Raw genomic sequence first — 72,089 nt, 5'->3', positions numbered from 1 at the left:
ATTATTATTATTATTATTATTATTATTATTATTATTATTATTATTTTAAATTGAGATGAATTACTGAGTAACTGCAACCCCGGTGCTAGTGGAAGCTCTCTTGTAGTGCTCTTCACAACACTGTGCTGGTACCAGCAATTCTCTAGGTGTTCATAGCCTTGATCAGAATTTCTTTGAAATTCCTTAATATAGCATTATGTGAGCACTTCTATGAGATTTGTTGCTGTTCTTTTGGTAAATACAATATGCAGTTCTGCCTGAGAGGGAAGCAATAGCTTTGTACATACATGAGATGGCACTCTTCAAACCAAAATTGTTTCCTTTTCTTTCCTATGACCCAGGATCCTGCCTTGCTGTGAAGCTGGCACAATGGTAAGTATTCAATCACATACAGATTCCCCACTAATCTCTCCTGAGTCTTTCTGACACACATCAGAGTGACATTCCAGCTAAGTTTTGTTAAACTTATATTCAGCAAGATGCTGTTGAAGTAAATGGACAGATTTACACACCAAAGAGATTCGGAGTTTGGGTTTTTTTGGTGTTTTGGATTTTTTTGTTTATTTGTGGTTTTTTCCCCACAGCAAAACAAGACGCTATTCAAAGTAGCTGTGTCCATTAGATTTTTTTTAAATACTGTTTTTTCATTAATGCATTATTTTAAATGTATTTTGCAGGTTATTTGTAGTGGGAAAAGGGTTTATAAATAGAAAGCACAGGAGAGCCATAATTCAGGTCACATTTATGCAGTTCATCAGCTAATCTAACTGCACTTAGACTTCTGTCTTTCCAGAATTGTGTGTAATACTACTTATGAACAGGCTCAATCTAAACCAAAGTTTTTAGATAGCAATAAATATTTTCTGCATTGTCATATACTTCTTTGTTCAGTTATGTAATGACTATTGTTCAAAATTTGTTAACAGCCAAATCAGGTTTTGACCCATCTGCTGCTTTCTCCCTGTAACAGATTAATAGCTCATATATAATAGAATTATAGAATCATAGGATCATTTAGGTTGGAAAAGACCTTTAAGATCACCAAGTCCAAACTTTAACCCTACTCCACCATGTTCACACATAAACCATATTCCCAAGCACTACTAATCTACTATTAGATTGGCTAAAAAAACGCAATTGCACCTGTAGAGGACATGAAATTTTTCTCTTTTTCTTCCCAGTATCCTACTGAAATTTCCTGCTCCTGTTAATGACTGTAGTGGACGAGAGCAGGAAAAATCTTCCTGCAACTGAGAGACAGACTTAGACTGGTCATGCCCTAGATGACTTCCTTCCCAAAGTACACAGTGACCATAAAAAACCGTTTGCTTCCTTTGGCCTTGAATGTTTCTTCTGTACTTCAGTTGCAAGCTTTTTGGAGCAGTCTGCCGCTGAATATGTTTTTCTAGTGTTAATGCAGCACAGCCATGATACATCTTCAGACCTGACAAAAATCCAGCAAAAATTAAAGAATGTAGACCCTGATCTGCAACCTTTTTCTGACCCAAATAATCTTCATAGCTTTGATTTTGACATAAGTGGGATTATTTTTTTAAGAAAGAACCAAGGTAGGCATAGGAACTTAAGAATTCCACTAGCATAGTAAAGCACTGTCAAACAACAAAAATGGTATTTAAGCTCTCTCAAGTTATGTCTATTCTGCAGTAGAGAAAAAGGACAGTAAATTGAATGAGTAGGTTTTACTATGCTGCAGAATGCCAAAGGTACCATCCACAAACTAAAAACACTTGAGAGGTCAGAAGTACAAAAATAAAGTTTGCACTGCCAAGAACCCAACTGAGTTATATATTGCAAAGAATACAAAAACAAATAGTAAAAGGCTACTTAGTAGAATAAGTAAAAAAAGGCAAGGAAAAATGCTGTGCCACTGTGAGAGAAAGAGACACAGAAAAACAACACAAGGTAAGTCCCTGAATAAGTACTTTGCCACATTTTTCAATAGGAAGTTTTAAGTTGATCTTACAAAGATAGGTTAAATAACGAGAATGTGAGTATGTAAATACTCGCAAATACTACAGCTGACACAAAAATTCAACTCAGAATGTAATGTATCAAGCTTGAAGTCTGGTTCATGTCCACCTAAAGAATCTGAAGGTGCACAAGTCTATGGGACCTGATGGGGTCCATCCATGGGTCCTGAGGGAGCTGGTGGATGCAGTTGCTAAGCCTCTCTCCATCGTATTTGAGAGGTCATGGCAGTCTGGTGAGGCTCCCACTGACTGGAAAAAAGGGAACATAGCCCCTATTTTTAAAAAGGGGGAAAAGGGAGACTCAGAAAACTACAGGCCAGTCAGTCTCACCTCTGTGCCCAGCAAGATCACATAATAGATCCTACTGGGAAGTCTGCTAAGACACACGGAAAATGACGAAGTGATGGGTGACAGCCAACATGGCTTCACTAAGGGCACATCATGCCTGACCAATGTGGTGGCCTTCTATGACAAGGCTACAGACATTGTGGATAATGGCAGAGCAACTGATGTCATCTACTTAGATTCATGCAAGTCATTTGACACTGTCCCATACAACACCCTAGACTCCAAATTTACAAGACACAGATTTGACAGATGGACCACTCAGTGCATAAGTAATTGGCTGGATGGCCACACCCAGAGACTTGTGGTCCAAATGGAGGCAAGTGATGAGTGATGTTTCTCAGGGTCAGTATTGGGACCAGTGCTGTTCAACACCTTTTTTGGAGATGTGGACAGTGGGATTGAGTGTATCCTCAGCAAGTTTGCTGATGATACCAAGCTGTGTGGAGTAGTTGACACCCTAGAGGGAAGGGATGGATGCCATCTAGAGGGACCTTGACAGGCTGGAGAGGTGGGCCAATGCCAACCTCATGAAGTTCAACAAGGCCAAGTGCAAGGTCCTGCACCTGGGTCGGCACAATCCCAGGCACAAACACAGGCAGGGGGAGAATGGCTAGAGAGCAGTCCCGAGGAAAGCACTGGGGGGAGGTAGTTAATGAGAAGCTCGACATGAGCTGCAAGTGTGCGCTCACAGCCCAGAGAGCCAGCTGCATCCTGGGCTGCATCAAAAGAAGTGTGGCCAGCAGGGCAGGAAGGGGATTCTGCCCCTGTGCTCTACTCTGGTAAGGCTGCACCTGGAGCTGTCATCACAGGAAAGACATGGAGCTGTTGGAAAGGGTCCACAGAAGGGCCACGAAGATGATCAAAGGCCTGAAACACCTCTGCTATGAAGACAGGCTAAGAGAGTTGGGGCTATTCAGCCTGGAGAAGAGAAGGCTCTGGGCAGACCTTCTAGTGGCCTTCCAGTACCTGAAGGGGTAATGGTTTTAAACTGAAAGAGGAGAGATTTAGGTTAGACATCAGGAAGAAATTCTTCACCATGAGGGTAGTAAGACACTGGAATAGGTTGCTCAGGAAGGTTGTGTATGCCCCCTCCCTGGAAGTTTAAGGCCAGGTTGGATGAGGCCTCATGCAGCCTGGTCTAGTGTGAGGTGTCCCTGCTCATAGCAGGGAGGTTGGAACCTGATGATCCTTAAGGTCCCTTCCATCCACAACCATTCTATGATTGTATGATTCTAAAAATTTCTGATACATAATGCTAGCCCAGTGACAATACTTTTAGTAGCACTATCAATTTGGGAGTGAAATTGAAAAATAGTAAATACAGTTTCATTACTTAAAAAAAGTATGTCAAGAAAAACAAGAGAAGAAAACACTTGGGAAATTACAAACTATTTCATTTTACCTCATTAGTATGAAAGGTCCTAAAATGTGTTTTGAGGAAAACAATAAATAAAGACACAGAGATAAATGAAAAACTGGATAAAATGAACAACATTTTACCAAAGTCACACCATACAAACTATGCATAAAGTTTCTTAGATGAGGTAAGTGGTCTTCTGTACATATGAAGAGTAAGAGATATCATTTTCAGGACTTTAAAAATGCATTTGACACTGTTACCCAGTATTAGGGAATCTGAGGACTAAGAAGATTTTTTTGGTGGTTAAAAAAACAGCTAAAGTAGAAGTTGGAACTGGTAAGTGCCATTATGAAGGGATGCATGAAGTCAATTGCGATTAGCAGTGGTCTTCATGATCCATCCTGGGGCTTTTGCTGTCCTTTAATAGCTCTAGATCACTGTGACCCAGATAGAAGAGTACCTGGGCACTCTTGTACTGTCAATACAGAAGAGCAGTGAAACTATGCAAATAGAGCAGCTTGAAGATGGGAGCCATGGACCAGGGTACACAGCGAAACGTGCACAGAAAATTCAAATGTTACTTGGAAGATGACCAGGTAGCGATAAATGAGGACTGTAGTTGCCAATGAGAGGATGACTAAATGGATAACCTGATCAAAAAGGCAAGTAAGACTGTAGGACATGAGGACAGAAATTTTCAGTAGAATCTAGCAGACATCTGTGATCATGTCCAAAGTGTGGGTTGTACCTCACCTGAAATCCTGTACTCATTCAAGAAAGGTAACTCAAATGGGGAAAAGTGCAGACAATAGCTTCTAAAGTGAGTGAAGGAATGGAGATCCTCCATCCAAAGATACTAACAGAGCTACGGTGTTTAGCATAGCAATAAAAGAGCTAAGTAAGGATATAACTGCTGCCTAGAAATGCCTTGAAGAAGTTACCTCCAGGTGGGAGAGGTGTTGTTTAAGTTAAAGAGCAAAAATAGCATGAAGAGGAGGGGAGAGTGTGGGGAAAGGAGTATATATGTCACACATTCATCTAGGCTGCAAAGAAGGAACCTACCAAAAAGCCTATGAGTTCCTGAAATAGTCTCCCAGATAGAAGAGTTAGGGCAAAATTACAGCCTTCAAGTCACAGCTTGCAATACAGTTGGGAGTATCACATGCTAGAATGTGCTTTACAATTACTTGTAAAGACCCATTGCTTGTGTTCACTGGGCACAGAATGTCCTTCAGCTCTTCGAGGAATAGTGTGATGGTGCTATTTTTACTGCTTTGATGTTACTAGTGTCATTTTGGGGGATGCATCCAACAATATTTCCCATTCCATTTTACACATACAGTCTTCATTACAAAATCCTTGTGAAAATAATTACATAGATAAAAGCTTTTGGGATAATGCAGGCTACTTGTATGTGAAAAAAAAATAATAGAAGAATGTAGGGCCCAACATTATTTGAATAGCTAGGACTCACAAATATAATCAACGGGAGCTTTAATTAAGAATAACTAAATCTTTTGTGTAGTAATCCAGGGCAAACTGTGCAATTATTCTAAAAAATGTTATCAGCTGCTCAGATGGAGTTTGTCAGATGTGTTCTCAGTGCTCTAAAGCTGCAAAAACTAACAAAAATAGCATGCTGATGTATTTTCAGAACTTGTAGAGAGATGTATTTGTCCTGAAGAGAGCGAAGTTTTGGCACTTTGTATGAGCAGAGAGGATCTGGCCCAAACATTCCTGTTTGCAGACGATGATTTTACTGTTATTCACTTTGTCTTGGCACAGGTAATCAACAGAGGAAGTGCAGTGAAAATAACAATGCCTTTTCTCTATTTGCTGACATTTTTAGCACATTTAAGGAGAAATCTGAAGAACCACAGTAATTTCTGCACCTCAGAAAAAGTGTTGAGCAGAGACAAAAGGACAGAGAGGGTATCAGTACTTGCAAAATACAAAGCAAAACCCAGGAAAATGTGCCCAAAAATGGAACATGAGAAAATAACTCTTAAAATACATTATAAGTAAGTATTTGAAAGAACCTTTCCAGGACATAGTGCTTATTTATACCCATTAAGTTTAAGTTATTTGAACACAATTCAGTAGATTTATACTAGGGATGATTCTAATCCATGTTGTGTATTCAGAATAATAGGTTCAAGGGATTAGCCAGGACAGCAGCATTTTCATCAAATAGAATTCCTTTGTATCCATCCTTACATTATCAGAAACGCAGCTATCTCCTAATTAGCACATCTCCAATTTCAACCTTTTGTCTTGACTGCAATCTCTTAGATTAGTGGTGATGTTCAGCCTCCTCAAAACTACTTCTTTCATAAATTGACTATTTCCATGGCAACAGCTGCCACTTTCATTCCGCAAGCATCAAGAAAACGTTATTTCCTTTGTATCACTGGGTGCGCAACTTTGGTCTTTGTCAATGCTCTTTTCAGACAAAACTGCTTATTCCAGAAGAAGAGGAAACAGGTGCAAGCACAGATCAGGAGGCAGTTGTTGGCTGATCCATGAAGCAGAATTGGCCACAGCCTGAACAAGAGCTGTTGGACGACCCACCTGCAATGCCAGTATGTCCTGCTGCTGCAAAAGGAAAGGCAAGCATATTCAACACCAACCACCAAACTGAAACTACTATTTCTGTGGGATTTTTTTGTTGGTTCGTTTGGGGGTATTTTTTCTTCTTTATACTTGTTTCTTTGTTGGCTCCACAAACAGTAGCAAGACATCAGCTTCATACCCACACAAGAATAGTTGAGAAACACTTAACGTAAATCAAGGGTTCTCATTCAAAGAGCATTGAACTTAAGCCAAAAAGAACATCAGTTCATTGCTGAAAAGCTGACACAGCTTTAATAATCAGCACCTTCATCTTCAACACTAACACCAGACTATAGCCAAAGTCCTAATCTCAGATGAAGTCAGTTCCCAAAGTAGCATCAACTTTGGTGGGACTGGCAAAAATTCACAGCAAAGGTACTTTGTCTCCTGCCAGTCATGTGATTTTTTTCTGGAAGTTTATCAAATTGGAGGCTTTTTCCAGAAAACCCATCTGTTCCATATGAACTCACTCTGACACCTTTACATTCCTTGAAACTGAAGGGTTCCAAGTCAATCTGTTACGATGAGAATGAATAAAGTGAGATTCACATCTACTTCTCCAGCAATCCACTAAAATAATTGAGTTTTCCCTTGTCACAAATGTAAGATTGTGTCAGAAAATAGTGTTGCAATTTCCTAAAGTAAGTATTGCACGTTCAGTTTCTTAAATTGGTCTTTAAAATGTATTTTTATCTTTAATTAATTCTTTAGCATTTATGTAAAGGACTGGCGGACGGCAGAGAGACTGAAAAATTACACATAACTCTAGAAACTCTTTTATTTCCTCCTTAATTCCTCATTAACTCTTTCAGCACTAGACCAGGTGATTGCTGCCTTTTTAATACCTGTTGTTAACTGGACACTTGGAAAACTTGAACTCAGTTTGGATTTGAGCCTGCTGTTTTAAACCAAAGTTACCAAGTGTCTGAGGGCAGAAAAATAACAGATCTGCATTTTGCAAAGTGAGAAGTCATTCCTTGCAGTTGTGCCACCTACATAAACTCTTTCTCTGCTCGTTCCAACAGATGTTAAGATTCTTTAGAAATGGACTCATGTCTGACCCTCATATCTGACCATTTATTATATCTGCAGATTTTGTTACCACCATAATGTACCAAACCCAATACCAACAGTAAAGCCCACAGCTTCTTGCACTGAATCCGAGAAGGAAAATGCCACTAGTTAGAAATTAATAGCAGGCTGTAAACATACTGTAAGCACTAAGCCAGTATATTTACACAAGCATCAGAGGACCTTGATGCCATTCAGACTTAAAATCGAATTCTGTCATAATCTATAAAGGGCCAAATTAAAACTCACAGTTCTGAGCTCACATTGGGAAGCCTGGGTTTGACTTTGAGCTCAATCTCAGAGTCTTAACTCATCTATTTTCACTTCAGCTCACAGAAAAAAATGGTGAATAATCCAGAACTGCTCCTCCAGGAAAGATTCCAAAGGCTTGCCAAGTTCCAGACAATAGTCCATGGAAAAAAACAAGTACACAGGTCTGCTGGTAGGAGATGCCTCTACCCATGCTCAACTTGCACGTGTTCCGAGGGCAGTTCTCAAAAATGGGACACCCTTGGGAAAGGAAAGGATGAGGGAGTTAAATGAAATGTTTCTGTGACTGCCATCACTACCCCTCAGATTTAATGCAAAGAAACACCACAGAAATTACTGCAGATTAATGAAAAAGGGGAAATGGTTGGCAGGATAACTCACAGATTCTGCACTGTAGATGTTTGCCATGTCAGTAGCAGTAGTCCATATTCTGATGCCAAGACCCAGTTTTGCAATTATACCACAGGATTGTTAAGGTAGTGATTTGATACCCGACAATACTAGTCTGCACCCTATTTGTTGCCTTCCTGTGCTGTCTGGCCTGACTTGCACCTGGGAGAGAGAGTGGTGTGACTCTCCCTGCACTGGCTCCTGGAGTCAGGAGCTGCAAAGAGGCAAATAGTGCTTATGGTCCACTTTCCTCAAGAACTGTTCTTTCACCCTAGTAAAGCACCAGAGCAGAGCAGAGTTGCTGCACCTGTATGTTTTACAAGGTTTTGTGGATTTTAGAGAGTTCGCAGACCAGATGGTGACCAGGTGGAAAGTCCCATACTACATAAGAAAAAAGAGGTGATCCCACTTCTTCCACTTCCAATGCCTTCCAAATTAAACCCTTAAAGGGTAAGTTCTGGCTTCCCTCACACCACCCCTGCAACAACATCATCTCAGATCTTATACGAAGCAGGCCAGGGAAGAGACCACTGTCCTGACCCACAATTCCCACTAATACTCATTCACCCTTTGCTCAGAAATGTTAACAGGATTGCTATACTTCACTACACTTTTTTTTTGGCTATCAGTAATTTGGGAGATTCAAATGGTGTTGCTTTGTCTTCACGCTGCTTGGAAGTGTCTCCAGCTTCTGGCAAGCAGTGCATCACAGGCACTTCCTACCTCATGCAAGGGAGAAATAAACAGCATCCCTGCATCAATGTCTGAGTTTTGAGCTTTTCTGCACAGTTCTACTGCATATTAATGGAACTTGGCCCACACCAATTGGTGAGCTAATTCCTGTCAGAGCAGATGGTAAGAGATAGGCCTGAAAAAACTATCTGGTACCTTTTTATCGTGCAAGAAAAATGTAAGTAGGAAAGGATATCTTTTCCATTTCCTCAGGGCTGCAAAAAAAGTTAAAGCGAGCTTTTATGATCAGTGGAGCTTGAGGAAAATTATCGAGCTCCAGCAGGTTCATACCTTACATCTAGCTCTATCTGATTCCCTCCTCTGGGGTTTAGCTTGCCTCTTGGGTATGTCATGTTCTGGGACTTCGTAGACTGCCAGCATGACAGTTCAATCTGCTGCATGCACCAGAAAACAGTGTTGTGAAACAATTCAAGGTACCAAGACCAGGAGCAAACTCATAACATACTCATGATAAAGAAGTAACATTCTGTGCAATTATCTTGGAGGGTTGCTAGCACAGCAATGCCCTCTGTGGGAAACTATTGCTTGGTGATACCTTTCTGGTGGCAGCCACCATAAATATTCAAACAGAGATATAAATAGCACTGCACTATAAAAAGTAACTACAGCAACAGAGGTCTGTGTGAGGATCAGACCTCAAAATGTGACACTGCAGAAGAGATGCTGCATAGGAGCTACTCAGGCAGAAGGTTTTGTCTTAGGAGAAGAAGGAAGGGTAACTTGCCAGTTCGCATTCCAGCAGCTAGTTGCTGGCCAAGATCTTCCAAGCTGCACTTTTAATCCCCTAGTTTCACAAAGGTCACACGAGCAAACTTGTGGGGCTAAATAGCTGCACAGAAAGGCCAATGCACAAATGTGCTATACGTAACATATGGAAGGAGCATGAAGCCTTTCAAACCACTTATGTTTTCTTGAGAAAGCTGTAGATACCAATAGCAGACTGAAAAACCTAACAGGGGATTCCTACCACGCAAACTTGTATCGTTAAAGAGGAAAGTCAACAGCAATGTTAGGTATGCTGAGGATTTCCAAAGTGTCTTTAGTTTGGGTTTCCTTTGAAAAATAACGTCTTAATGGGTCTGTGGCACTGGTAGTCTCTCCATCACAATGGTACCTCAGCACTCAGGCAAATGATTAACCAGCAGAGAAAATGAAACAGAAGCAGAGAGCCAACAGACACTGTGACAAGCTCTTTGCTGACCTGCCAGTACATCTCTATCTGGACCTTTACTCTTTCAGGCTTTCCACTGTCCTACCTTTCAGCTACGCTCTCAGGATAACCAGATCCCGGATGCAGTCCTGCGTAATGTGCTCTAGGCAATCCTGCTTTAGCAGGGGAGTAGGACTAGATGATCTCTAGAGGTCCCTTCCAACTCTGAGAGTTCTGTGATTCTGTGATCTTTTTTTCCAAACACTACTAAGGGATGTAGAGACTTCAGACTGGCTTAGAAGGAAGAGTGAAATTAATAAAAAACCCAAACCACACATATTTTCATCAGGAAAACTTTGCTTAAGGACACAGTAAAGAAAAAAACTAATTTTCATTCATACAAACTAAGCCAAATAATGAATTGACAAAATTTGTTTTGGCTGCCATGCCATCAGCCTAAACATTTAAAAATTAATTTTCTAAAGAGGAAAGACATGTCTTTTCCTCACTGAGTGACAAAAGGACCTTTCAGGAGGCTGATGCAGACCATGCATGAACACTACTGTTAGAATTATCTAATAATAATAATAATGATGAAAAGAATACATTAAAAAAACAAATGAGCCTCCCAGAAAGAGTCTGGAGACTGCATCAGCCCTTTCCCACACTTCAAATAAGTAGGAAGTCAACAAAAACTCTAATGATGTTTGTTTAACATGTGCATAACTACTCAGAGCCTTTTCTGACTTGGAATGCTTAAGCAAAGACCTCTGGGGTTTTAAAAAAAAAAAATAGATGTATTTAATCATCTACCATTCGCTGTTTTGTTTTCTGTTCAAAATCTCTGAGGGACACAGGAAAGTAGGGGGCCTTGCATGCAGGCCAACTTCAGAAAGGGTAACTTCTTTCAATACTGGGGAATTATGCAGCTATAGTACAAGCCTCACTGAAGACTTTTCCTGTTTTCTATCACTAGTCAGGATAATAACACAGTCTAATTAAATTACTGTTGTGTGGAGCTTTTCCTCTTCATTGTAGCTGCTTCAAGCTTATGTAATTACATCGTCTCCATTCTAGCTTTTTCTTTGAAAGAGGAATATGTTTTGGGGGAAACGCCATATTACTAGCAATGAAGACTCAAGTGCTCTCTACCCAAGCAGGTAAAATATGCTGTGCTACCACTGTGCCTCAACAGCAGTTTTGAAGCAGATAAGGAGCACTACACCACCCACTCATACACGACTGTTAAACTCTTGCTTAAAGTTCACTCTAAGCCTGGTGCTGTTACCTCTCATGTCTAAATTACATCCATCACTGTCATCTCTAAAGATTCAGATCTTCTGCACACTTTAGCAGGCTTTATAATCGAAGCCAATGGAAGATTTGTTTGTTTAGCTGTTGTAAGTGGCTTTGAAGATCTCAGTCTCAGCAAGGGGGATGAATTAATGATGTCAGCTGGGCAAACAGTTTAATTTTGAATGAATTCAGCTAAAATTGATTACTGAAAAACCGATATGAATCAAGTTCATATTATTTCACATACTTTAGCATTAAATATTCCACCCCTTCTGGCCATCTGACTCACCAAGTTCAAAACTAGAAGAAACAGCAATGAGGCCGGGTTCTCACACAGACCAACCTTCAATACTACAAAAAGGTGTGAGAAGCCACTTTTCGATTGCAGCAGGGAGTACAGCCTTCAAACAGTTTAGCCCTCAGCTGACCAAATTTCTGTGGAACAGCAATTCTGTGAAGCAGCCTGAACACAACAGCGGAAGCATTTATGACAGAACTCAGAAGTAAACAACTACAAATAACTATTCCATGACACAGTAATTTACTGGATGTACCTCTGTATTAGTTTCCCTGGTTGATTTTCAAATGAATTAAAATAATAACTTAGGGGGGGAACAAAATTAAGAAAATAATTTTTAAGTAATAATCTTTTTTTTTCCCCCTCTCCCAGGTAATTTGGAGTCAGGAAGAATACACAGTAACAGTACGAGTGTTGAAAATTACGGGGTAAGGATAGAAACCTAGAGGTCCAGAAGTCATCTAGTCCAACATCACACTTAAACCAGTGCCACCTTAGAACAGGTCACCCAGAATTAAAAAGAAAATAAAATAATTTAAAGCAAAAAGAAAGAAAAAAATCAATACTTCCTTCAGCCCCTTTTTGCATTAGAAGGAAAAAAAAAAAAAAAAAAAAGCAAGAAAATTTTTCCTGAAACAGAGAGCTCTTCTGTGTTGTTCATAAGTAAATATGACCAATATGGAAAAGACCTACAGCTGCCTCCTTTGGGTGACCAAGTTCCCTTTCTGTCTTGATGCAGGTAACACTTAGCACAGCATGTGGCAAACTCCAACTCAGTTGCCAACACTGCTCTGCCACACTCCAGGCCAGAAAAGGCTAGGAATATGGCACATTCAGCTCCAGTGACAGAAAAAATGCTCCGATCATTCATTAGCAGTCCCTTCCAAGGTAATTAAGGAATGGAGCCCACAGCTGCTGAAGAGGGTTCCACCCCATCATTCAGCTGTGAAAGCAAGGCATCTAAGGCAGTGGCTGGACTATACAGCAAGGGTGGGGGAACCTTACAAGATCTGAGTGAAATCCAGATGACTCATCAGAAAGTAAAACGTTCCTGTTTTGACAAGAGGCTGAAAAAGCAGCCCTGGGTTGTGCTGCAGTACAGCAATAAATGACCCTGAGCGCTTGGGACAAACTCCTGTCCATGTTGGTATTCCTAACAGGAGAGGCTATTTCATATCTCATTGAGCAAAAAGGTTTACATGACAATTAATACATTAATTAGCAGTGTATTTTTCACAGGTAGAACTTCAGCTTGAGATTTCAACATTTTTAGACAACTGTTTTGTGAATTAAAATGAAGGAATTAAGTTTCTTACGATTCAAGGTGACAAGGACTTAGATCCGGAATTGGCAGAAGAATATATTTGTCTACGTATTGCAGGACACTGCAACCAGATGGTCTTTCCTACAACTTCTGTGCCAGGAGGGCCTCCTTGTACATCTGCAGCCTGCCATTCAAAGCCTAGCCCTTAGCGTGGGCAAGATGCCAGGCTGGCTATTTCATAAGCTGACCATAAAAAAGCCTAACATATCACAAAGTCACACAGAGGCAAAGCAAAGCCTGGACTTGAACAAGCAGTAGCTGCCATTTTCAGTCCCAGCCACTGACATGTGTGGCTCCCTGCTACAAAAAAAATCCCTTGGTTGTATCTCTAGAGATATGACCCATGAGAAAACTCTTCAGCTAACACCCAACAAGCAACCATGCTAATTTAACTAAAAATGGGCATCAGATATAAGAGAATGTTTATTGCCCTAGTGCTTCCCATTTTAGATTAAGAACTAATAATTTCTACCAGACACTGCTTTCAAGAGAGTTAGTACACAAGTATGGACTTCCTTAAACTGGACTTAAGTTTCTCTCTAAGGTTTTTGTTCAATATAATCTTTAATTTCTATTATCTTTAGAGATGATGGATTTGCAGGTATACAAGAAAATCTTCAGCACTCAAAATGCAGAAAAAATTGGAGACTGGAACTTGAAGCTTTCAAGATGAGGGGGATTCTCATATTCATTGCATCCCTTCCCTGTCAGATGTTGCTAACCCATGAAAAATAGTGACATGCTTTATATATGTTATCTGTCCCTTCTCTCAGGTACATACTGCAAGGAAGTGGTGTTCTAAACAATGTATAAAAACCATCATATTAATCTTTTACATATTTGGGCACTCAAAGCAAAGATAAATCACTGTGCTGTAGCCTATCATACCAAAATAAATCCAGGCTCAGGAGGAACACTAGAAAACTTTTCCTTTAATTAGCTTTTCAAAGCTGATGGTGTGTTTTAGAATACAATTAATTTATTTTATTTATCAGTTTGTCTTGTTTCAGATGGGTAGTCTATGACTGACCTCTAGATACCCTTGCACTTGCTCTCTGATATCCCCAGAATGTCAGTACTTCAATTCTTCATCGTTCATTTCCCAAATGTTCCTTATTGGTCACTTCTGGTACCAGTGGCAGCTGAAGTGGAAGTTTATCCTCTGATTATCTGTACTGCGTTAATGGTTCTCAGCATCCTGAGGATATTTTCCAAGTGTTACGGTGACACCAGCTGAGATCTTGGCAATAGAAAAGTGTTTAATATGCTTATTTCCTAACTTAATCTCTGGTTTTTTTCTGCTTCCCCAACCCTCTGTCAGCCCCTTTATTCCTGTGGCTTAACTCCTTTTGTTATTGCTATATTCTTTGTTACCACTTTTCAGTATCTTTCTGATATTAAAGCCTTTGAAGAATCTGAGGACATTCCCACCATGCATCCCAAATCTCTTAATAAATTTCTCTAAACCTCCAAGTCACATTTGTCCAAAAGCTTAGCAAAAATCCCCTCTAAAAGGAACAATAGTCACATCTTCTTTATATATTTCTCTGTAAATTAGAGTCTATGAACTGTAGCGCATAAACCTTATAAAATTACGAGCAGTTTCAAACAGTTCTAATATAAAATATTACACATAAAACAAGTCAACAGTTTTTAGCATGTCTCCAAAATACTGTATGCTTAGAAATACTCATCCTTGTAGTATCACTATCCTTTTTTCTTTTTCCACAATAAAATTAGTCCTGCACCAGTATGCCTGGAAAAGCAAAATTCTCATATCATTTCAGTCACTCAGTTTGCTCGTGACTTCTATACAGCTGGCTGAACACCTATTATCTCACCTGAAAGAGAAGCTGTGAGTTTGCTCACCTCTGTCACCTGCAGAATCTTTGAAATGCCTCCTCTTCTGTTCCTTCCAGAGAGCGCCTTCCCTCATCTCACAGTCCCTTCTTGAGTCCACTGAACATGCAGTCATCAGTAAGTTCTGGCTAAGTTATCCTATGTAACTCTGAAGAAAAAAGGAGAGTCTCGCAGATGCTCCAGAAGGGTTTCTTTGCTCTCTTTGAACATTTTGCTTTCTTGGTGGTCTGTCACAGTCAGATCTCCAGTAGTAAACTGAACAACCTATCCTCCTGGCTCTTCTCTTTTTCTTTTCTGTAAACACATAATCAGTGCTTCAAATCCTTTAGGTATCACAAACTGTATTTCTCTATTGCCCTCTACTGACTGCTAGCTACCAGCGCCTTCGGGAAAACCGGCAAGCAACAGATACACAGTAACGCTCTCCTTCACCGCCCTCCCTCCAATCAATAACGATACACGATGACCAAAAGTCAACACAAATCATTCTATTTTTTCCTTTGTCACAAAACACTAGGCAAGATTTAAAGCCTGTTGGTCAGCCGTGGTAGCTACAAAACACCAAGCAATAGAAGCAGGAAGCAGTTAGTAACATGGGTCTGCTAATGTGGGGGCTTTTTTGGTGAACAAAAGCCAGGAAAAAGTAGAGACAAATGCATTCTGCCTTGAAATGCGGGTGAATTCACCCCATTGATACAATAAATACTGTACTAGGGAGCTGAGGATTATCTGGTTTTAAGGGTCTGGTCCTACCAGCACCAGATGCACAGAAATACTGACTTTTGATGGGAGTTCTGCAGAAAAGGGCTCATAGGGAGCCATGAATTGGAGGCCATGGTTTCTTGGTAATTTTACCTTCCTCTCTAGAGTTTTTTTTAGCACATACAGCACCACACCTAATATGAGAAAGAGCTTCTGCCTTCTGAGACAGGTACTGGGACAAGACACATGATATCCTGTCTACAAATGGCACTGGGCAGTGCTGTTAGCACTGCCTTTCAGACAATGACTACCTAAAATGCAAAGAGAAACCAGTGAAATAAACATAAAAAGGGGAATGGGCCAGCCTAGTCTCAGTAGCATAAATAAATAAATAAATAAATAAGCATTTCAGATAGACTGGAAGATACTGAGAGAAAAAAAAAAAAAAAAGAAGAAAAAAAAAAACAAAACAAAACAAACAACCACAACAACAAAAATTCCCCCCCCCAAAAAAAAAAAAAAAAAGGAAAAGTGTAAGGGCAGGGGAAGGGATATGAAAATTAATCCTTGTATTAGTCATTGCTTCATCAGTACAGCTTGTTAACCAACTCGCTCAGGCACTTGTTCTCGCAGAAAAAAATATTCTCCTGAGTGCTGGTGCGAGTGCTCTCGCCCACCTGCACCACTTCAGTCAGGTCCTCACTCCAAGCAACAGACAGCTCCCCAGCACACCATCCTTTTGCCAGGCGCTATCTCACCTCACCACCCCTCCTCTGCAACACAGTTCCCTAGCGGGCAAGCAGAATTACATGGCTAAAACTTGTTAAGAACTGACCCACTTCCAAAAAAAGCTGCGGAAATTGTTTTTTCTTAATTGCGTTAAAAAAACCCCACACTTTCCCCAACCCCCCACTGCTATTAATAAATGGGAATGTTTCATTTTCCAAAAAAATCTATGAGTGATGAACTCTCGTTGTGTTTTAAATAGATGTTGTGTGACATCCCTGCTTTCCCACTCAGGAAAGGTAGAGTTCATACAAAAACTATCATCAATGTAATATTGAAAGGTCCATTGAAAAATGTGGGTTTAATTCAAAAATATAAAGTCAGCAGAGGTACTAATTGCAGCTATTATGAACATTTCATTAACAAGCCCAGACTTACTGACTGCCACTGTAAAGCTCTTATATTAGAGAAAGCCCAGAAATTAAATTCTTCTCATGCTTTTCTACTTCTAAAGCCTTCGGCTACTCTGTGTTAGAAAATAAGAAATAATTATACTTATTCAAATTCCTTGATAGAATATTGAAGCCTGCTCTGCTGACTACCTCTGCTAAATGAACACCATTACCAACAGATCAAAAGAAGAAGAATGTCTAGCAAATGAATGGAGCCAAGGGAATTAATAAAACACACCTCGAACATTGAAAAGCCGAGGGTTGGCGTTTTGTTTTGGGGGGGGTTTTTTGTGTGGTGTTTTTTTGGTGTTGGGGTTGTTTTTTTTTATTGTTTAATAGGAGCGCCTTTGCAGAATGATAAAGCAAAGCATGTAGCTGCCATAAAAAAAAATTAAAATAATAATAATCATCATCATCATCATCATCTAAATGGAGCAGGAGATAGCTGATGTTCAGCACACTTGGACATCAAGCGGCATCCTGGAGCTGCGGGTTGACATTTTTCACCTGACAACTCTTGACAGAGCAACCTTCTTCCCACCACCTTCCCCCCCCCCCCCCCCCCCGAAGGTAAAAGTTCTCTTTTCCCTTCGGAAAATACCAAAGCCGCCACTCCTCTCACGGCGCAGACCCCAGCGCCCCCGGACACGCAGACCCCTCCCGCCGCTCCCCGCCGGGCGGCAGCACCGGGGGGCGGGCACCCCCCCCCCCTAGTGCCCCAACGGTCGCTCCCGGCCGTTGCTGCCGCCCCAACGGCCGGCGGCGGCGCGAGCCCCGGCGGGCCCGGCAGCGGCAGGGCCGCCTGAGGCGGGGCCGACACCGGCCCCGCCAGCCAGCGCAGCACACCCCGGCGGCGGCGGCGGCGGCGGCGGGCACGGCCTCACCGGCCTCACGGTGCTGAGCAAGGCACCGCGGGCCCGTCCGCACCCGGAACCATGGTGCTGCGGACGCCGGAACCCGCCGGGTCTCGGCGAAACGCTGCACATCCCCCCACCCCCCCCACAACACACACACACACACACACACACACACACACACACCTTCCTGCCCGCCCGCCCGCGGCCGCCGGACCTGGGTAGCGGCGGCTTCCGGCGGGGCGGGCTGCCGGCGCCATGGGGCGGCCGCGGCGGTTCCTGGAGGCGGCAGCGCGGGAGCTGGCGGGAGCCTGCCCCGGCCAGGCGCGGTTCCTGATGTGAGCGACCCTCGGGGATGGGGGGGGGGGGGGGGCAAAGGGAGCGCGGCGGGACGCGGCGCGTGCGGGGTGCGGGGCAGAGCTGGCTGGTGACGCACGGTGAGGTGACGCTGTGCCCTTCTCCCGCGCAGGTGGACGCTCCGCAAGTGCCGAGGCGAGTGAGGCGGCCCCGACGCAGGCGGTGCCGCCGGAGTCGCTGCCCCGCTGCAGAGGAGAGGGGCTGCCGCGGCCCCTGCCGCCGCCCCGCGGGTGGAGCCGGGGGACCCGCGAGCCCGGGGGGGCTCCTGCGGGGGGAGGGCAGCGCGTAGGGGTTGCCTGCGCAGAAGGAGGGCAGAAGTGTGCCCCTAAGAACGGGGGCAGGCTCTCGTTTTTTCTCCCTTTCTCCCCTCTGCTCCCCCCCCCACAGAAATGTGCCGGGTTGTGCTTCGGGGCTGCTGGCAGAGATGACATAGTGGCTAGACAGCAGGGTCCAGGTGTTTGCTCAGGGGCTTAGAGAGTCTGGCTCTGGCAGCAGGAAGTAATAAGGTAGCTGCAGAAGCATGCCTGTTGTTATGAGGGCTGAAATTTATCTCAAAGCATTTCTTCATCCCGGGCTGAGATGCTATCATCTTGCGCTTAAAGTGGGCAGCAGGCTTTACAAGGCTTTGGTGTTGCTTGTCAGGCAAAAGAGTGTGGCCTCATGGAGCTCCTTGCAGAATTATGAGCCTCTGTCATTAAAGATTTTTAGGAAGGAATTGCATTTTATCAAGAAAATGTGCAATTACATACTGTGTAAACTTGTGCTGCACGTAACCTTAGCATGACTCGTGCTCAGGTGAGCACATCCTGGTGCACACACTGGTGTTCAGCTTCCTCTTCTGTTCTAGTTCTATCTGAGACATAAAATAAAAACACATCTACCTAGGCCATGTTTAAATAGAAACATACCATTTTAAAATTTGCCTATGAAACATAATTATTTAAGTTTTACTCTCTTACCTTTATTAATCTGTAGATAAAGAATACGGATTAGAAAAGGTGTGCCCATACTGCTTCCAGATCCGAGTTCCTGATAGCCACCGGGTGCGTCTCAAGCCAAAGATGAAAGTGACTCCACAGATAGAGAAAGTTCTTAAACGGGAGGCGAAGAACCATAAGCTTAATATGAAGCAGACAAAGCTTTTGAAAAGGTACAGGGAATCAAGAAGTGTTCTGGTAAGGATATATTCTTGGAAATGACAAATACTAAATACTTCCCCAAACCTTTCCGTGGTATAAAAAGAACATGTGAAAATCTTTCTTCTAGAGGTGGAGCTTACACCTACACATTTTTTTTTATATTGTTTTTTCCTGAGCGAAGAACTTTTCTTTTGGGATACCTTCTACTCAAAAAAAAAAATAATATTAAAATCTTCTTTCCACAATAGATAGATTGTGAGCATAACAGCAAGGACAGTAAGCTCCCACCAAAAAAAACCCAAAGCAGAGAAGCTACACAAACAGCTCTGCCCTCTCTTTGTCAGCAGTCTGGGTAGACTCTGCAGATGTCTTAAGGTCTTGCTGAAAATTAAGTATTTCTTCCTTGCATGTATAATTTGCATAGCTTTGCAAAAATGGCAGGAGTGGCAGATTTTGCCTGTTCCTTTTTTCCTATGAATGTGGCAGAACTAGGACCAAGCAACTCTTATTAGATGCAGAGCCTTAACACAGCCGTGTAGATCCTAAAATCCATTAGAAGCCTTAGAAATGCATTGCTAATAATACCCCAAAACATACCTAGGAAGAAAAACACGCCATTTCCTAAAGTCATGCTGGTTTTGCCAGTATGCTTAGCTTGACATTTACTGCCTTTTTTTGTTTCTGCTCTGAAGAAGGGCTTGAGTGACAGGAGTGGCTGACACACCAGAAGGCTGTGCTGCCATTCAGCAAGACCTGAACAGGCTGGAGAGTTGGGTGGGGAGAAACTTGATGAAATTCAACAAGGGCAAGTGTAGAGTCTTGCGTCTGGGGAAGAACAACCCCATGTACCAGTAGAGGTTGGGGGCTGACCTCCTGGAGAGCAGTGTAGGAGAAAGGGATGTGGGGGTCCTGGTGGACAGGAGGATGACCATAAGCCAGCAGTGTGCCCTTGTAGCCAAGAAGGCCAATGGCATCCTGGGGTGCATTAGAAAGGGTGTGGTTAGTAGGTCAAGAGAGGTTCTCCTTCCCCTCTGTTCTGCCTTGGTGAGGCTGCATCTGGAATATTGTGTCCAGTTCTGGGCCCCTCAGTTCAAGAAGGACAGGGAAGTGCTTGAAAGAGTCCAGCGCAGAGCCACAAAGGTGGTTAAGGGAGTGGAACATCTCCCTTATGAGGAAAGGCTGAGGAAGCTGGGCCTCTTTAGCTTGGAGGAGACTGAGGGGCGACCTCATCAAAGTTTACAAATATGTTAAGGGGGAGTGTCTAGAGAATGGAACCAGGCTTTTTTCAGTGATAGGACAAGGGGCAATGGGTGCAAACTAGAGCATAGGAAGTTCCATGTAAACATCAGAAAAAATTCTTTACTGTGAGAGTGACAGAGCACTGGAACAGGCTGCCCAGAGAGGCTGTGGAGTCTCCTTTGCTGGAGACATTCAAAACCCTCTTGGACACATTCCTGTGTGATGTACTCTACGTGATCCTGCTCTGGCAGGGGGGTTGAACTAGATGATCTTTCGAGGTCCCTTCCAACCCCTAAGATTCTGTGATTGACAGGTTTTTCAGTGTTATCAGTTGACTAAAAATAGACACATTTGCAACTTAGAAGCTTTACTCATTTCTCTCAGTAGACCATTATGGCTACATCAGATTATTGTTGCCTTCTGTACAAATATTATTTTTTATATTTGTCTATTACTGTTTATGGGAAATTTTCCAAAACTAAACCACATAGGTAATTTAAACAAGTTAATGTTGCATTTGGTGCTTCAGTTCTTTTTCCTAAGTTACTCAGGAATATAAGATAAAATGACTGGTTTTTTATATAATAATATTAGTTGAAGAAGAGTAGTATGTATTTAATCTAGTGTTGCCAAGGCATACACTACTGTTAAAGCAGGTTGTGTTTTAATAGTTTTAATATGGATGTTTTAATAAATGAGACAACCCAGCAGTTGCTGGCACACTTGATATTTTCTCAGCTGAGAGTCTGCTGGTTGGAGGAATAAAATTTGCAAAAATCAAAAATTATTAAAGAGTCAATAACAAAACATTTGAGGCAACATCACAGAGGTTGTCAGCTCTCAGGGCAAAAAAAAGTCACTCCAGAAAGGCAAACTTTCTATTACTCTCTCCAAATTATAAACCATAGTTCAGTAGCAAAAAAGAGCAAGAGAAAGGGCATCTGAGAAGCTGGAATCTTTATTTTTCTGCTAGGGGATCACAAACTTTTAGTGTACATTAAGAACTAATTTTAGATGACCAATGAGTTCTTGATGAATTCTTACATTTATTCTTTGGCTGGAGAGGTTTGTAGGATGCAGTGTGCATTCGTATCAGTAGTTTAAAATTCAGTTTTAAATAGGTCCAGTTTAAACTCTGGGTAATATTCTGATCTTGGGATTTAATTACAGTTTCCTGCACTTACGTTCTGCTCAGTTCTGTTTGCATTTGTGCTGTGGATGATGATTTAAGTATTTCTGGTATTAAAAATAGTGTCAGGAAATTACAGCTTTCACAATTAGCGGTGTAGATCCCTGTAATCTAATATCTCAGACTTGCAGAAATGCAAATTCGAGTATAGTATGACAGGTTTTGCTTTCAATGCATTTCTTAGCAAGTAGAACTTGATTTAAGAATGTTCTGCCATGAAAAGGCATATAACTTTAGGAAATGCATCAGGGCTTTTAAAATTTTGGGAGTTAAATGTATATGCATTTCAGGGATTGGAAACTAGCTGTGTAGTGCTATGAGTAATCCACTAATTTCTGCACTGTAAGGTGTTCCCCTCTTTTAAAAAACACCTTTAAGGTGTTAAAAATAAATTTATATTATGTGGAGTGCTAAAGTGTCATGTGATGCTGGGATTTTTTCCCATTTGAATTTCATTTAGAAGAATTAAAAATACATACCTGAGCTGTGTAAGTTAATGATCTTTCTCTTTTTTAGTTTGCTAGGCTGACAAAATAACATCTAGATACATTCAAAACACTTAACTGAAAAAATTTATTTTGGGGTTTCTAAATGTAATTCTTTTAAGCCATCTAAATTTAGGTAAATTTACACTCTAGGGAGAATGTTGTACTATAGATGTTTTCAAAACAGCTTAGACAATCTTCTGACATTCTTTTGGGTCTCTTTTTTAATCCAGAAACATCACATAACTGTGTTTTTCAGTCAGTGTAGTTGTGTGCCTCAAAAAGTTGTCTGACTGTATTGTTCTCCTGTCTCTTATTAAGAGCAGTTGCCGTGGCAGTCAGGGATGTTAGGAATATCTAACAGTCTCTGAGACTGTCTGACATAATCTGTCGTTGTTGCACTCCTGCCACATACTGTGCTGCTGGAAGTTCCCTGCAACCTAGAAGTAAACAGATAGAAGAGAAAATGCCCTTTGTCCACAACCTCCTCTGTATCGAATTAAGTATGTTTGCACTAATAGAAAGCTTCTTTGTTCGCTAAAACTTGCTGTTATTAGTTATGAATGACTATTTTTGACAGTTTGGTAATTTAAATATTTTATCTCGAGACTCCCCAGAGGGTGTGTTAATATAAATTCATCAAGGGTAAAATATTTTAATGAATTTAGATCATACGGTATGCCATGTTTTTTAGTAAAATATGAATACCCCTAGTGCATACTCAGGATATTGTACATGCAGTTCAGATGCTGGTTCATCTTGTTTTGACAGGGTTATTTTTTGTATTCCACTGAACAACATTATGTTCAGAATTACCAGTCTTCTGAAATTAGTTTCTAGGGGACTGGATCAATTTCTAAATAAACCCATAGGATGTGTTTGGCTTAAGAAGCCTGAGTGAAAATACTAGGTTTAAAGTGCATGTTACTTTTTAGTATCTCATGTTTCATTTAAGCAAATGTTTAATTTGTGTCATATTTGCAGAATAGTTTGGATAATTCTTACAATGGCTTTATAACATAAAGGTGGAAAGACTGAATGAATGGTTGGTATTTCCTTTCTTCTCTCTGTAGCTGGTTACTTGCAACTCATGCAACAAAACAACAAGACATTACGGTAAAAGCAGGGATTTTCTGGCTTCCGAGACACACAATTCTGGCACTCCAAGTATTAAATCTAGCCTGAGGACACCAAATGTAAAAATTGAGTCTGCAACCGAAGTGACACCAGGAAGCTGCAGTAGGTTGGAATCTAACAGGAACAGTCCCTCATCACTTCCCAGGTACCTGTTTCTCTCCTATTTAAAGAGGCATTTTATCGAGTGGAGTGTCTTAAACCTTGTTGGGAAAGGGTGTATTGCAGTAATGTACCGACTGCAGATCAGTCCCTTAATAAACTTTGATAACTAGGTATTTTTCTTTAGTGGTCTGATGGAAGAGATAAATTTTAACTTTCCAACCTTTAAAACCAAATATTCTAATAAAAAGGATGCACAATTATTTTGTTGTCATTAATGTGACATGTCCAGCTTAAAACCTGCGTAACTGCTTACTTTCTCATGAAAGTGCACTATTTATGCTTCAAACCTTTCACTTGTATGTATGCACTTTCTTAGTTACTTTATGTTGATTCTGACTCCTCACCTTTAAGACATTTGAGTCTCTTGTTTTTCAGAACACATGTATCCGGCCAGGCAACAACCAGCTCTGCTTCCAAGACACCGCGAAACTCCAAATTTTACTTTTCTAAGCTAAAACGGATGCTTAGCCTTGAAGAAAAAGAGAAAAGCCAGAAGGCAGATTTGAAAACCTTCTTGACTTTACTTTAGTTTTACATTATTTCAAAGTAATAAAGATTACACCAATAAGTATTGTTCCAGTTTTAGTAAATCAACAAAGTTAGTGTTTCTCTAAAACTCAGGCTATAGAGAACAGCAAGTACCCTGTGAAAGCATAGACCATGTTTTTAGAAAGCAAGCTGTATTTCTGAGGGGGCTGATTGTCCGCAGGAGGGGGATGATAAAACAGGCTGATACACTTGGGAATCTTGAACGTGTGTTACAAGTCTCTAATAGCCCAGGAATTAAAAATCAGATTCAATCCTTTGAGGAAGCCAACAGTAATGGACCCATCAGCAGGTTCAGCAGGACTAAAAGATAGGTTTGCAGAGCTGAAAGCAGTTTGGTGGTGGAGAGGTTACAGTTTGGTCTATCTCACTCCCACTGTTTTTAAGGTAACACATCTGTCTATATTTAGCTTTTACCTGGGGCTAAACTATAGCAGTCGCTGTATCACCCAGTGACCACTCCCCAGCTGAGATGGAATCAGGCAAAGGAAACTCACGGGTTGATATGAAAATGAATTTAATGAAGTAGCAACTAAAGTAGTTGAAGTAGTACTAATGCAAACATACAGTATACAGGGTTATAATAAGCCTAGGCCTCAGGAGAAGCAGGAGGGAGAGAGTTCAAGAATAAAGAGCCTCAGAAAGAGGAGCTCCCTGTCCACAGCAAGCTTTCCCCTTTGTAACGAGTGATGTTTATGGTATGGGATACACCTGTGGTCAGCTTGGGTCAGTTGCCCTGACTTAAGCCTGCAGCTGACTCAAAAACTGCCTACCATGGCTGGCCTATGATTCTGTTCCAGCAAAAGATCTCATTCGCATTTTGCATCTTTGAGTAAATCAAAGGTGCTTTAACTGGCTCTTTCTGCAGGCACGGTATTTTCAAGGATCTAATGCAGTGTCCTATGCTCTTGCTGTTTATCAATACTTGTGGTAATTTAAACAGCCATTACGAAGGTACTCTTTGAAAAGACAGCACTCAGAGAGATAAAACAGTGTATCAGTAGATTAAGTTTCTTAATTTTCTTAAGAATGTGATACAGACTGCAGACAAACTGCTTCCAGGGTAACAGCCTGTGTAAGACAGTGCTCTAATGGAGGATGCTTTCAGTGCTGAGGACAGCTCCACACTAGACTGCTTTCAGCATCCCAATTTGTTATGGCTGAGAGTGGCACAGACATAACGAATAATTCTAATTGCTCTGGTGCTGTCAGTGGGTCACTTTTGTCTTGTTCAGAAATGGCTAAGGAGAGAACCTCTTTCTTATAAGTCTTTCATTTTTGTCCGGCATAAAGCTTTAGAGTTTCTTCCTTTCTGACTTCAATTTGGAAAAACAGGTTTGCCCTGGACAGTAGTCAACTCGCTGCACCAAATAATTTTGCTGTGAATAGACAGTTGTCAAGGCTAAAGCAGCCTCCAGTGTCAGATTTTACATTTTCAGTTCAGCTCAGAGGTAAGAAAGGACAGCACAAAGTCAACATTCAGGACTGAGTTCATTGCCTGTCCCGTGTATAGTCTGAGGTGACAGTTCTGCACATCATGCTTCAGATTTCCCCTCTGAAAAGAGTCAGTTAAAACATTTAAATTCTTGGGCTTAAAGTCCAGCAACTTCCTTTTTTTTTTTTTTTTTTTTTTTTTTGTATTCTAATGAACAGTTTCAGCACTCTCAAACTCAATGAATACCACTTAAAAAGTAGGACCATCAAGTAAGTTGGCAGACTTGAAAACAATACAGGGCAGGGAGAACAGTTTGTTACAAGTTCTACTTAGGGTCTCAGAGACTGGCATGTAACCTTTTTATATTTCCTGTACATTTGCACAACTTTCAATGGTTCACTGCCACTTGCTTCTTCCATATGTGTAGGATCAAATTAACTCATTTTTTGATCAAAATATGGACTTTTGAGTTATGCCTTTTCCACTGTAGAACTTGGCATTAATTCACCTGTTGTTGATGTATTTATGATCCTGTCCTCTGGAAAAAGACTTCAATCTTGTTGATGGAAAATGTGTATTATAAAAAAGTATTTGAAAACTTTTGCAATAATTTTTTATATTAAAAGTATGCACATTACCCTACTGCTCTGCTTCCCGTGAAGCTTATGTGAAGACAGCATGGGCATCTGCTGTTCTAAGGTGCACAAACATGTTTTAGATAAAATCAAGAGCCTGCTTTTGAAGCAGATGTCCCCATTGTCCCTGTTTACTGTGTTTTTTACTCTATACTGAGTGGTCTCAGCACACGAGTCACGTTCCTTTGGGATAAAACTCCAGATAATGGGTAGAAGCACATATGATGTGCTCTGAGGCACAGCCAGTGTGCTGGGAGCACGAATGGGCCATCTAGCTGCAGGATCACAGGAGAGCTGGTCTGAAGTACTGTCACTGTCCGACGGTGGTAGTAACAGACAGCAGGAGGCCAGGATGCTTCCATGACATTCCTCCATCACGGGGAGGTGGGGAGAGAAGGTGGGCCGTTCCCCACAAGTACCCATCTCCCATCTCCAAAAAGTGTACTGTAGGTGCCAGGCACCAAGCTTCAGGTATTCCACTGCAGGTGTGTGGGTATTGAAATGGGCTATTTGTTGATGTGGACAGGGTCTGGTCATGTTCCATAAGTCTTTTTATTTGTAATCACCAGAGTTGTGGGACATGTCCACATGTGTTGTTGTAAGTGTTCACTATTGCAAACTATCGGATTTTACCCTGGTAAAAAAAAAATAAAAATCAGTGGTTTGTATTTGAAGAGCTGGAGGAACAACAACTCTATAGAGAGGAAACAGCTTCAGTGATTTCAGTGAGGCCAGAATTTCACCCAGACTTTGCAAAGCAAGACCAAGAAGGCTCTCTGTCTAAGCATACACACCTGTGTACGGGTGCTTAATTGTAGATTAAGAGTTATTTCCCAGCTCATACAAATTATACTTGGACAATGGCATGTGAATCTTTTACACAGTATCATGCCATATACTGAAAATGTTACAGTGTGTCTTAATAGTAACTGCCTCAACTAAAATGTGTTTTATTTTGAAACATCACTTTGAGCCATTTTCCCATTTCAGAGTATTGAGAACCTCAAGCTGGCATATTAAAACTGGCTCGCTCACACCTAGCCCTGCCTCTGAAGAAACACAACCTTTAGCCAAACTAGATGGTATATCAGCAACACTACTTTTTAAGAAACATATGGTTCTAGAGGTATGACCCCAGACTTTTTAATGAACTACTTCCTCACTTAAATTTGTCACATAAAAAATTAGTATGTAATTTCCTCAGTATCAGTGTGAGCTTTTGGTTGACTCATATAGGGAGCAGTTTATATTAAAACCATTTCACACCATGAGATTGATTAGGCAAGTAATAAACAATGATTTCAAAGATGTTTTTAGAACAACGTTTTATTCTATTAAATATGAAAGAGCGTACATACAGGTGTTATTTTTTAGGACATAAATTACACAAGGATTACACATTCTGTCAGAAGAGCACAATAATGAAACACGGTTAATTTCAAATTTTTATTGTAAACTTTTAACAACTGAGTCTAGTTCTGTTGCAAACAAGTAAAGAGTGCTATTGAACTTTTGCAAATTCCCACAAAAACATCATGCTTAGTAGGATACTTCAAATATTGTAAAGATGAAATCAGAACTAGGTTTCTAAATAACAAGATGGAAGAGATTTACTCCTTAATCAAGATAAATTACACTGAAATAGGAGCTGAGACAAAATTGGTCATTCATTAAAAAAAAAATCCACTTCAGACGCTACATTTGAATCTGCTTTCTTCACTTGCAGGAATAGTCACTGTGATTATATGCATGAGTAATGAGCAAAACTGGCCCTAAATATAGATGGAACCATCAAATTTTAGGCATGCTGGTTTTCTAGTTCACTATTTTTTCCACTGAAAAAACCCCACACCCATTAATCTCTGTGCTTATGTCTCAAATGGTTGAAATCCAGCTCTTCTGTGGAGGCCCAGTGAAGCCTATGCAGGACTTCCATGGTCATCTGCACAGAAGGCTACTGCATCCTACCTATGCATTTTGGATCATCATTGAAGTACCAGACCATGTTACCAGTGACTTATGAGAGCAATATTAGTCTGTGGAAGTCCTAACACACTGTATTTTTATACTTCACGAAAACGGGAATGTAATTTTATCATCATTAAACTCTCAGTTCAACATTCAGAAGACTACTCAGATAAAACACATAGTAAACATGTAGTATGGGTTGTGTTCCTAGGGATTAACGAAGGTGTTTGAATATATTACTACAAACATTAAATGAGTGAAACAGACAAGCTAATGTTACTGCAGGCTGTAGTTCCATTTTCAAAAGGAGTAATGAAACGATTTCCAAGAATGGTAATTTTTGTAACTAAGCACTTCACGTTTATTTTTAAAAGCAGAGAAGTGGGGTAATATTCCTGACAGCTCTCAAAACATGCTGCAAAAACACAGCTTGAGCCTGCAAACACTAGAACATACAAGCAGTCCCAGTGACCTCCAAGTTAAGCATTCTCATATGGCAAAGAGCTGCAAGATTGTCTTTGCTTTTTCCAAAGAATGCTCAATAAAAGTGCAACACAGTGAAACAAATAATCTGATTATTATTCTTATATTGTTAGATGAAAAATGTTCAGTTATTTTATAATTGTGCCTTTTGTAGGGTGGGAATTCTAGTTGAGTAGAACCAGCCCAGGCAGGGTACACCCATGCATCTTCTTCCCCAGGGTGGTAATGCAACAAAGCAGTTCTATTGCATAAACCCATCTTCAGCTAAAACACTGTGCTGCCCAAAGCTTCCCACTGTTATTTCAGTTTTGACAAAAGCTGACATTGGTTACGACTTCCATTTCCACTCAGGGATATTCTCCCTTTTAGCTCCTAGTCACCCTTGCTTTCCCCACCCAGCATCTTTTCTTCCTGAGATGTCTGAAATACCTATGTTAAGTTTCGGAACCTGAGAATTTGGAGGTATTTTTTGGATACTACAGGGCTGCATGTATATCGTACTGTTATGTCCTGTTATACTATTACAGTTACAATACAGATCTTCTAACTAGTTGATACCTGATGCCTTTCCCATATAAATAAAAAACAACATACCCTTCAGCCACTAATATATGACACTTGCTATAAGAGCGACCTTCACCTTCCACAAGTCCTCTTCACCAAATAAATGTTGAGGGATCATTTCCAAAACCCTAACTATGAAAAATTCCTTGAAGTAAACAATTTCACAGTAAAATAAAGAAAAATATATCCAGAAAATAGCACTCTCTCAAAATCAAAACTTATATACAACAAGAATTAGTTGAGATTTCTCCTAATTCTTTTATCAGTTCTACATTATCTATAGATAAGCAACATTATCTCTAAGAGTTATGAACAGGAAAAACAAGTCTAGTGAAGTAAGTGTCATGTCTTTTTTAGTACTCTTGAGAGATCAAGGAAATTCAGCATTCCACTTCATTATTAGAATTATTTTTAAAGCAGCAAAAGACAAAGCTTAATTCCCTACAGTTTTGTGTATCCAAGACTTAGATCGTTCAGTGCACTCTAAACAAGAACCACCACTGCTGTTACAATCACCTCTGGGTACAAATTAAGTTTTCCACAGGCGGGATTCGACCAGGAATTCAGTGTTTATCCTTCTTGTTTTACAAATCTTAAGATTTACTGGAAATTTGGTGCTATTCTTTAGCAAGACTGAACATACACTGCCATGGTAATGGACATACATGCATATATTAACTTATGAGCTAAGGTACTAGAACAGAATTATTTAAAATAACAAGCTTGTACCTAAACATTCATTTTATTATCAAGAATCTACACTAAAAAGCTACCAATAAGTGTTATTTAATTTTACATATTAGATTTAAACTAAAGAAACACTCCTCTGGATTCATTATAGTTGCTCTTTTTTCTTACAGAGTGGAAAGTTGCCCGTTCAAAACTTACAAATCTTTGGACAGCTAGTGAGCTCTGATGAACTACTTTCAGGATTCTTATATATCAGTCTGAATTTTTAATAAAATCAATATTCCACATTGCATGCTATGGAGTGCTATGTCAACAGCTTGTGTTTTTAGCTTTTGGGGTTTTTTTCCCTACTTAACTGAGGTCTAATTCATGGCAACTTCCATGAGAAGAGATAATGGGACTGAAGTGCTTATGTCCAAGTGTATCCATTTTAAAGAGAAAGATTATTCTCCATTCACATCCAACAAATATTCTAGTGATTAGCCTCATAGAAGTCAGTAACAAATGACAGATCATTGTCTTCAACACTTTCACTCCAGGACTATTTTGAAAAATTGTGGTTTTTGAAAAGTAATAACAGATTATTATTTTTTTTTAATCGCTTTCATGTGAGAAGGAGTGTAAAACTTGTAAACTGTGAACTTAACTCATGCAAAACAATGCCTGACAAGTGCAAATCCACAAACAAAATGCAATCACTAAATACTCCAATGATATATCCAACTCAAACAGTTGCAGCTCAGGTTTTTAAGGTCATCTAAATGCCAAAGGTACAGGTAGGCATTTTTTAAATCACTCCTCAACAATTACAGGCCTGATTCTGGTTTAAACGCTGGCTATCTGCTAGATGCCTGTCTGTATTCTTAAGTGAACTTAAAAGCTGGTGCATAGTGTGGTAACAAGGACCTTTCACAAATTCAGCAACCTGTAGACAAATACATTTGTGCCATACAAAGGACTTTTTAAAAACAGACACTCAGCAATAATTTTCCACAGTTTAACTTATACACAGGCCTTAACTGTTTCCTCTTGTTCTGTGAGAAAAGACAACCAAGATCTAGAAAGGTTTGCTGGAGTGGGTAGAGGTGGGGGGACTGGAAGCCCATGTTGGCCTCCGGGGTTTCTCACTGGAAGAGAATGTACATCATGGCTGCATCTACGGATGGTACATAGGATTTTCAAATTTTAATAATGGACATTTAACAATCGGGACAGTTTAGAGGATGACCTTTCAATTTAATTGAAGCTGTAAAATGGCTTCACATTTCTGGAATTGACCTTTTTAGATGGAGATGAATGTTGCAGAAAGGGATTCAAGTAGGAATGAATGGTCCCTCAATTTAGAAACTCAGCAGCTGTAAAAAGAAAGATTTTTGAAACCTAATTAAACTGATCAATTGTATAGTTTCTTATGCTGAACTTTAAATTATACTAAAACATTGCAATATTTTGAGTAATTTAAGAATCCACTTAGTCTAACATGATATATGTTTTCCAATACAAAACTGGTTACTAACACTTACTTCAGATAAAACCACCTGACTTGTTTTGGGAGTGGGTAATTTAGATGTAATGGATAGTAAGATCTCTTTTAACTTTGCATTAAATTGCATCAACCTTCTTGCAAACACAAGCTTGTGATTTCCACATTTCACTTCTTCACTAGAAACTAAAATGTCTCATTAGAAGTATGCATTGATTATATATTGATCTACATTAAATATAGGGTACATAAGAAAAATCTGAGCATGTTTTTTTACAGGGCACCCAACTAAAATCTTTACAAAAGATAAGATAATTATCCACTCTTCGATGTAATAGATACAGATGCCACTTTTATAAATGTACCCTTATGTTCACTTGCCAATAAAATAGTAAACAAATCAACTTTTTAAACCATTTTTTATAAATTATTAGGTTTTTTACTGACACTCTCCAACAATATACAAAAATAATACTACAAGAGTACCAATCAGCCTGACCTACCCCTCATTTCACAGAAAAGTAGAGGTTATGGAAGGACGTTCTTTTATCAGTCATCACTGTAGATGTCTCCTGCAAACGGTAAGTGTACGTGGCTGCCCGTGACATTGGGAAGTCTAGAGAGATCAGGCAGGTTCTGGATGCGTGACCTGAGTTCTTTCCGTACCTGGGACACTCTGGCTAGCTTCCGCTTGTACTCCTGTAATGCAGAAGAATTCAACATGAGACTCTTTTGCTAACACCATTCCTACTCTTTACTTCACTTGGCAGATTCCTTCTGTGAGTTAGATGACTGAACATCCTTTAATAGGTGAGAACCCAGAGAATTAGGTATTTTGGAGGCAAAGGTATCAGCTCTAGCATTTTCTCAGCATCTGACTTGAGAAGCATAGTCATGGGATGATTTTGCTTTGAATTGTGAATACATGGATGCTAAACAAGGAAGACAATCCCAGTTAACACAGCTACATGTGTTTCTCCATGCAAAGAATAAAATGGGTTTATTCCTAGAAACCATCCTAAGGATAATCGATACTCACTCCACTGCCACTCAAAGAGTACAGGATTATATATTTATTGACGTCAAAAAAGTGAATTTCAGCTTGTACTGATGAAAGAATAAAGCCCTACTGAGCTGAACAATCACAAGTATTTTGTATTAACTTTTATAATAAAAATCATCAGCACATTTATGGACCCAAGTTTTCCAAAACTTTCTGAACTGGGGACACAGGATTTCACTTCGTCTTGGAATACGGGTCAAACCACTAATAATTCATATATTTAATGATGACAAGGCATTTTTCACTTGAAACAACATTATAAAATATAAAGTATCTAACATTGTAAACCAGTGCACTAGAATATAGTCAGGGCTCACCTATTAAGAACACGTGACATAATGGAGAATGCTAGCTTGTATAAAATAAAAACAGTTACTCCAAAATGTAGGAAGATTAGGGTACAATTTACAGGAATATTTAAATTTCAAATACTTGGAAACACGTTTCTTTGGAAAGCAGAAAAGACAAAGCATTAGCAGGCAAATTAGCTGCTTATTTCATGGAAATATACTGTAATTCACAACACATCAAATGCAGATGCTTTCTAGTGCAATTGCAGGTCCAGCTACAGCCTGGGAAGAGCTGGAAATCAGCCCATGCATAACCAAGATCTCATTATATAACCACTTGTAAATAATAGTGGGAGGAAATCTACATAATCCTGTAAAAGTGCCAAATATAAGCACTTGAAAGTTCCAGCAAGTATAAAAACACTGTGCAAATGTCTAGAAAATATGTCACGCTATTTACAAGGTATAAACATGCTTTAAAACATTTTTCTATACTGTTAATAGCACACAGTAAAAAGGGAGGCCAATTAAAAGCATTTTGGCAGCAGAACCAAATACAGCACAAACATTAAATACCTGGGGCTTGATCAAGATCTTTAGGTGAGGTCCAGCACATGCAAAAACAAAGTTTGCAACTATTAGCAGCAGTGTGGCCTTCTTCCCAAGGGCAGTAAGAGAACCAAAAGAAATCTTAAACTCTTAATGAGAAGGTAATGCATAGGTTAAAAAAAAATAAATAAACAATCTTTACATAGAGATTTTTTAAGATGTCCCTGGATTAGGCTCACTAAGTCCTTGATATAGCTTAGATTTAAAATTTAAATATTACATACTGTTCAGAGTCTTAAGATACTAAACATAGTAAAAATACTACAGATGCCTGGTCAGCAGAACTGTAAACACCTGGGGACAGCACACAGGGCAAAGCAGAGTTCCCTTCACGATACAGATGACCAAAAAAGTCTTACAGCTCCAAGTCCCTTGAGTCCTCAGAAACCCATCACTTGCTCGCACTTGCCAAAAAAATTCTCTCTGATGCAAGTGACTTCAAGACCATGGCTGTGAAAATGGAAGTGCTGTATCCTGATACTGTATCCTTACAGTAATTCCCAAGGGCCACAAATACTTTACTGTTTCCTAATATTGCAGCATTCAGAGGTCTCAGTGAGCTGATTCTGTGCAAGAGTCATAGTCCTTTGCCAGCATGTAAAAAGGTCATAACAGAATACTTCTTGCCCTTATCACTGTCTTAGTTCAGATTGCAGATATATACTCCTGACTATCATAGAATCACAGAATCACACAATTACCAAGGCTGCAAAAGACCTTTAAGATCACTAAGTCCAGCCTATGACCCGACACCACCACATTGGCCAGACCACGGCACTAAGTGCCACATCCAGCCTTTCCCTGAACACCTCCAGGGACGGTGCCTCCACCACTTCCCTGGGCAGTCCATTCTGATGTCTAATCATTCTCTCTGTGAGGAAGTGCTTCCTAATATCCAATCTAAACCTCTCCTGGAGCAGCTTCAGGCCATGCCCTCTCATCTTGTTGCTAGTTGCCTGGAAAAAGAGCCCAGCCCCCACCTGACTACAACCTCCCTTCAGGTAGTTGAAGAGAGTGATAAGGTCCCCCAAGTCTCCTCTTCTCCAGGCTAAACAACCCCAGCTCCCTCAGCCTATCCCTATAAGACTTTCCCTCTAGTCCCTTCACCAGCCTTGTTGCTCTCCTCTGGACCTGCTCCAGCACCTCAATATCCTTCTTGAAGTGAGGGGCCCAGAACTGTACACAGGACTTGAGATGAGGCCTCACCAGTGCTGTGTACAGGGGAAAAATCACATCCCTAGTCCTGCTGGCCACACTGTTCCTGATACAGGATGTCACTGGCCTTCCAGGCCACCTGGGCACACTGCTGGCTCATGTTCAACTGGCTGACAAGCAGTACTCCCAGGACCCTCTCTGACAGGCTGCTCTCCAGCCACTCTTCCCCTAGCGCTGCCTGGGGTTATTGTGGCCAAAGTGCAGAACTTTTACTTTAGAGAACAGATTTTTATGTCAGAGGAAAAGACATGTTTCATTGCTTAGTTAAAAAATAAATATTTTTTTTTAATTGGCAATTTACAGCACACTAGTTAACCAGAATCACTATTTTCAGAAGCAGAGTGGCTGGAGATGGCGTACTTAGCAACACAGGCTTTGAGTAAGCTTGAAGCTAGGAGATCTGGCCTCTGTTGTGCTGTACAGAATAGGATGAGTAGAACTGTAAGTACTTAAAAGCCTGAAAATTAGTAAAAGAAATTAACTATAAAATCATTCCAGCAGTTAATTCTGGTAAATGGTGTTTGAATCATCTGAATCCTAAGTTCATTCTCTGTCAATGAAGAATATGAAGCAGCAGATGAGTATCCCTTTGTAAGCTTGAAGTGTGATGCTAGGCAAATAGGCACATATCACACACAAAGATAGCAGCTATATTCTCTCCAGACTTTACTCCAAAACCTGATATGTGCCTTGAATTAGATTGCTAGTTGCTTGACTCCATTAAAACTCCTTTTAGCTGATAATAAATCATTTCTGTAGTAACATCACATTTCTGTCATCCAGTATTTTCCACATAAATTTCACCTGGGACTTGTTGCCTAGTAAATATCAGTTTGGTCAATATCACTGTCAGTAGGTTCCTTTTTCTCATGAAGGGAAATGTTCTCCTACATTCAGTCTCCCATAGAATACAGTCTTCTTCCTCTCACCAACACCTTTTGCTTTATGCAAACTCTCAGGGAGTCAAAACTCAAGCCTCCTCAGAAATAGATAACCCTGAGAAAATTTGCTCAAGGTTTTTACTATAAAACTAGAGTAACTAAAAAATTACATAAGGTTTTAGAGTTCATTATGTTGTTGATGCCATATAAACAACATAATGCAATTTTAATACAGTATTTGTAATCCAAAGCATATGCAAGATCTTCAACTACAGGTTAGACATCCAGGACAACCCTCCCCAACACGCAGAAATATTATTCACCTTATCCAGAGCACCTCCTTTTCCATGACACTCACAATACCATGGTAGAAATAACTGGAAATGTCTAGTTTCCATGAGTGGTAAACAAGTTACAGAGAGCTAATTTTCGATTACAGTGACTTAGCAGATTTGAGGTCCTATCAAAGGGGCTGCTTCTCATGGTTTTCTTCTATTTAAATTTGCTCATATATTTTTAAGGCTGCTAATAAGAGTCTCGGCATTACTTAAGTAGTCCTGCACTGCTGGAATACAAATATCAAGTACTAATTAAAAAAAATATTCCTTATATGTACAGCCTTTATTATTTTATCATAATAGGATGCACATGCACCTAGAATCTTACTCCTCAGTGTATATGGCGAGAGTGCGACTTAATTATAGCAGAATAGTGGAAATGGGGATATCTAGGTGTTATTTCTGATATTGTTGCTCTGTTAGAAATGCTGTGTACTGTTCAACCAAGTAACAATTTACCCATATTGTTGACGCTTTCAACTGCAGAAATCCTCACAGTGATTTTCAATTTCATTTGCATTATGTTGATATTAAGATATCCTTCAAATTACCCCCATGTAAATGAGAAAAGATTCAGGCTATTTACTTCAAACAGTCAAGGACAGGCAGAAGTATGATGTTTTCTTTTGCTACACTGAGCATAATTTCTGTTGCTTGCTACCTATGGAGAACCTTACTCTTGGGATATATGGGTAATGTGATGCATGGAATAAAAGTCCCTTCAATTTCTTCAGCAGTCTAATATAATGCTACTTTCAAGCAACAATTTTTTGTACTTCCACTCATAAAAGAAGGTTTATGAGATAATTAGAAGAACTTATTTTGCTCATTAGAACCCCACTGATTACTACAATTGCCATGTAGAATATGGATATTTTGTGAAAGCAATGCTAACAAGCTATGGATTCCACACCTAGACTAACAGAAACTATATCAAATTAGTACCAGGGAAAAAAAGCCAAATAATTTTTTAGTAGACACTACAGTCATCATTGACAATAAAAACGTGGGCAGGCCAAACACGCTGCACACTGCAGAGAATATTTTCCCTTCAACTGAAATACATCTTAATATAAAGCTTCTGCAGTTATGGTAGAGAGATGCTACAGCTAAAATAATTTGGAACTCCATGGGTATGCTTTCCCTTTAAAACATTAATATGACTTTCAGCTCTCACCTTATCACTTAGGCTATGGCACACATCAAAATACTGTGTGGCAGAAAATGTACAGCGAAGTGAAAGAAAAAGTCTGATCCCAAAGCAAGGATAAAAGGTTTGCAGAAAACACAAATATTTAATCTGCACCCTTGTTAGCTACAGATAGAAAGGTAAGGTGGAAATCAATCCTCTCAATACAGAAAAACATAAGGTTTAAAATGAAGGCATGTGTGTTCATAAGCATCCATGGCCTGTAAGACCATGGTATTTAAAACTGAGATCTCTGACTTCATAGATCTGTTCCAGCCTTCTAGTTTCAGGTGCAGATGTCAGAGATGTGTCACAGAGCAAAGGCTTCTCACACGTTATCAAACCGCACAGAAACCACTACAAATCTTCAAAGCTTCAGACAAAGGCAAATTGCATGTAATACTTTGATATCTTGATTCTGAAGTTCAGAAACACAGTATCAGTTTATAGACTCCACCTCATTAAAATCTATCACATTACTGGCCACTTTTCTGCAAGGAAGCCTGACAACTAGGAGAATTCAGAGATGCCTCACTATCTCCCTGGAAGGATTCAATTTTATGCTGCCTTTAAAAATTTGGCATGGTTCATGCTCTTCACCGGTATGATTAAATGCTCAACCTACTTACCAGTGTTAAGGATGAACAAAATCCTGAAATAACTTTCATTTAAGACAATCAACAGAGCCTGAACCCATCTATATGCATCACGCACACACACACACAAGGTTGAAAAATCAAGAACAGTTATGACAAGCTTATAGAAGGACTGACTTGGATAACCTTCCATTACACATTTTCCCGCTTACTAGAAAACGGACTTTTGGAAGAAAGTTTCAGCTTTCCAATATGTTAGCACTGACCAATTTTCTCTTAAGTCTTACACATGTAGAGCAAAATGAGTATCATGGAAGCAATGAGCACCTTCCTAGTGACTGCTGTTTATTCCTTACTGTTCTATGCATTGCCCCACACATTACTTTACACATTACACTGTAGGCAGATCTACTAATATACTTTTAGTTTTTTAATGGCATACTTCACCATTACAAAACACAACAAAATGATACACATCCTCTAATTTTGGGTATTGTATTCTTGTTAGCATTTAACAATACTGAGAACTTAATGCTTCAAAGCATTTTCTAAATTAAGTTAAAATACTAGAGACTTCTCAGCTTGTCTGCAAATTGAAGTAACAGGAAGTCAGAAGTTTGAAACCCAGAAAATAAATGAATGACCCTCTGGGGAAAACTTGATTAAGTTACTGTCTACCATCAGCTGGTTATGCTGTGAAACAGACAGGAACACACTGCAGATCTTCAAACCATAACATCCTGAGTGCAGCAGTAATAAATAGGAACAAAGCATTTTACCAGGGTATTACCCATCTGAAGGGTGATTATCAGAAATACGAAGTCCTTCACAATGGTCACAAATTACTCTTCCCATTCCTTGAAAATGCTCTTTCTTTGTTTAGCTCATTCCAGCCCAAAACCTGGGTCTCAATTCTCATGCTCTTCAGTCTTGACTCCTGGTTCCCATCTATATTCCTTGAACAATGTCCCTAGAATCAACTTCTTTGTCCAGCAACGTGTTCAATACCTATCAGACTCCTGTCATTCCTGTATTGACATCCCATACAAACACAACTGGTTTCTACCTGTTCCCATTTCCTCTTTTCTGGCCCCATACCTGAATTCTTCCCTCTGCAGTCCTGGTCTGCACTTATCATTTTGTTTATAGTTTTGGCTGTCTCTGGTTCCAGTTCCACCTATTGATCCTCAGTCCTATACTAAGTCTGTCCCTGTTGTCTGCCTGTGTATCTCCATCAGATCTTTCAATCCCAGTTTTTACTTTCATTCTCTTAGTCCAAAGGAATTCCAGTTCCTCTCATTTCAGTCCTACAACACATTATGCTTTTCTGGTCAGTCACTCCCTTTCTTCTCAGCTAGCTGATCTCCTATTCCAGTTTTTATTGTAATGTCTAATCTTGAATCCCTTAATCTCTGCAGCTTCTGGTGCCAAGTTCCATGGGAACTTGTCCAAGTTCTGCATTCAAACCCATCAGCTTCCACATCCCAATTACTTAGACTCATGGGAGCTATGGACAAACCACCCATGGAAGAAGTTCTCTGCTCTCAGATCAGGTCCTTGGCCCATGGTCAGCCCAGATAACAATTGTATACAGTTGCAATTGCAGGAAAAGTCTTCTTTAGCCCAAGCTAGAAAACTGTCTAGCAAAGAAGTTCTTCATGGAAGTTAGTAATGTTTCTAAGAACTCTAATGAGCATAATAAAGTAAGATTTTTCCAAAGGCCTGTAATTTCATTAAATTCAGATTGATTTTCATTAATATATCAAAATGCATGCCCCTGACAGAAAAAAAAAAGTATTTCCCCATTCCATAATACTTTGAGAAAGAACATGAATTATGTCATCTCAAAGAAAAGGTAATTTTTTATTATTGTTTTATTACAAATTTGTCCTTCGTTTTATTCTTGAAGAATGTGTTGGCAAAAAAGTTGGCCAGTGTTTGGGAAGGTAAAGAAAACAGGTACTTACAAGCTTAATTACCAGGAGTATTACTCAGTTTACTTATATTTTCATCCATTCAATCATAAAAGGTCCACAGTGATGAATATTAATTTATAAAATAAATTATTATTTAAATACATTTATTTAATTAAGGAATATCTATGGGACAATCACTCAATTTAAAGCATTTTGGGATGGAAGATATGAGCAGCAGGTTGAATAAAAGATGCCTGCTTGAGGTTAAATTTGGTCTCCTTATGTTTTACCATTTGATACAGCATTTTTATCTGGTCAAAAATTTAGCCATTATAATAAACTCAAAGCTACACACTTCCAAGAAATGCTTAAATTACACTGCATCACTAAGTTTCAAATCTTGACTGACAGAACAAATTGTGCTCAAACAAATATTCAAGTTGATAATCTATAGAGACACACTTGAAAGGGATAAAGCAGAACAGTTCTGAAAAGAAGAAAATAATAAAAAAAAATGGCTGCAGGCTAAGAGATAGCTTATGGAAGTTTCACCTTTTCACAAATGATCTGAAGGAAATCCAAATTAAAGGATATCAGGGTTCAATTTTAAAGGAATTTGTGAAGGAAATTTCTTTATGATCTACTAGAAAAAATATGCTTTTAGCAAGGCATTTAAGAACAGTTGTGTAAAGGCCTGAGGCTCAAATATGTACCTAACAGCTGAACTGTAAGAATTGTGTACATAGAAACACACTCCTTATTTCAAGGAGGTTTTGTAGTTCATGATAGCAGCCTCAGTGCCAAATTAATATTCCATATATGCAACTCATTTGTCTAAAGATAATGCTGTGGGTGTCAAATCACAAAAATGTAGACTTTGATGTTCATTATTTAACAGAGACAAATGGACATCTGAAAGTATGAAAATTCTGTAAAGCCAAAACTACATGTAACTATTTTCCAGATGAAAAGTGCATCTGAGAATAAAAGTAACACTGCAGATCACTAGCTAGTGAAGAGACAACTGTTTCAGATCTAGAAAAAGTAGAAGCATGAGACCTAGTTTTATCACAGCCAAGCAAAGTACTAGTTTCAGTCTAATCCAAGCAGCAGAGAGCTTAAAGCAGACTTATGTACATAGCTTTTTGCAACTGCAGTGTAGAGCCACACAGTGTTTACCTGTGAGCAAGAAAGAAAAAGCATGAGATGTGTTTGAATCAGAAGTTTCAGGAATCTTCAGTATCAGAAGAATCAGTATTCACCTGAGAGTGGGTATTAGCTGTATTTCAAGTGAAATAAACAAAAGAAATACAGATATAGGACCTCAACTTTCTGCTACAGGTAAGCCCAGGCTGTTGACCTTGTTCATTTAAGTATTCTGTCAGTGTAGATCTATCTCTGCATAACTGGCCTGGGCCATTTTAAACGAGCTCTTCAAACTATATTTACAAAAAATAGAAATTTGTCTTTTTATTTTCCCAGTTCATAAGTGACTCCAATCCAAAGCAACAGCCATGAAGGACAACTACATTACAGTTACAGAACAGTCTTACCTGAAGAGCATGTGTCTACTTCTCAGGAGAGTTTTAAAAAATGGTCCTCAAAATAAGCCAAGGGATCACCCAATGAACATAGTCAATAAATTTTTATCAGCTAGACAGCTTCATATTACACTTGTCAACTTATTCTCATAATTTCATTAAGTAGGTTGAAACATCCATTTTTGAGACATGAATTCTAAAGAAGAGGATTTAGTTACAGCTCAAAGATAAACATTCATTTGATTTTCTTTAATGGTGTTTGAAAGTGCTCAGCGTCATTTGAGAATTGAAACTATAGTCTAAGTGACTAACGAGAATAATTATCTGTGTAAGATAAATAGTCAATATGCTGCATGGAAATTTGTTCTTTCTCTCCTTTCACAACTGTGAAACAGATACTTCAAGTGCAGTGTTCTGTGATGGGCATGGGAGCGTGAGAAAGGTAAACTTGGAAGGGGAGAAGTACAGAACAGCAGTAGATACTCTGACTTACTCCTTGAAACTGACGCAGGGATAGGGAGTGGGGGAGTGTGCAGTCCCGTGGGAATGTCTCCAATGAAAACTCTACCACGCATGAAGCAAGCAACCAACCACAACTCCTTCTACAGCCAACAAGAAAAGAATCATAATTTCCTAACATTGCACATAGATACAAGTTCTATTATTATTTAAAAAAAAAACAGTGTTCACCCTCAAGCTTTAGTATTAAAATATTATGATGAGAATGTTTTGCATATAGGAAGCAATACCAATAGAGAAGACAGAGCAATTACAAGAAAAATACACAATGTAAAAGTCTCTTATCAAGCAACAAATTTCAGGTAGCAAATTTGGCACAGCCACCCATTTCTGAGATTATTTACTCAATTCCGAATTGCTCAAATAGCTAGTTTTACTTTATAACAAAAACAGTGTAAAAAGACGCTATCAGGGAAGAAACTGTGAGCAACCAGAGAATATGAAGTCTAGAAAGAAAGCAGAACACAGAACAAATAAACAACATTAAATAGAAGAAGGAAAGGCATTTACAGTGTTTTTCCTGAAGTTTTCTTTTCCATTATGAAATATTTTCCAGCCAAAAGCCTACGGCTTGCAATAATCTCACTAATGCACATCCTTCTGTCATCTACTGATAAAAGAAAAAGTGTATCAAAGGTTAGCAATAATTTCTATCTAAAATGTCTTGGCTTTTTAAAGCATCTTTCATCCATTCAAGGCACCTGTATTTCATTAGAAAGGTCTTCAAAATAATTATCCTGGTTTATATAGAAGCTCTAAGGGTACCTGTTGGGTTTTCTGCTTTGTGGGTCTGTATTTCTGTCCAGTTGTGGATGAAGTAATCTTGGAAGATGAGATCATCAGGAGAACGTAGTTAGTAAAATGTTGTTACAGCAATTTATTGCCAAGATATTTATAAATTAGATAATGAGTAATTAAATAGACACTACAGAGAAAAATGCAAATAAAGTAAAAATTTGTCTTGTTCTTTCAATTGTCATCAAAATTTCAATAAATGTGTAATTTTGAAATGGAGAGGAACACAGTGAAGAATCATTGTTTGCAAAGTACAGCATTGCCGATATTCCTGACAAAGATTTAATTGACCAAGATTGCTGACTATTTAGCAGGCATTAATAAAATATCTAAACACAGTTACTCTTGTTCATCAATTTCTTCACTGTATGTCCTAAACCAGTTATTTGGGTTTCCAGTGTTGCAAAAATTGAATTATACAAAGTAGTAAATAGCCTAAATTCCCTGTTTTGCCATGTCTTTCTTGCATGTCAGTTTGTCAGTCTGTTACATACACTTTCACCAGGTACATCAACCTCATTTTTTGGTTGTTTTTTTTAATGACAGACATTCCAAATTTCTCTCTTAGGCATACAAACCTCACTCTCACTAACTTTTTTCAATTTATATCAAAGGTTCCAGAAAAACTCAGGCTCTACTTTAATTTATACAAGCTAAAATAAGAATTTAAAATATTTTAAAATGTTGTTTTGCCTTACAATACCTCAGGAAAGCAGTGTAGTATGGGGGTTTATAAGATTTGATGTCCAAATTGTAAAATAATTACATCTCATTCCACTGGTAAGCTGATTCAAGCTTCCTGAGAAAACAAGACCTGAAGTAGCAATGGAGACTGTACTCCTGATGCAGAAAAGGGCTTATTGTTGTGGCAAACTGGGTTGAATACCAGTTGAATATAGATGGTTTGTGGAGTATCTAAGAAATTTTTAATTACTTGTCCCTCTCTTCCCTGCTTGTTCAGTAAACTGTTAGGACTGGTCTGTTTATAAGCTCACACTTCCAGATCTCTTGTAAACACCAAGTCTGAAAGAAAAAAATAATAAACTATGCCTAGTATCTGGCAACCAGGACTTTCATAAAGAGAAACAAAACGAGCATGACTCAATCTGCAGCTGGAGCTCAGGCAGAAGCTGGATTGACTGGCTGGCACAGCAAAACCAGCCTGCCAGGACATGTTTTAAGACTTCTCGTCTTCTGGACATGATCAGTTGTGGGGTAGAGAAAGAGTTTGTAAAGAACAACATAAATGCCCTCTTGGTATGTGTTTCCAGCCTGCTATGACGTAGAGGTCTCAAGTATTAGGCCTGGGTATGTCACTTAGCTTTCACTTTGTGTGGCAACCATCATGCAGAAGGGCAACATTTCCCCCATGCAGGAGGGGAAACATAGGATAATGAACAGCACTAAATCCAAGGTACACTTACTGTAAATAACTTATGAGTGAACCATGACTTATAATAAAATATAAAGACTTGCACCCAAATTTAAGATACTACCTTGAAGAGTGATCATAGAAGTCACCATGCATTCCAAATTTTATTTTTTTTTAAAAGGGAACACTTTGTAAAACGAAAGTTAATTTCTCTACGGGCACCCTGCAAACCACCTGGGAGTGCAAAGAAACAAAGTAGCCAGACACCGCAAGCTGAAGAGGCTTAGCAACCCAAATGAATTACTCAGTGCCTCCCAGCCAGCACCAGCTTGTCCTTGATATTGCAACAAAACAGCAAGAGGAGCCTCTGCTGAGGGGAAGTAACAGCTGATGGCACAGAGAGAGCAAAGTTGTCTTACTGTTTAACTGAAGCATGAGGTAAAAACCTACAGCTCTGTGCGTATAATTTTTCTGATCACACTGCATGAAAAGAACATAAATTTTCCACTGACTACAGTGGCTATTATCCAGCATGGCTTCAAAGATTTGGGGCTAGGATATTTGCCAAGTTGTGCATGCCTACGTAGAGCACAAAGTACACAAATTGAATAAATGAGATGCTCCTAGTAAGCACAGTGACAGGAAGCTTCTCTGTGTTGCACTGTAAGATATGAAAAAAATTCTGCTAATAATATTCTGATTTGCACATACGTCAAAACTTCCTGGCTTGAAAGCAGTTGCATGATCCTTTGGAGTTCAATCTCAGTAACACTGATTAGCCTGAGAATTAAGCAGCACCTCTCTAGGACTCAAAGATTAGCACAAAGTGTTAACAGCACTACTAGAGTGTAGATTGGGAATACAGGAAAATCTTGGTGTTCCACAAAATTGGCCTGAATTCTTCTCTCCTCATAAGGCAGAAGACACTAATCAGCCAGGACATTAAAAAAAAAATAGTTTCAGGGTGCTTCTTTCTAGAAATGCTGAGAACAGGGGTGCCAAACAACTGCAGAAGAAACAGCCCGTTACATTTTCAATGGCTTTGGGATGACTTTTGCTTACAGGCATTGTAGCAAGGGTGTACATTGATTATCCATATAAAGTACAGGTGAGAAGCTAGCAAGGAAATCAAAGGAGTACTGGTTTAAGGATTACTTTCTGGAGGATAGCCTAGTCACGTTAAATTTCTTGCTGCTGTCTATGTTCTAAGACAGCACTATGGCACAAGAAGAAATCTAGAAAATCAGGAATTACTAGTTCTTGACAGGGACATGTTGTCTGAGAAAGTTCATGCAGGCTCTCCAGAACCAAATCAGTCTGTAGTGACTGTAGTTTCTACTATGAGTTTGTACCTGCATCACTGTTTGTGCTCTATTCCACAGTCTTTCAGCCTTGAGATAACATTGCTGAGCAAGAGCACCTGATTTCTTCCACAGATAATATGATAAATACAGACTTTCCACTCCAGCATCTTCAGATAATGCCATAGCTAAGCACAGTAGTTGTGTTATGGCAAAGATAGCAAATTAATAGATGTATACATAGAATTTAATTCTTTCCACAGAGGTTACATCTAATATAATCCTATGCCAGATTATGGGTTTCTCTACTGGAAATGGCACTCAACTAACTACGTAACCCGTGGTAGCAAGGACAAGAAACACCTGGCTTGCAAGATGGCATGCTAAATTGTTTTACTAACGTGTTTAGCAAAACACCAAAAAAAAATGACAGTGGTACATCTTCTAGATCTAAACTGTTTAAACCTAAAGGTTGTTTAATGTACCACTCATTTAAAAAAAAACAGCAACAACAAAAATCACCACCACGATCACTTCCTAGGACAGAAGGCAGAAAATGGGAAAAGAAGAAAATAGGACTTACTGGCACCCATGCAGTATCTGTTGCTTGCATTGGTTATTATAGAATCAGAGATGAGTGAAAGACTAAAAAGATTTAGCTGGAAGCTAACCATCAAATACCAGTTTAACTAAATCTCTGATTTTTTTTGGATGATTATCAGAATCAGAGGCCAAGTACTCCAGAATAAAGCTTGTACAATGATGGCACACTCAATTTATCAGTCAAATATACTGACCTTCTAAATAAGCCACCATCTTCTGACCATGGTTCACTACAGCTGATGGATGTCAGTTATCTCCATCAGAGAAAAAGTAGCTTAACATCACAGATTTTACAATGTTTCTAGAATACATCTAGAATTTAACCAGGTTTCACTTTGGTACTCTGAACTCTTAGGCAACGAATAGCACCAGATTCAGCTCCACTCTTGAGTCTTAACGTGTAGGACAGCAAAGACAAGGTGGAGGGAGGGAAAGAAGGGGGAAGATTCTATATGAATGCCACATTTACAGTGTTTTCTTAGGGACCATGGTTTGAGGAGAAAACAAAGCAATAGGTCAGATTATGAATAGTGAATTAAGATACGACACAGGAAACAACTGCTTTCCTATCTCCTGCCCTTGAAGAAACATTCCTCCTACTCTGGTAGTTACTAGCAACCTAGAAACAAATAACATTAAAACTTGTGTGTGCTTGAAAGACTGACAAGTGTAACACTTGGGGGAGTTGTACCGTCTGCTCAGTCTTCTGCCTTCTACCATCTTTGCAATCAGAGGGCTCACTTTTATTGAGATCAGGACAGCACTGAGGTTTGTTTTTAAAGAAGTTACAAGGAGCTCAGCACTCCACAAAAAATCCAAGAACTTGTTTATAGGCACAGCTCTGGAATAAATGAGGTTGTTTCTATACCTCCTTTGCTGTCTGATGAACAAAGTATTTGGGCTGGAGGAAACAGATAGCTGGGAATGGAAAGGGGTAATGAGAATTTGAGGAACTAGAGCAAAGTATCTACTTGACCTCTAGGACCAAAGTCAGCTATAAATCTTGCTTCTCCAGTCTTCTTCACATTGTTTTATTGCTATTTTTTTCAGAATTGACTTTACAACAAAAAGTATTTGACTGGTAGAACTCAAAAGCTCAAACGCTAATCTCCAGCTTTCAATTGTGTCTTTCAAAACTTGACTCTACCATGCAACATAGTAACTAACAAAGCAGCCACTACACATTTCCTACCCCCAAATTCTCCATGCAGCAGAGCTTTAAAAACACTGCATGTGCTGACTGCAAAACTGAACCTCCATATCTGGTTTAAGGCCTTGAAGATGGAGCATGTTTTGGATGCATGGGAAGGAAGAAAAAACAACAACAACACAACCAAAACAGAGGGAAACATTAATTTACAGACAGAAGCTTAATTTTATAGTGATTTCTACCCATTAGTTAACACTGGCCTACACTTCAAATCAAAGACTTGCAGAATAGCTTTAAATAGTATAGGACCTGTGCTAAATGACAAAACACTGATTAATATTCCAATCCTCTGGTGCTTATCGCAATTTCTACAATTATTTTAGAGAGTATGTGGCATTCTTCCCACTTGACAGCTTCCTCCCTCACCTGCGCTCACAATTCATGCACATGCTGCAGCAAACAAACCCAGCTATGGAGAAAGAACTGACCTCATTCAGACCATGAAGCCAGTCTGAAGTTAATCTCTCCTTAACAGGGAGATAAGGCCGGAGCCAGATAATACTGTTAATGGTAATCCATCTCCTCTAAGTCCTTATTTCATCCACTAATAAAAATGTAAAACATATCCATCTCTTATGTTCACTTTCTGCCTAAAAAGTCACAACATATTCCTCTCCTGCTGCTGCCCCTCAAAAATACCTTGCATTGGCTTTAAAAAGTGGGTTTATTTATTTGGTAGTGTAAAAGTGTGGAAAGCCAAGTAACTCAAATTCCTTTTTGGCTCTTAGACAATAACATTTTCTGACTTTTTCCATTTAAATATGTACCATCCCATTCCAAATACTGAAGCTCTTCTTCACTTTGAAAAAAATTGTGACAGCAGATTTTTCTTTATTTCCTTTATGGAGCGATGTAGTTTTATTTTATGCAAAAGGGTTATTTAAATAAATTTGAAATCATAATAGATTCCTAAATTACCAAACCACTGAGTATTCAGAACCTGCTGTGAGGTCAATTTAACATATGAAGGCAATTAAGCAGAAAGGTGTTTTTGTGAAAAACAAGAATTTAATCTAACAGTGAACCAGGAAAGAAAAGAAAGCAGCTAGTGATGTTGGAGAGAGCAACACTGGTGCTTCAGACTAATACTTTTCAGGGAAATGTTGTTTCAATGCTATTATTACACGCTAATATTTTACACCCTCTAATAGTATAATTTATTCAAAATGATGCAGCACAGTTGTAAAAGGATGTTCAGTGAATGGTGATGCTATTTGATTCCAGTAAATAAACAGCTAAATGTCCTAACTCTGTCCCACAACTAGCCCATCCCAAAGTAATTGCCACCCAGTGCAACCCCTCCAACTCTTCCCTCCCCATCCCAATATCCCTTGACATCATCTACATTGCCCAACTAGTTTTAGGCAAACTGCAGCACAGGTCACAACTGGTTCCATGCTACACAGGCTGACTGGATAGCAGACTGAGAGAAGAAGAGCTACTGAAGCATTCCTTTGGGCCTCTCTTGTATCCACTTCTTTACAAAACATATTCTATCAAACTTCAAAGGAACTGAATTATTTTTAAGATTGTTTCCTTGTTAAGTGAAAGAAGAAGTGACAGACTGGCAGCATGATTGCAATAGTCAAGTCTCCTGAGAAATCAGACTAGCACAATACTTATAAGCCTTCCATAACATCAATTCACTCTCCCCTCTTCCACCAGTCGCTGCCAGCAATAGCTGAGAAGTGCCAGAAAAATGTTTTGCCCTCTCTAATCAAGTCATCTCAATGTATTTTTTATCTCAGAGATATATCTTCATACTATATTAGTAGAATGAAATTCCAAGGCAACACAGAGTTCATTTACAGGATTTATATATCATCCTGAGTTGTTCCCTTGCATTCTTTATTTCCATCATTTTTAGTTGACAGCACTCCAGATTTTGGCAGTGGAAAAACTTCACCAACTCCAAAACAGACTAATCCAGCATTATTTTACTTTCATCAGAACTGGAAAAACATCACAACTTTCAGCCTGCCCACAGAAATAAATGTACACTGGCCACTTCTTTGGTCTAGAATTAGATTTGAAGGCAAGTGTAAAGACCACTTTACACCCCTACCAGGTGATGGTGAGCACTCCTGTGACAAAGAACTTCTTCCATTTCTCCCTTTCCACAGCTAAGAAACTACTCAGCAAGCACAACGGATGTGAAATACATTGTTCCCTCACTGCTGCTAAAATAGGTCTCCCAATTGCTCTCTTACTTTTTCATTACACTCCCCAGAATAACTAATGCATACAGCTTCAAGAGACAGTAACAAGCACTGGTGTTTTCATTTTGTCCTTAACCATCTTTTAATTCATAGCTTCCAAGTTTTTCCCTCCTGCAGACATCTGTACCATACCCCACTCAATCAGGGCAATCTAGATATGAAGAAAATAATCCAGCTTCTAAGACAACACATTTTTTAATAAAGTGCTAGGAAAAAATAAGTGTGTGCGTGTGTATAAACATATACCTGATCATAATTGTAAATATATATGCAATCATAAATCTCAGCTTCCAGTTCCAATCAAAGCAAGAATGAACACTCCTACCAGGTAGCTGCAGCATCACATTAAAGCCCTGCAGTTTTCTTGGCTTCCCACTCTCCTTTGAGCATTTTGATTTTGAGTACACACATTGTGTTTTGGTACAGAGGTAAGCCTTCCAGACTGGCTTCTCCAGGAAAAAAGGTTATCAGTGTTCTCGGAGATTAATTTTCAGAATCAGGCAAGTATTAATTAAACTACAGTTGCTACTACCGGAAAAAAAAACATTCTTCAGAAGTCTGTATTTTTATCTGTTTGCTTTAACAGAAAGATAAAGACCATTTTTAAGAACTGGACTTTTCAGCAACAGTCCAGCTAAGAGAAACATTCTTTCCCCTAATAGTTTTAATCTTTTCTCAGCTGGTACTTGAAGCCCTTTAACCAGGAGTGGCTGATTTGTAAAATATCTGGATTTTATTGAGTATTTCTGAAGTATAATTCCCCAAGTTTAATATACTTAGACATTGGTGTGTGATGTTCTTGATGATTAAAATTCAGTTTCACTTTGAGTCCTACTGAGTAGTATTTCTGTCCTTTACACTTAGCCTTTACCAAAAAGGAATGGAAGTTACTTACATGATTTGCTACTTAGGCCGAGGTTAATGAAAAAAACACCACATTGGAGAGCTACTGGTCTAACAAAAAGACCTCACAACCATGATGTGTTAAAACTCTACCTGCTGGCGAGTGTTTGTCTGCTTATCTGTACTTTCATTAACAATTTCAGATAGCGAATTTATAATTAACAGAAAAGCTGAAGGTGTCCTTCAGATCATCTGTAGCTATTTAAAAAGAGCATACAGACCATAAAAGTTCAAGTGGTCACAATAAACCTTGTGACCAGTTTAGTAGCACTGCTACATCATTTATTTCAACTAGGAAAACAAAATAGTTTTAGTGACTGATCAAACTTCTTCAACTATGAACTTACTTTGATTCATATGAACTCAAATAATTTTGATTTGACAGAAGCATTATTAAAACTGAAAGTTATCCTTATGTAGGTCATGCACGTTGCATATGAATTCTTCAATGTTTTTTATTTGCAGCAGTATTTTACCCATAACTGATGAACTTCATAATAGACTGATTTAAATTCAAGCTCTGGGTTTCAGATAAAACCATGGAAAGTGAACTGTGCTTACAAATCATAAAATGAAATACTTCAAAAAAATAATAATTCAGTAATACTTTTTTTGAATGCAAACAGGGTTCTGTCTTTTTGACATGACCTATACTTATTATTTTGTGCCAGTTAACACTTCTTCCTGTCAGAACTTTACTTTCCCCTATGCTAACATTAAAATACAACTAATAACAAAATACTATTACTTCATTAACAGGCTCTGAAAATATTTGCCATCTCAGACAATTACAGAAGCAGATAACTATTTTCCTACATATATGTGATGACACAGGTACATATGAGCACTCGAGAACTGCAGTAACTACACTGAAGGCAAATTTTCTTCAAATGCTGTCTCATAAACAGCCAGTGGTTGTCAGCTCATAGACTGTTTCCTTGCTGCGTGCAATCAAATTCTTCAAAAAGGTATTCACCCTGCCCACAAATTCATGAGTGCTACTATGTTCTGCACCAGATTTTGCACATATCACTTTTCCAACGTTATGCTGGTTTTTAAGGGGAAACATCAAGTTTCTAATTGAGATAGAATGAAATCTGTTTTGTGTCGTTTCACAGCAAGGCTGAGAGAACAAGCAAACTGATCTTCTCTAGCCACTTCTTTCTTGACAGATTTCTGAGCCCTTTCAACCAGATCATTAACAGAAATGCAAAAAACCCCTGAACATCTAACTACAGGTATAGGCCATAGGAAAGAGTAACTTGAGTGTGGTGCTTCCTTTTAACTTCACACAGAAGCCTCTTAGAAGAAAAAAAAAGTTTCTAAATCTTAATGATGGCAGAAAATATCTCCAGGCGTAACTTTTGATTATCAGCCTAGCAAGAGGATTTATTTAGGTCACAATTTAAAGAAAACACTAAGGAGCACAGCATCCGAGTTAAACACCATTATCTTTGAATACATACGCTCATTTTCCTGTTAAACGAAAGTACCAGAAGACAGTAGGTAATGCAACAGATTTCTATGCAGGTGGTTTATACAAGTAATCTCAAAACTGTGGAGCAGAGCTTTCTGAAAGCTTTCCTTCCCTCTTCCTTTCCATCCACTACATTCAGGTTGTTGGGTTTTTTTGAAACTAGATTAAAAGCATTTGTTTCGTAACTCTCAAACTGAGTGAGAAAGCTCAGTGTCTAGTCTGTGTAGTTATATCTTGCAGAAAATTCTCCCCAGCACAGCTGCCTGTCATTAGTGCAGTCTTACTTATTTGGAATTTACAGATGCTTTAACACATAACAATTAAATAGGCAAGTTTCTAGTTGCAGGGGGGACACAAGCAGGGTTTACAGGTCTGCCAATTTTGTATTCATAATCAAGATTTAAAAAATACATTTTTAAAATGTAATACATCTAGCAAGAAAAATATGGGAATTTTTGAAGTCTGAACAGTAACAGTATTAGTGTTGGAAATTATGGCTTGTTGCAAAGGTGTAGTCTCAAATTGAAAAACTACATTGCTACTACAAATGTAAATGGGTGCTATAGTTTTAGTATTTCTTCCATCCAGTTGTTTTTTTACCTTCCAGCAAACATCTGATTGAAGCAAAGGGAACATCTGATGTAGAAAGCACCAGATGAAGCCATCTAGAAATCTACAGCTGTCCTTCAAAAACATGAGAAGTTCCAGATAGAGCACTGATAATTCAATTTTCAATTTCCCCATCCTCTCAGATGTTTGCTTGCACATACCCCAAATCCATTACATACCTGCAGAACTTGTTCTTCTGAGGATGACACAATAAGATCCATTTGTTTTGGTTAAGAGTATAAAGTTTTTGCATTGCAACAGCCAGGAATGTTCTGTCTAAAAGTCTCATGAACAACAGCAAGTCCTGCCTAGGTAAGATCAGTGGTTTTTGGCATTTTTGTAACTTCAAAAGGTACCTTAAGGGTATTAATGTGATGGAATCTTGTGTTTTTTTCCCCTCCACCTCCAAATTAAAAGTAACAGGTAAGCTGCAGAGTGAAAGCTAAAAAAACACCACAACAAAATGCCCAACTTTTCACAAATAATAAGGGTTAAATTGGTAAAAAGTTGCAGCAGTTTTATTACCCTGTTTCAAAAACACAGCATCTTCAATGTGACAAGCAATGTTTCAAAACATGATGAATTGAAGAAAAAGGTTATCCTTACTTCACAAGGATGAGCAAAGTACAACCTACAACCTCCCTGATCTATTAGAAAAGCCAGGATTTATACTGAAATACCTGACAATTTAATTTAGAAAGTGGAAATCTTCAAGAACTTCTCTTGCTCTGAGTAACAAGATAGAGCTCTGAAGTCTAATACTCGTCTATCATGTACAGACTGAGAAACTATGTACCACAGTATCTGATACTGCAGTCATTAAGTCACAATATAAAAATGGCTTATTTATTGGTCAAGTACAGAGAGGTTAGAAGACATGAGAAATTAAGCATTATTCTCATGAAATGGGTACAGAACAGAGCAACACTTGATTGTGCTTTGTTCCATTTGATATAAGGGCTGTAGCTCTCTGCTCCAGTCCAGCAAATTGCTTCTACATCACATAACCTATACAGCTTTATCTCCTGCCACTTCTTGGTACATAAAAAGTGCTCATGGAAATAAAGGAACATTTAAAAGACAGGTTAGCAACCTGCAAGTATGCTTAGCAAGCCTACTTCCATTGCAGATAAGAGATTTAAACACCCCCTTCCCGTCATTTAACTGCAATGGTTGTTCATGTCAAAAGAGACCACACAACATGGTCTGTTTGGTATCACTACTTACAGGAAGTCTTCTGCTACCTAGAGACACCAGAAGATCTTAAATACTCAAAACAGTCCTGACCAGTACACATTAGCATTAGTGAATGCTTCCTAAATTTTCCCAGATGCCAATTTTGGTAATCACTGCACTGTTATCAGCAAGTACAGCACAACTCAGCTCTAATTCAAGATTAAGTTGAGTTACTGTGGTGCTGTCACATTTAGGGAGCTTTAGATTCCCTACAATGCTGCAAACTCCACCCTTTAACAAAAAATAGTGTAGGATTCATGCTACAAATTACTTCCTCAACTTCAACCAAAAGTTCAGCAAAATACTTTCACTCCTCAGCTGCAAGGTTACGAAGAAATTAATCCAATTTCTTTTAAGTGGATTTAAAATGTATGAAACATGACCAAATGTATTACCCCAAGATCAGTTGGCACTCAAAGACAGAAGCTGGCATACAGGGGTACTAAGTATAAGGGGTCCAAAGGGAGAAAAAAAAAAAAAAAGGTAAGGAAAGCACTACACCCTGTGATAAAATGAAGGGCATGGTGAAGAGTGGGTAGACAATAGTATCAATACAGTCTTGCACTGAGAAACAAAGCCTGAACACAAGAGGCCTGTTACACCACTGCCAAGCCTACATTCTTTGACTAATATTTTTGTCTGCATTTGAAATAATTAAGCTAGAACTGGGGGGGGGGGGGGAAAGGCCAAAAAAAAAAAAGCCTTTGACTCCAGAGCTACACACTAGGGTGACTGACTACTTGCTGTTTACTCATAAAATCTCCTGGCAAAATTAATTACTTTAGGAAGACAAGTCAAACTATATTGAGGTATAAAGCTCAATCATGAAATAAAAATGTGTCACACATATAATATTCTCTTGACATGCTAAGAAACTACACTTATAACCAGATGTGAGTGCAAGGATATGAATATTGTTTATACAGATTTAGAAAATAAAGAATGCAAGACAGCAGTATCATCAATAAAAGTGCCTTAATTAAATGCAAGCTGCTAAAACACAGTAGTCCTACCAAAGTATCATATCCTTCATAAATATTTGGATTTAGTGACAAGAATGTTCCTCAATTAAAGTGGCAAGTTGATGGAACAGCTATGTAAGAAACTGGCTAATTCAGTATACACTAAGTGTAGCAACACCATGTTCTTCTGTAACATCACAGTGAAGGTGATAGGAGGCTCTCTTGCTTTTATAGAAAAAGCTCATATGATCACCTGTTCACACTCCTCAGTAAGTCATGTAAGATTCTGAACTATCAAAGCCTTTATTTGAAATTTAGTAGGAGTCTATTTACTCTAATCAATGACAGTGTGGAAAAGGCAAAACAAAAGCAATACAAAAAGACAGTAATCAAGTACTTCTTTTGTTCACATCATCTCTGTATTTTTAAGACCACATTAATTCTAGAAAGTCTACAGGACAGTCCTTATCACAAGGACATGAGCACAACTGGATATAAACTTATGTATACCTAATTCTCTATACCTCCATAACATAAAAAGCTCTTTTTATTTGCCTTCAGTGAGATCAACATTTCTGTTCAAAAAACAGGGGACAGGCAGGAAGGTAGGAAGGGGACAAAACAAGTATGCAGAGGAGTAAGAATCAGACAGTAAAACCCAGGAAACTATATTCATTCTCAAAGTTCAGAGAAAAAAGGGTTCCTACAAAAATCTTTCTGCAAAATGTTCCATTTTTTCTAAAATATAGAATCACATCTACCATTTTCAGATACAGCTACAGTACAATGGAACCTAAACACTTATACTATGTTAAAACTAAGGAAAGTGAAGGGAAAATGCTCTTTCAGACAATCCTAAATCTAAGGGAGACTCTAAGGGGGCAAACCAGCAATTTTTAAAATACATCTCTGCTACCTACATAAATTGCAAGACATATGTATATTAATAAAGTGAAAGTTTTTTATTGTGCTTGTGAAGGACAAGTTCTTCATCCATCACTTCTTATTTCTGATGTTCATTGAAACCCAAGAACTTGAGTGTAAGTTAGACAGGGGAAGTCTGAAAAATTCTTGTTTTCACAGCTCTTTGCTTTTGGTAACGGCAGCTTCAATGGTACCAACTGACACCCAAACTTCTGCATCTGGAATTTCAAATCATTTAACTGAAAGGACTTGTGAGTTTTAGGAAAAACCATGTGAAAGCTTCAATCTTCAAGAAAAAGGAAGGATACTGGATAAATACTTATCCATCTTGGGCATAAACTCAGTAACTTTTGTGAGAATATAGATGAAAATAGCAGAGGCTTGGTATGAGTAGTTATACAATTCCTTCTCTTCAGTTTTCAAAAACAACAGACAATACAAGATTTTGATTCTTAAATTTATTTTAAGCAGGATATATGTACTAATGGATGGTGACATCATTAGAAGATAGGTCCATGTCCACCACCTGCAACAGAAGCTAGACAGATGTTAAAGAAAACAATATAAGAGCTAAAGATGACACTACTTACCCAGAGAAGACTTATGAAAGTCACCTATTAAGCACTACAGTTAGCTCTTTATGCAGACATGATAGGCCATATAATTTATCTGTTGTCAAAATTTCCTGTCAGGATTTAATGCATACATTACCTTGATTTTGATGGGAATCACACACTTCTGTTTAGCAATAACTATTAGGTAAACTCTTATTTTTAAAGAAGTACTCATGGAAAGATTGTTTTTTCAAAGTTACTTACCTGTACATTTTCTTCAGAAGATAAAAGATCTGCAAATTCAGGTCTAAAGCTCCCATCTAAAGTTTAAAGTTAACAAGAATTCTTTGGGGATTCAAATTCTAAAACTGTTAAACCAGGTCAACAGCAGGTAACATTTCTAGATTCCACTAAGAATACAATTACTTTGTTCTTTCCACACCTGGGTGTTTGACAAAGCAGTAAGGTAGGATCTCTGCAATAAGCCCACAGATAGGTGACACTAATTCAGAAAAAAATGAAAACTGATCTGTTACAATCCAGAGATCATGTTACACTCAAAAAAATATCAGTAGCCAGAGTCTAACAAAGGAGACAAGTCTGTGTAGAACAAATTAATTTCACCACAAACTAAACCTGAGCAGCAAAATCTACACACAGGCAGTTCAGGAAATACATTCTCAAAGAATTAGATGATAGGCCCTTTCCCACTGCTATTTCAAATGAGAAGCTAAGCAGCAAGGCTCAATCTGAGGTAAGATATTTCCCAAGACTGTAAAAACAGAGTCCTTGCTTCAGAACACAAATGCATCTGGCTACAGGCATTTGTTATTTGTATCAGAAGATAGACATTCATTAAATTAATAAAAAAATAAAAACAAACAGAAATTAAGACAGCTGGCCCTACAGACAATATCATGAAGACATCCTGATCTTAAAATTTCAAAACTTGAGCATATTTATCAGCTTTCCACTTCCCTAACTACAAGTCAGTGCAGGTAGTGAGCGTACAGTCACTTTACTCATCTTAACAGACGTTTAGAAGCTTGATTTTAAGGTTCTTGTTCTTTACAATCTCTTGACTCATGCTCTTTATTAATACCTTGGGTTGCCACCAGCTTTGCTCACAGTTCTTGCATTTAAACCCCACTGATCAGACTAAAAACATTTTTACAGTATACCTCCACATCCTAGGACTTCAACTGCTTGAAACAGACTGCTACAGATACTGAAGACTGACTCCTGATTTCTGAAGAAAAACCTCTGAAGCCAGTCTGAAACTGGAAGTGTGCTGTATTAGAATGGGGTTCTTTAACAGTTTAAATAACTCAGACAAGAAACCTTAAGGGTCATGACAACCTGGGAATAAGCAATTGCTTTCTCTTACAGTCATGAATTCTTAGATCTAGTAATACTGGGAAATGCAACTGTTTGTATTTGTTGAGAACAACCAACAAGAGTGGAATCTGCTCACAGCTACCTTCCACTTGTAATTTCGCATTAATTGAGCTCTTTTGTTTTTATAGAGGTATAAGTCTGTCTGAAGGACTAAGTCACTGCCTTATGAGCAACTCGCTATCCCACTAGTCTACGATACCTAAATAGGGTCTAACTGCTGGTAATGATCTACAAAAAGAAGTGAGTGTCTTACGGCAATAATTTCCACACTGTTCCTGTAAGACCTTGTCCTTTAAACACAACACAGAGAAGGAAGGTAGGGTAGATGGTTAAAAGCTTAAAGTTTCTTGTTCTTTAATCTTCCAGGTTCCATTGTGCAGCTGGATCAGTTATGACTGCAATCAGCTCTACTGTGAGTACCATCTATCATAGGTGAAACTGGTTGATATCCTTCCCACAGAATAAACACAGTGAAGTTGATAGGAAGAACCTTCATCAATTGCTTTTCTGTGAGGCATGGAGAAAAGGAAGTCAGGAAATGAGTCTTCTAGGAATGACACAACTGATCTGAATGATCACTTCAGATACTTTGTGAACAGCATTTTCCTGAACAAAGACACTACAAAAATTTGAAATCAAGTTATAAAAGGGTAAAGAAACAACAGAGTGAGGAAAATGTTCTTGACAGGCCTGTGTCATATGAAACCTGAAGAGCAATTCATTTGTGCATTATGTAAGGACTACTGCAAATGCTGTGGTTACATGGCACTGAAACTGTTCAGCTATCTCTGCTTGCAAAAGGACAGAGCTTCAGCTCCATTGCTGTGATACCTGAGTTAGTGCCAGAACCTATGTCTCAAAGCTGAGACAAGGGATTTGGAATCCCAAAGGGATTTAGGAAGTAATGCATGCAAATGTATGGACCTATACTGGATACACGGGAAGTTCAACAGGAGGCTTGACAGTATTACATGGCAGGAAAGGAAAACAGATGGCTGATAATGGTGAAGAACTGAGTAACTTAGTGGATAATTTGCTCATAATAAGCTGTTCACTCTGCAACCTTCTTTTATTAATGAATTGTCCTGTCCTAATGGTGCTTGTGCTACAAATGCTGCTAACCAGCTGTGTAAGAGGCTGTAGAACCTAAAACTCCATTTTACTGGGTTTAAGTCAGGTTTAAAAGTTGTGCTGAAACCAGTAATTAAATTCTTACCGCTTAAGTGGCCTCACAAACCTGCAACTACCAAAAAGATCACTCTGTTCACAAGAACAATATTATTAGGCAACCTAATGCATAAGTAAGACTTACAACAATGAAAAGAATAAGAAAAAATTTACTCTATGACGAATTAGGTTTGTACCATTCAGAGAAAGACTTTCTATCTACACTACTAAAACTAAGTCTGTACATCTAATGAAGACTGAACAGGCTAAAAACCAGACAAAAACTGAAGGGATTACAGTTGTAACATTACCTGATGTTGAGCTGGTTTATTACATTTAGAACACTAGAACAAAAAAAATGTCTTGTTAAAAACGTGCTGGAAGCAAAGACCTAAAAGTGGTGATTAAATATTTACCTTTGAAGAGAAAATGTGTTTAGGCAAACTAAAAGCATTTAAAGAACAGGCTTAAGTGAAGAATGGACTAAAAATATTACGCACTTCCAGCTTATGTTCTTTCTCTGCAAGGAATTCTTTTTGACATCGGAGAAAGTCCGACAACATTCGAGTTAGCTGTTTTCTATCATCTATTTCAGCTGCCAACCTGCCATTGTAATCCGCCAGCAGCATACATGCATCATCTACCATTTTGGAAAGTTGCTCTCCAGATTCTTTATCTAAAAAGTAAGCAGAGAAAAATAAGTAAAGCATGATTTCATTATATACTGTTAGATTCTGACAACAGCTTTTCAGGTACTGGATGCACAACCCTCACCTGTTATTCTGTCTAACAGGGAAACATCTTGAACTTCTATAGGCAAAGAAGCTATTCTCTGATGAACTGCTGCATCCCCAGAGGCAGCGTTTTCTAGTTCTTGCAATGCTCTAATGAGATCTGTGGTCTGAAAAAAGCATGCAAGATTGAGAAATGGTTTAAATAAACAGATCATGGTATCAAACAGTATTTCACAATGATCTTACAGAATAATTTGATGGTCATTTTAAAAGCATTTATGATAACAACATTGTAGCAACATTCTGTCCCCTCTCAGACAGAAAACAAAGCAAAACTAAGCCATTAACTGTAAGAACAACATTGCAGTGTTCCTAGTTTTAAATGTCACCTTCTTATAATATTTTTGCTTTAAATTTTTGAAACAGGAATATTTATAAATATTTTCTTTTTGACAGTAGTGATCATTTTACTATACTTTTTTGATATTATTTTTGTTCTAGTTTTGCTTCACTACCACACCAGATTAGATCAGTGCACTTCTTTTGTAAGTAGGGCTGATGTTCATAGAAGCCCAGACATCTGTTACAGAGAAACATACTAAACTGATTGAGGACAGTGTTTCCTTGCCATAACAAAAAAGCTTTTGAGATATGGCTGTACCATAACAACCTACAAGAATTATAAAAGAAAAAACAATGCAAGGTCAACAAGAACTTTTCCCAACCATCCTGACTGCAACACTGAGAAATATTTTATTAATAGACTGGTAACAATCTTGATGTATGTGTTACTGGTTACCATCCTGGAAACAAAATTAGAACCTAAAACATATAAACTAATGCTGAAATCCTGATGTGGACCAAGCTGGATACAGTTCATACATGGTGGCTTAGAGTTAAACTGATTAATGTTACAGCATGCTCAACTTCTTAGCCTCATTTATAACCTAAAGTACTGTGAAGAAGTTTCAGGTGTAGTAGCTGATGTTCAGAAGCAGTACCTCATTAAATGAAAAAAAGACACCATTCAAAATCAAGAGTAACTGCAAAATTCTGTATCAAATCATATGCAAATATGCAATTTTATAAACGTGCATTTACCTGTGGAGGGTCAGTGGGAGAACTTCGAGGTGAACAGCTATTTTCATCAACTTTTATCTGCTCATATGTTCGCTTCCTCACCTTTCTGTCTCCATCTAAATGAAACCAAACAGAGGAGTCAGGGAAATACATTTCAAACAAGTGACTGAATCCATACACACACAAAATACTTACACAAAGCTTGCCTAAGTTGTTCTAACACATCATTTTCATAAACAGACCTTTCTTCCCATATAGAGAGCACTCGACCAAGGTGTTTCTTACAATTCTCATCAGACTCACTGTTACAAAAAAAAAAAAAAGCAAAAATCAGCACTGGGTGAAATCACTGCTGTATGATTATCTTTCACAAAAAGACCCTGGTATATTTTGACAACGATAAGAGTACCAGAAGTCAAATAACCTCAGGAAATTAAAAAAAAAAATCACGGTTGTTGTTGTGGGTTTTTTTTTTAAAAAAAGAAAGTGAAGACCATTTCAAGATGCCTTAGCAAGTACATTTAAAAAAGCTAATGCCCAGTTCCCTCTGTTTCCTTGCTCAACCCACAAATCCAAAGGTCTGTAATGCTATTTCTGAAACACTGCAAATTGTGGTGGTTTGTTTTTTTGTTTTTTTACTTCAACAGCTGTGGAACTTGTGAAAATAATTCTGTCTCAACTCCAGCATCCTCATGCAATGAGATGAACAGCTGTTGGGAAAAAATAAATCATGCAACACAGATAATGAAATGTATCAAACTGTTGTAGCATAGAAACACAGACTGAAAGCATGTCTTGGTTTAAGGCACATTTAACAGCCTTCTAAGGCAAAAGGGATTGAATGCAGATGAATTTACTATGTAACTTCATCCAACAGCATTAAGACTATTCTAGATCAAAAGAACATTGAATAAATGAAATTAACAAGACTTCACGTACAAAAATAGCACACAAGGACGAGAAAAACTAAGGACTTCTCTAAATCCCCCCAAATACACTATGATAAAGGACACTGTACATAAGTTTACTGTACCTTGAAACATGCTTAAAAGCCTCCACTATTACTGGAGCAAAGTCCTTTGTAAATTCTGGTCCTTTCCTTTTGCTGTTTTGTATGACATCATTGGCCAAGTACAGGAAAGTCAGCTTCCTATTTGGTTTTGCTAATAAAAAGAGTGATGAAGAAGAATTAGAAAGTTTAGTTCCCTCTAACACCTACTTATCCACATTTATACTAAACACAAAATAAAAAATGTGCTTTTCCTATTCTTATTACTGCTTACAACATTTCACTCTAAGTTTTTATTTTAAATTATGACAAGACTTTGGTCACCCATTGGATTATCTCTTTTCTGCTATAACTCTTTGCTCAGATTCTTCTTCCTTTGTACGACACATGTTCACTTTAGCCCCAACTCCAAAAATAAACAGAAAAAACCACTATATTCCAAAGTGTTCTTCAGCCCACAACTATTTTCTGGTATTTTCCTGAGCCAGATGTGGATTTTTTCCACATACTTCAGTCTGTATACATTTCTTACACTCATGAAGTCCCCTGACAAGAAGCTTCACAGATCCACAATCATTCATCTTTTCAGTTTGAATTTCAGTCTTATATAACCACCCCTCATTCTTATATTTGAGCAACCTGAATGGTCAATCCCTAGTCAACCTCTCCATATCACTGATGCTCCTCCCTCATCTCCTAATCATTAAAACACTCATGTCTGTAGCTGTAACATCAACCAGCATTAACATCAGAAACACTTTCAACAAGCATTACCACCACAGGCTCAGATTGTATGCTTTGACTTTAAAAATAAGTTTCTCATTACAGTCAAGATTTAAGAGTTTTTTTGCCCTGTAGTAAAGCCAATCTGGGATATCTTAAAACTTGTGCTTAGTTACCAATGTGATTTAATTTTGTTAATTTCTCCTCCAATGTCTCAAATATGCAAACCCACCACTTTCACATACAAGCAGAAAATTCAGTGTTATTATGCTTTTATTTTAAGGAAATGTTTTCGAGAATAAATTTTGCACTTCAGAAAGAGTCCTCTGAAGGGTTTCTCCTTGGAGTATTCAATTTTTTCCATCCTCCTGGACAGACATATCCAACAAGTTAAGCGAGTTCTGGATTAAGTGGCAAAAAAGCCCCCTGCAATAAAAGTAAAAATGCACCTCTCTTGAAGTCAAGGCAAACTAAAAAGTGGCCAAAAAAAATTAGTTTTGAAGTGCTGGACACAAGGTGGATCTATTAAAAGTCTGCTCCAAACAGTGAAGTCACTACGTGCAATCACCCACAAAATTAATCTATTTGGGTAAAAAACTGGCTACACCAAAATGTAAATTTTATGGACTTAATGCTGCTTTATTTCTGAATTAGAAACTAACCAACAATATAGCAGAACACCTCACACCTATGCGTCTGGTAAATCTTAGTTCTGACACAGAAAATTTTGAATTATTCAAAGAGAAATCTTAGAAAACACACAACATCTCATGAGTGCACTAAAATTAACTGGTGCTTACCAAAGCCAACCCTGCTCCCCACATTTCTTAAATGAGCCCAGAATTAGAACTCAAAATCTAATGAAGCAGACTGTTCCCCATACTACAGCCTCTGAACTACATGGAGGATAAGTCATTGTCCATCCATTTCACTGAAAATAAGTGTCATGTAATAAGTATGATGTAACTTATTTGTGACAGATCCGAACTTCCTTGTTTCCAGCAAGTAATGAAAACAACTGAGCTGGTAAGGACAGAAGATGTACACAGTGCCATGAAGTCAGGTGACATTGATTCTCAAAAAGCCCAGACTTTGTCTATTCACTACAGTAAACAGAACATATTTGGAAAAAGCATGCCTAAAACCAGAAAGTCATGTTCAAGCTTATTTTCTCTACTATTGCCTTTTCAGCTTACTACTACAATTCAACAGAAACAAAGCTGCATTTAATGAACAAAAATCCTCAAAACATTAAGTTCCCTGTGGCTTTGGTTAGAAATTCAATTGATATTCTACCCTTATGTTCACAAAGAACATTGTGAAGTAAAATGTAATTCCTCTTGCTGTAAGAATGCTTTGCACAAAACTCCAAAACTAAAAAGTATACCTCTTCTCAAGAAGTGTTCCCTTTCACTTTCACACATCTCCATGAGTCACATACTGTCCTACTACCGCTCTGCCTGACATGAGACTAGGATGCAATATAACCTTTAGTAACTGAGGTTGGCAACTCTGAGCAGAAAAAACCCAAACTGTTCTTTTGCTACTATGACTGTAAATTAACTATTGAAGCCTGAAACACAAAATTAAATTCCAGACCAGACAGATCTGATCTGAAAAAAAGTATCTGTTTAAAGCATCTCTCTTTAGTTGCAGTGTCACTAACTTTTCAGCCCTGGGCTTTGATTTACCTCAGAAGACAAAAATAGATCAAAGAACAATTAGGCTATTTAAACAAAAAGGTGTCCTCAATGCTCAGCAAGGCTCTTAGCAAAAAGCAGTCTTACTGTCAGAAGAAAATGAAAGAAAAAAGGTATGATCGTAGATTAAAGCAGAATCTGAAAGGTACATACAGCCAGAGTGTATAGTGTTGGAAGACACTAGCCCATAGTATCGCTGGTACACTAAAAGTACATTCTGCAAACACAAAACTGCTAAAAAAGCATCCATGTTGGACTGAGTCATCTTTTCAGAAGCTCTGTGCAGTATTCACTTAACTCTTCTGCTAATTTCAGTTAGACTTACCACATACCCACTGAAGTAGCTGCCTGAAGTGCTGAATTCTGAAGTATTTTAACAGGTTAATGGTGTTGGCTGGTGTAAGGGTCATATTAAGCAAATTACTCTTAAAGCATCTACAATGAGACTAACCGGGATTGGCACCTGGCAACTGAAACTGTCTATCTCAAAAATATATCTGACATTTAAATGCCAATTAATACTCTGCAGGTATTCATGGCATTCTTCTGCAAGTAGTGTAATCAGACATCTATAGTGGAGAGACTTACCATCCTCATTATCAAGTCTAAGTTTTTGGCAATTTGTATTTTTTGGGAACACATACTTTTTAGCCTGGCCTGGGTATTCCTGGTTCTCTACGAGTCCAATATAGATGGCCTGACATTGTATGCCCGGATCCGTAATACTCAGAGAACCCTAATGCTGAACAGCCACCACTTTTGCACAAGAAACTCTAGTACTTTACCTTGGAAGTCAGTAAGCATGTCATTTTCACTGATGTTAACCCTGGCAATCAAAACCAGCAAAACCACCCATATTTGCGTTCTCCACGTTTACCTCCTGGCACTGGAAATTGAGCTCCTGTGAAGACTGCTAGAAACACACCCATTTGTTCCATGCTGTTCCCTAGAGCTGAGAGATACTTGCCATCTTAGACATAGAGGAAGAAACTACAGAGAAACACAGATGCATAAGGGTTTTCACTTACATGCCCTACAAGTGTATAGAATATTGAGCCCTCTCAAAATGTTGCATGAGGCTTTAACCTTCTACAGGCTGGCTCTGCTATGCCAAGTGACCGTGAATGAAAATATCATTTAATAAAGAGGTTTTGAGAAAATGAGCATCAGTAGAATAAAACTCCCCCAAATTATCCACACCAAACAGTTATGGTTTTTTGCTTCTTTTTTTAAAACTCAAGTTCTCTAATATGGATTCAAATAAAGACTCGGCTCAATTGCTTTTAAATTACATTAGTCTACATACGTGCAGCCAAATATGAGTATCAGTACTTCTCCCAAAATCCCTGAGGACATGTCCTGTGTCATAGCATGCTTCCTACCTTTGCATGAGAAGTTACACAACATCTTTGTAAACATCTGCTAAGTTCTCAAGCTTTTTATTACAAGATCAAAGTAATCTTTTAAGTCAAGCAGTACTGAAACTTGAGTGCAAGATCACTGACCCTTCACACTGAGAGCTGAATTCTTATACAAGCTGATTAAGCGCAGCATTGTTGGTAACAAGGCTGAGAGTACAGCTGTAAAAAGTCCATTGAGATGATACCACCAGAAAGGACAATTCAAAGAAAATACAATCCAAAGGCATGTTGTACACCAAGCACTTATCAGTTAAAATTCATTATCCTTCAGTTGTGAAAAAAGCTAAACTAAGTGTTCAATCTGGCTATTACCTGATTCCCCTGGTGAATTTTATCAAGGTTTGAGAACTGCTGTGTTTCCTTATTAAAGAGGGGAATAAGATTGCCCACAAAATGTGTTCAAGGTTTGAGGGTCCAAGTATCTCAATTTCGACTAGCACACAAAGGGAACACAGCATACAGCAACTGCTGGGAAAGAGGCCATCAGCATCAAATTACCATGGGGATGTGAGAAAGTTGGTCACAAACCAAGGAAACCATTCCAACATAATTACAGAAGCTTCCCACTGCACTTGGTTTATGCTCAATTATATTAAGACATCAAACAAATCAATTCCTTTCATTGCCTGGCCTGGCAGGTACAGTGCCAACACGGATATGAATCAACAGCAACAACCATTTTAGGATAGGAAAAAGATACTGACCTTAAGTATTCAGAACCAGAAAGACAGACAGGTACAGGTGTAAGATACCAGGACATGAGTGGTACAGCAATAAATGAATGTTGATTTGTACACAACGCATTCCTTCAAGACGAATATTAGAGATTCACCTAGGCTGGACCACACAATCCAGATGTGACTATTTTAAGCGAAAGATTCTTAGTGTTGCTCCTGGCTGCAGGTCATGTTGTATATCACTTACAAAGCAAATGCATCTCTCTAACTTGACTCAGCAATTCACATTTGCCTGAAGCTTTGGCGGCTATTGGTTGATCTCCAAACCTTTTTGCATACATGAGCAGATTCATGTGAATAAGCAGGAAGGTACACACAAACACCTCTGTCCTAATTATCTTACTGGCCTCCTTCAGAACACCTACTAACCAGTGAAACTGGTGAACCATAGTTTTATTGCTTTTAAATAAAACAACATATTTTTATTCTCTACAGCGTATCACACTGGCTGATGACACTATGCTACCATTAAGTAAAATAATCATACAACCACCAGTTGTGGTGGTTTTGTTTCACCAGTAGTGAAAGACTCCTTCTCTGGGTGGAAAAACTACACTACATAGTACAGAAAACACTTGCTTTTAAAACAGGAACTTGTTTCCGGAAATCCACTTCACATCTACAGAGTGATATATTTCCACCACTTTTGGCTGTGGTTCTGTTCCAAAGCAGTTGACTGAGTATCAGGGTAATTCAGATGTAATACAACTTTCAGATCTGGGTTCAACATTATTAGGCCTTCTTAATTTGCCTACTAAAATTCTCTATCTTCTTTCAGCTGCACTGAGCAACTGTCACTCCAGACACTAGCTTCAGAAAAATGTACTGCATCAACACCAACAGCTATGTCCCATCAGCAGAAGCTGTAGACAAACAGCCATAAATATGCGAAAATTATTGCTTCTTATACCATTGAACTACTTCAACACCCAAAAGTGAACAAACAAAAAGTTTAAGCATAATAAACTGGCACAGCAGGTAACCTGGCAGAGTTGAGTGCTACAAATATGCCACTCTGTAGTAGCCCAGATGTACTTACACTATTGTAGCTGTCTAAAAGACAATATACAATGGCTGCTAACCTGGATAAGCTTGGCAGCAAAAACAATGCTGAGTGTGACTGGGGTGGGTTGACAGATGATAGACAAAACAAGAGATCAAGTGATTAGGAGAGAAGGAAAGGGGGGGAGCAATCTTGAGCATCAGTTTCCAAGACTAAGAGATGCCATGTCAGGCTCTGAGGAAACAGCTACCTAAACCTAAAATTGGTTTTAAAGATACAACAGAACAACTATTAAAATATCACAAGGATGTAAATACCTAGTAAGGAACAGAGGTGGACCTTGAAAAGCTAACAGAAAATGAGTTGACAGGAAAAGATATTACAGCAACTAACTGGAGCTCGAAATGCAAAGTTCCAAACTCAAAACACTTAGCAATTTTATTTTCTTTTTTCCCTTTTAAACAGAACACATTTTAACCCAGAAAAGCAAATATCACATGAAGCCTAATGAACAAGTCCTTACTGTTCACTTAAACACTGAATAAACTTATGACTACTAAGTAATTAACTATTTAACTGTTACATTTTCTACATCCTAGCTGAAGCACCCTAATTTTCCTCAGAGCACACTTCTCAAGCCTTTACAAAATTGTTGCTAAGCCCCACTCAAAAGGTATGTCATGTAATTACATCATGTAGCAACATTATCACAGGCGTTAATCCACAGAAGTTACTTTGAAGCAATCATGAAGCTGCAACATCAGAAGTACCAAAGCAAAAAGCCACACTTCTACATGAAGTACTGAACTAGTATACTTCGTAGACTTCATAAATCAACTATTAAATTCAAAAGAATACACTCAAAAGCAGCATAAGACAGCATTAATACAGGCTGCAGCCTAAACGAGTGACACTATCCTCAATCTCCCTTGTGCTAGCACCAGCTTTCCATCAGGAAACTCATCTATTTCAAAACTACTCATTTTGCTGGATTATCAGCAGCAGCACAGCATAAGTTACTGTTAGGGAAAAAAAAAAGGCATCAGAAATAAAGACATTTAACCAACAGCCGAATGGAAAAAGAGCTTTTTCTGTTGTAATTGCAGAACTCTGCGCATCTGTCAAAATAGGAGAAATATTTGTTATTTCATTGCAGTTGGCATATAAGTTAAAAGCATTCTATTAATCTTACAGTTTTACTCATCAATGAACAAAAGATCAATGCACTACAGAATCTAGTTGTCACTAATCATAGTAATAGAGGAAAAAAAATCAACCCACTATATACACTAAAAGGCAGAGTACCTGGAGTGACATCTGAGTGGTTTTTCACAGATGCAGTACCAAGAATACTTAATACTCCAGGCAGAGCACCAGCTCTTCCACAGCTGCACCCTAGTGCTAGTTCATCCATTAGCATACACTTGAGGTCAGTCATTAAACAGCATGTCTCTACAAAGTCTCTTGAAGCATACAATACGCTACTCTATATGATAACTTAATCAAACTACTGGCTGCGTAAGACATAATTTCCTTAAATATCTGTGATATTCACTAGGCCTGTCTGTCCAATTCAGATCAGTACTTTCAGCATACAGTCAATTCTAGAATACGTAATACTCCCTTTCCTCCAATTTTTTATTCTTTCTAAGAATGACCCCATGAATTTCACATGCCAGTATTTTAAGAACTACATTAAAAAATTATAGTAGTATTAGTATTATATATGCATACTTCTTCAGCAATCAAGTTATATCAACTGTCTTGATACAGCCTGAACAACACTGGAGTTCAGCAAGACAAATCCCATGTTAAGCAAGTGCTTCAAGTGATGAAAAAGATGGGCAGGTTTCGCTCGTTTACATCTAACTGCAAGAATTCACCAAGAGAATCAATGAAAGTTAAACTGCAGAAAACCTGTAGATTAAGGTGTATGGAACCAATGATCTGTAGAGATGCCCTAATATGGGACCTGAACACTACAAAGAATCCAAGTAAACAGAAAGGGATCAAGATTTTATGGTGCCTAAATTACTTGCATATTTGAAAAGCTGCCTCTTCACCAATACTACAACACAATAAAAAGACAAAGACTACTTTTAAAATAAAAGAATCACAACCAAACATTCAGGAGCAAAAGAGCTGTGATCCTAGCACCTGTTTTCATTAATAACTGAAGACATCTTCAGAAAGGTTCATACAAGTTGATCTGATGAAAGGTATCCTTTCCAAAACCGAAAGCATCCAGAAAAAAACACGCAGTACCACACTGTATTGTGTTCAAGTCAGTTGGTTATGCAATGTCCCATGAGCCTGAAAGAGATTAGGCTGGAAGGAAGGTCTGCACACAAAAGTGGCAATAGAAAAGGGATACTAAGAAAGGAAATAAAATTTAGAAGGGCAAGGTTCAATTTTCAGTTCTAGGACACTACTGACTAGCACAGCAGCAGACAATGCCAATATTTTTGTCTGTATTCCAAAAATAGAAATAATTTTCCTCTCAGGTAGGAGAGAAATCATGTTTCTATGGCTTATGTAGTGGGCACGTAAGGAGCTTTAAACTTTCTCTACTTATGGCCTCATTACCAGTGTTCTGCTTTGTGATGTTTTATGGAAGTCACTTCATAGCATACTGGTTTTCCTTCTCCAACATGCTGTTTGCTTAGACCCCTAAATCCACTCTAGGGAATTAGGGACTGTCTTACAATTCTGTGTTGCAATTTGCAAGAAGTTAGTACTGGGCAAATGTAAGCCAACATTTATGAAGCTCAGATAGTACTGTCAGAGATGGAAAATTAAAATACATCCTGTATATCTTTACTATACCAGCTTCAAATGAAGTGGTAGAGGAACATACAAAAGAAGAAATACATTAGATAAAGCCTAAAAGTCCAGAAAAGGTCCAGAACCTTGAAAGCAACTAACCTACTCCTCCCAGAGGTAGACTGTCACATGCTTTCCATAGAACACGGAAGACTGGCTTCCAAAAAAAGGTCATCAGAAAAATCTTCCTTTGAAGCAGCAAAAGCTGGACTACAACAAACTGAAGATAAAACCAATTATAGCAGCTATGCTCATCTGAAGCTCCTGAGCTGCATTCTCATTCTCAAAACAGGCTTAAAAGTGGAAGGCAGACCTGAGAAAAGGTCTGAGAAAACATGAGAAAAAGCAAAGCACTCCCATTAGTTTTTAAGAAGACCATTATCCATGTCTCTCAATGCCACCTTCAAACATGTAACCCACATTTCAAACATTTTTCTAATTGGGCAAACAGTACAACATGAACTGGGAGTGTGGACGTTAATTAAGATGTGCAACCAGAATGCTGGCTGTGTGCCAATTAGCTTAAGAGACCTTTCTGATATAGTTCAAAACACCAAATATTCAAGTTTTTTGTTTAGAAATCCCAGAAACATTAAATGCTTCAGATGTAGATGGGAGATCCATTAATTTGTACTCAGAACAAGAAAGCAAGCTTGAAACAAAGACAGTGAAAATGTTTATTTCATAAGATCAAATATGCCACCAAATGAGTCTTTCTTTAGGCAACAGAAAAAATTTACTCATGCTTGAAAGTCTGAAAGGTAAGACACAACACAAAGTGAATTTTAAACAGAAACACAGCAGCTGTGTGAAAACCTACAGTTTATAGGAACGTATTCTCATATTGAAGTTTAGTACTATTTCATAATCCAGATTTTTATTTTAAAGGTGGTTGAATCCATTCACTATTAGGTTATGCCCCCTAATCATGAGGTAGCTGTGATCCAGCCATGCACTCTTTGTATTCCATTACACATCACTTCTGCAAGTCTACTATTCATCTTAGTTGGAAAAAAAGCTAAGGGAGTGGTTTCTCTATAAAAAGTCCTGTGACAGCTTAGTGCTGTTTTGCTTCTCCATTTCAAAATCTAGCCTTCAACTTTTCCCTTTAAAGATCCACATATTAATGAGGCTTCAAAGAAAGCTACTGGAAGACATAACATTTCCTAGAGGAAAGTAGAGTTCCAGCAGGTTATTTTTTAAGTGAGTCAACTTAAGACCAAGTTATTTTTCAATCAGGTCAAATAAACCTTCATATGCCATTTCTGCCTTCCAGCCACTGAATCACTGCCTATAGCCGCAAGGTTTTTCCTGTTAAAAGGAAAGCCACATAAGAATGTAAGCCTGCACACTCAACATCAACTACTCGATACAGCAAAAGAAGCACACGTCTTTACTATGCTAACATCGATGTTAGCATAGTAACATCTGACAAAATGAGAAAGTAAAAATCCACTTTGGACACATTAAATTGCTCTTCCCCCCATTACTGCCATCCTCAGTTCCCCTACAAGAATTGCTGTTGGCATAAGTGGACAAAGCCACCGCGTCAGGAAATTTAAACAGTATTACAGCTAAACACGGTTACAGACAACGCCTATAAAGGTCGTCTTGGAAAGGCTGTAACTACAAGTACTGAAACAAAAATCCCTAAACCTTGTGCTTGCTGCCTTCCTTTTTCCCACTTTCCTCTCTCCTGCCACAAAAAAAAAAAAAAAAAAGGGAGTAAAACGTAAGATGTACCCTCTTCAGACGCATCTCACTGAGGAAGGTGGAATGGGGGAGGGAGGAGGAGCTAGGGAAGTGGGGAAAAAAAGGAGAAGCACCTCCTAGCACACAGACAGGAACATTTCGAAGCCTGGGGTCTAACACTTGTTCCCGTAGCTCCGCTCTCTCGAGGTGGCGAGGGGGCACCTCCCCCTCCCTCCCTCCCCCCTTCCACGGCTGGCCAGGCCGGGGAGCCCTGCCCCCCTCCCCTCGGCAGCCGCACGCCCCAGGGCGGCCTCCTCCCGCCGCCCGCCAACCCACCGCCCCCCAGGAAGGCCCCAGCCGGCCCCCGAGGGCAGGGCGAGGCCCGCGGCCGGCGGCGGCCACACCGGCCTCACCTTTCCGCAGCTCCCGCTCCCACACGCTGACGATGAGCGCCGAGTGCTTGCGGTGGTGAATGAGCCACAGGCTCAGCGTCTGCACGCTCTGCTGCGAGTTGCTCAGCTCCGACAGCTTCCGCTCCAGCGCCGCCTCCGAGAACGCCGACATAGCCGGGCCGCTCTCGGCCCCACCGGCCCGGCCCGCCTGGGCCGCGCTCAGTCCCCGCCTCTCCGCCCCAGCGGGGGAGGAGCCGAGCGAACCCCGTCCCTTCCCGCCCCGCCGGCCGCCACTTCCGCAGGCCGCGGCAGCCCGGCGCCCGCAAAATGGCGGCCCCGGCCCTCCCGGAGAGCGGCGCCGGCCCCGCCCCCCTTCTCCTCCGGCCTCGCTTCCGGCGGGGCGGGGCCCAGCGCGAGGCCGCGCGTCACCCGCCGGCGCGCGCCGCCTCCCCCAGTCCCGGCAGCCCGCGCGCGGGGCGCGGCCTTCGGGGCGGGGGCGGCCCCGGGGGTCGTGGGGGCGTCTGGGAGTTGTGGGGGGGTCCTGGGGGGGGCCCGGGGGTCGCGGGGGGGGGCTCGGGGGGCGTGGGGGTGTCCTGGGGAGGGCCCGTGAGTCCTGGGCGGGGGGGGGCTGGGAGTCCTGGGGGGGTCCTGGGAACCCCGGCAACCCGGGGCGGTGGGCTGCTTTCCCCTGGCGGGCTGAGGAACAGGCTTGGGTTGGAAGGGACCCGGAGGATCATCGAGTTCCAACCCCCCTGCAAGGGCAGGGACGCCTCCCGCCAGACCAGGTTGCTCCAAGCCTCATCCCACCTGGCTGGGAAGACTTCCAGGGAGGGGGCAGCCGGTGCCAGTGCCTCGCCGCCCCAACAGGAAAGAATTTCTTTACAGCGTCTTCTGAATTTCCGCTCTTCCAGTTTAAAA

The 72,089-nt window shown here is 39.2% G+C and overlaps 2 protein-coding genes across 3 annotated transcripts; one reads left to right on the top strand and one right to left on the bottom strand.

The window, feature by feature from the left end:
* The first annotated feature begins 17,628 nt into the window (after positions 1 to 17,628).
* Positions 17,629 to 25,745, top strand: C2H18orf21 (chromosome 2 C18orf21 homolog). Its single transcript, XM_051612051.1, has 5 exons — positions 17,629 to 17,796; positions 17,928 to 17,950; positions 18,791 to 18,990; positions 22,941 to 23,149; positions 23,542 to 25,745. The coding sequence occupies exons 1-5, from the start codon at positions 17,717 to 17,719 to the stop codon at positions 23,693 to 23,695; spliced, it is 666 nt and encodes a 221-aa protein (XP_051468011.1). The 5' UTR covers positions 17,629 to 17,716; the 3' UTR covers positions 23,696 to 25,745.
* Positions 25,746 to 27,090: 1,345 nt separating this feature from the next.
* RPRD1A (regulation of nuclear pre-mRNA domain containing 1A) lies at positions 27,091 to 71,428 on the bottom strand. Of its 2 annotated transcripts, XM_051610770.1 has the most exons (8): positions 71,193 to 71,428; positions 60,705 to 60,834; positions 59,867 to 59,973; positions 59,693 to 59,787; positions 58,632 to 58,758; positions 58,358 to 58,533; positions 31,474 to 31,669; positions 27,091 to 30,842 (listed from the first exon to the last, which is right to left on the bottom strand). In XM_051610770.1, the coding sequence occupies exons 1-7, from the start codon at positions 71,341 to 71,343 to the stop codon at positions 31,520 to 31,522; spliced, it is 936 nt and encodes a 311-aa protein (XP_051466730.1). In that variant the 5' UTR covers positions 71,344 to 71,428; the 3' UTR covers positions 27,091 to 30,842; positions 31,474 to 31,519. The 2 variants fall into 2 exon arrangements, with proteins under 2 accessions (XP_051466730.1, XP_051466731.1); XM_051610771.1 differs by lacking the exons at positions 27,091 to 30,842; positions 31,474 to 31,669 and adding an exon at positions 55,182 to 57,197 and having other exon boundaries at positions 71,193 to 71,426.
* Between the last annotated feature and the right edge of the window lie 661 nt (positions 71,429 to 72,089).

The sequence above is a fragment of the Apus apus genome, chromosome 2 (assembly GCF_020740795.1).
Source record: "Apus apus isolate bApuApu2 chromosome 2, bApuApu2.pri.cur, whole genome shotgun sequence".
In the NCBI taxonomy this organism is placed as follows: domain Eukaryota; kingdom Metazoa; phylum Chordata; class Aves; order Apodiformes; family Apodidae; genus Apus; species Apus apus.
The sequence above is the reverse complement of the archived record's forward strand: the minus strand, read 5'-3'. Positions and strand labels throughout refer to the sequence as shown.

Coding starts and splice junctions, on each gene's coding strand:
- C2H18orf21 (XM_051612051.1), top strand. CDS start 17,717: ATGGGGCGGCCGCGGCGGTTCCTGGAGGCGGCAGCGCGGGAGCTGGCG. Junction 17,797..17,927: donor GGCCAGGCGCGGTTCCTGAT/GTGAGCGACCCT, acceptor TCTCCCGCGCAG/GTGGACGCTCCGCAAGTGCC. Junction 17,951..18,790: donor GACGCTCCGCAAGTGCCGAG/GCGAGTGAGGCG, acceptor ATTAATCTGTAG/ATAAAGAATACGGATTAGAA.
- RPRD1A (XM_051610770.1), bottom strand. CDS start 71,343: ATGTCGGCGTTCTCGGAGGCGGCGCTGGAGCGGAAGCTGTCGGAGCTG. Junction 58,759..59,692: donor CTCCCACTGACCCTCCACAG/GTAAATGCACGT, acceptor TGCTTTTTTCAG/ACCACAGATCTCATTAGAGC. Junction 31,670..58,357: donor AGAAAGAACATAAGCTGGAA/GTGCGTAATATT, acceptor TCTGCATTACAG/GAGTACAAGCGGAAGCTAGC.